Raw genomic sequence first — 72089 nt, 5'->3', positions numbered from 1 at the left:
CAGTCCTTATTTCCATGTGGAGGTTTGGAGGGCAGGAGCAAACCCTCAGTCTCCCAAGCTGATTTAGTTTGGGTCACTTTATATATTCTGGCACATAGGTTGCTGCAAACTGTTAGCAGGCCTCGTGCAGTCCAGCCACAACCTCTTTTCCCTGATGTCATTAATCAGAAAAACTCTCAGTTATTACTTGTGTCAGCAATAGCAACATAAGACAGAGAATTCTTCAATAATACATTGCAATCATTCATAATTTAAATTAGGCTATCTACAAAATAGTACTAGTAAGTCCTGTATACAGCTGAACTGTCAAAGAAAGAGACCATAGTAATTCATTACAAATCTGCCAGGAGTCCCTGGATAAGTAACCAGCATGAACATTTACTAAATTATCCAAAAAGCATTGTTGGCTGTAACCCATCCTTTTGTTTGAGAGGAGAGTTGCTAGTACTCTAGAACAGCCTTCACACCTTGGGAAAGCTCTAAAGTTTCTCACATTTCAGCCATATATATATATATAAGCAGAATTTGGCTTACTAAGACTGCCTCAAAGGCTCAGCTTGTAAGAACAACACATTTAAATCATCAGAGAGCTAAGATGAGTGCTAGAAGCACATTGGTTTTATATTTATGCTCAAAGAACATGAGTATCTTCATGTGCAAAGCGAGTGACAAAAGAGGCCACTGAGACCATCATGAAAGATCATGGGAAGAAATGGCCCCCAGCACATCAGTCACCTAATCAGTGCCAGTTTTTATCTCCTATGAACCACTGCAAAAAAAAAACTTCAAAATGAAGTTTGATATAGAGGAGAGTAACTGGGCAAATTTCCTGAAGGACCCTTGAATCCCAAAGAAGTTCAATTTCACATGTGATTGCCCTCAGAGTAGCAAGTCACTTTCAGGAAATTAGAAACATATACCACAGGAGAAAGGAAACTGGGAATGGGGAAAGACACTGAGGATGAGGACATGTCTTAAAAATTCTCAGCTCAGATTAAAGGGCTTGGAGACTATAACCTGGAAATTCTGAAGAACTAAGTGTCCATTAAGGAAGTATACAACAGATGTGGCTATAGCAAAACATTTAGAAAGGTGGAGCACCTCGACTGAGGAAAAGTATAAAGAGGTTCTTTCTAGAATTTACTTGCCACTTACTTCCCACTTACTCAGACCCTGCAGAGAATTCTTTTGGTAAACACATTCTTTAAGTATTAGTTTCTGATTAAAATCTCACACAGATTTTTCAGAATAAAAGGAGTTATTTCTAATTCTGAAAGTATTTGAAGCATCTGAAGTTTTTTGTAAAGGTGCAATAACAGCAGTCTGCAAGCAGCACATCATCATTTGTGACTAATCAGCAAATTCAGATGGCACATAAATTGACAAGAAATGTCATCAACGTAAATTAACATTTTCAAGCCATAAGAAAAGAACACCAGCTTCATGTTACAACTGAAAGAATGGCTCCATTTTGGAAAGTCATTCACTATCATGGTATAGACAATGACTCTTGTCAAAAGATTTAACAAAGTTCACAGGTCAATGCAGTGGGAGGATCTCTGCTGTCCTGACTCTTAGTAATAGACTAATCATGCAGAAAAAGTTTTAAGTGTTGATAATTTAGTGAATGAAATTCATGCCTTTTGACCCTGAATGAAGAGACAAGCGAGATTCATCTTGTCTTCAATTAAGTTTGTTTTTAAGCACTTCATCTGAACCAACACTCAGAGCATCCCAATATTTTTATGGTTTTTTTCAAGCTGTACAGTAAATTAAATCTGTAGATACAGAGTGTTGGGAAAACTTTTTCACACAAGAGCCATGAAATCCTGATTCTGCTGAAGTCAGTGGGAGTGCTGCCATTTCTTCAACAGGGCTGGACTGCAGCCATGCTGCTCAAATCTCTGAGCGCTGTCTTGGCTACGCTACCCACATGCTGCTCCCAACGGGTTCACTGGCAGGAAAAAAAAAACCCTGTGGAAATGCTGGATAGTACAGCTGAAGGAGAGGCAGTATCATAATCTGAAGGATATGTCTGAGTTTTGAAATTTCTCAGATGCAGAAGCCATTTCATTGTTGAAGCGACGAGTGGCACGCAATCCATCAGCACTGAAACCAAGCTGATGGTAAGATGCTGCATGGGGGCAGTTCACTCTAAATGTAAAAAGTCCTGGTGTGACTGCATAGCAGAAAACTACAGGGTTCATTCACACTATGGACTACACACATCAGAATCAGATGCAAAAATTTCCACCCTAAAAATCTGTGAAAAAAGATAAGCTGAACTCAGAGAGTGACTATCTCAAATTTCAGTAAAGGCTCTACAGATAAAATTGTCTACACATTCTTTTGTTTTCTTTGTGTAGTGAGATGAAGGGATCATCCATATGTATACAAAGCCAAGATTTCAGACTCCAGACTGCTTTGCTGTGTGGTCAGAGCTGTAAGGAGCAGCGCTGAAATATCTTAGTCAGGACCATAGCAAGTAGGCAAGAGAAGAAGTGGATAACAATTCCATCTTGCTGCCTTTAAACTTTTAAGCAAAAGGATAAAACAATGAGCACCAGAATATCTGAGACTTTCCCTGTAACTTGGATAAACCTCTGCCAGCAATAGTTGCATTTGTGACTGAGCTTGTCTGGCTTTCAGGGGTGCATTTACTCTATTGGTATTTTGATGCTAAATGCTTTATTCTACCACAGCTGTATCAGCAGAAAGGGAGCATTGCCTGCCCAAGATTTTATGTTCCTATACAACAAGGCCTTCTTAGTGTAGTCAGTGTCTTACTTGCTCATTTTAAACACCTCCCAAAATTCAGTGGAACTATACATCTATGTAAAATTAAATAGTTATGTCAAGTGTTTGCAGAACAGAGCCTAAAGGTAGAAGAAAATCTTGTACTGGAAATAGCTGTAGCATAAATTGTTTATATTTTGCCTTTGGCTAGATTAGTGCATCTCTATTATCATTATTTTTTCATTTTAACGTTATACCAGTGAGGACTTAGGCTAGCACCCATAATAATTATGCTTGAAGACTTGGGGTAGCATACCTATTAATTATATCACTCCTGCCTCCAGATGTGGAGGATGGTGAGGTCTAGCTCATGCTATTCCTTGCCCAAGACCAGCAAGCATCCCTGGGCCACAGCCAGCCACATGTTAGCTGTTAGCTCAGACTGCTTATAAATAACTTGCTAATAGCTGTACAGTTTTTCCTGGGCTAGGCATTCTGCTTTGATAAGAGCATGTTTTTGTTTGGGGAGGGTTCTTCAAGTACATGTTGGGATCTACTGGCTGAGCCAAACTAAATCAAGCCTGAGCCATATGCATATGTATGTGTGTGTGTGTGTGTGTGTGTGTGAGCAACAGGCAGCTGCAGCTGAAAGCTCCAGTCTGGCACACCAAGCTCAGATCATTTTCCCCTTGACGTCTCCCTCCTCTTTTTACTCTGTCCTCTCTACTTCTTAAAAAAAAAAAAAAAAAAAAAAAAGTGTTCCTGGCTTGATTTCCTACAGGAAAATTAATTTAAAATGTCTGTTGGTTCCCCATGAAGAATATGTAACATGAAGGAAACTCTGAATGAGACATTAAAGACCAAAAAGGCCAGAATATCAAAAGTTTTTTGATGCCTCAGTTTTAAGAGTACCGACACAAACACATCCACTATTGCCCCATAAAATACAAGAGGTTTTACTTTAGGAGCATCCCAAATTCTCAGACAGCCATGGCACATCTGGGGCAGGTATAGTGCAGCCTGCAGCAGTGTCCTGAGTGTCCCTGGGGCAGCACAGATGGGTCCACATCTCCCACCCCTTCCCCAGGAGATGCCTTCAGCACAGTGGGGTTTTAAGCATCAACCCTGCTTGTGGGGCAGTCACAGTGTGGGACTGACCTGGGTGACAGTACACATCAAATCAAAGGTGTCCACAGGATCATTTCCAAAACCTTTTCCAGCACAGGCCTCTCTGAGGACACAGGTGCATTAGACCATATCAGACTTGCATCAAACATGCATTAGGCCCTATAAACTTACAGAGGTGTTACTCCTCCTTCAGTGAAATTTCCCAGGGAGCTGCTTTGGGAGGACAGAATTTGGATGCAGGACCTTCTATCCTGCTTTGGAAGAGCAGAATTTGAATACAGCCATTTTTTGGATACCCAAATAACCAGTGCTATGAGCTGCTGGTAGAAAGCCAAGGCCAGATCTCCTCTTGATGTAGCCTGCTACACAAGCAGGAATAATCACTGCTGTGGGAATACAGCTCTGGGATGACTTTTTAGGGTTGAGCAAGCCAAGAGGAGCACTGTGTGTGCTATGGAGCAGTGAGAGCTCCCAGCTCATCAGGATTAAGATTGTTGAGTCAATGCCTGCCTCCTAACCCCTGTGGGAAGCACCCTGCCTAGCCCATGTCCCAGGCTGTTCTGCTTTGCCCCAGCACCACTGCCCTGGCAGCAAAAGGCTGTCACTTCTAGGGCAGAACACACAGGGGGAGTAGATGGGCTCACCTGGGTGCTGATTTCACTCAGAAGTGAGTGTCCAGCCACCAGCTGCAGCACTGGGGAGAACAGGAGCAGCACCCCTACACCCTCTTTGCTGAGAATAACCTTTCTCTCACTGGCACAGTGCTCCTCTTTCTTAATGTCCTTCCTTAGGCTCCTAGAAAGTAGTTCCTCAGCAAGATTTAAGAGCCAAACTCAGGCCTTGAGGCCTTTCCTTCAGCTTTGTCATTAGGCTGTGACAAGCACTCATTAAGAAGTATCTGCATTTTGTGTGTGTGTTTCTGTGCTGGCACTTGTAAGATGACAGCATGTGGCAGAGAGGATGGGCGTTAGCCTTTTCAGCCTGACAGCCACGTGTGCACATTGCTGCTTGAGCCACAGGGCATCTTCTGAGAGAAATCATCCTCCAGAGTGTGATAGACAGACAGAAACTTGAAACATCTGCAAAGGCTGTAAAAATCTGTGATAGCAGAGTGATGAGCACAGTGCCTGTGAGACAGTGATCTGTAGGGGCTGCCCTCTGCTCACTGCTCTGCCATGGTGGCTCGGGGTTCTGCTGTCCCTCCCCACACTCACTTGTTCCTTTTCATTATCATGACTGAGGCAAACTGGAAACTACAAGTGGAAGTTTATCCTGTCCTTTGCTGTAACCCAGGCAAATCCAAAATGCCAACTGATTTCAAGGGAGATTTTCCTTTTAGGGTCTGGGCTTACATGTATTATATCTATTATTATTATTTTTTAAAAATTGGTCACAGCTGTGGATGCTTAATAGATGTCTGCCATGTAGATTTCTACTGCCCTTCCATATTTTTAGCACTTTAAAATATGTTTGCCATCTGTTCCTGCCACAGCATTAAAAACAATCACAGTGACTCTTTATGCAGAGGCCTTAGGATGGAAGTTGAATGGAGCCCACTAGATCACAAGTGACATGATGCCAAGTGCAGTGAATATAATGAGTGTCTGGCCAGATTTTTGAAGAGCACTGTTTGCAACCCCTTTCCCTCCAGTGCTAAGGGTCATTTATATACATGTGTCAGCACAAAAATGTGCCTCTAAGAACCAGACTCAGAATCCAAATAGTTGAAGCAACTGGTGAAAAGGCCTGAAGTTCAATGCCATGTTTTATCCTATTACACACATCTCAATTTCTAACCAGTCAATAGGAGAAACGATGGAAAACAGATCAGAAACAGAGGGCTTGCATTATGGCAATGTAGGAATGAATCTGTATCCTGAGAGAAATGTCTCCTTCCCCCCAGCTCCACAGAGGATAACAGCTGATAACTCGTTAGGTCTTTGCCAAAAGCACTGCACTGAGCTAATATTGATGAAGTGGCTTTTTGTCTCCACCAAGCTAAATACCACACTCCGGGCCAAAATATTTCTTATTGTTCAAAGACAAGGTTCTCAATTTCCTTTGATTTTTAATATACAGGCAATCATCTGCTTCCATTTTTTAATTGCCCTCATTTCTCATTTTGTTGGAAAACTGGCTCTAAGCCAGATCCTTAAAAATCCCTCAATGATTACAAACAAATAATAGTGAAGTGAAAGCAGATGACCTCTTTCCATGTCCCAAAAAGTATTAAATGGCAGATAAATGCTATTTTCTTTGGTGGTTTCTTTTGTTTTTCTAATGCTTGGCACAATTACATGGAACCAACGTGTTTAATTCAGAGGGTACCTTTAGTCTGCACCCCCATTTTCTTCCCAGAGTTACTGTCATTTCCATCCAATTCATCTGCCCCTATTTTTAAATGTGACACTCCCTCTCATAGTCTGGATGATCAAGCATGCAATCATGATGTTCTGTTCTGGGCACACCACAAAGAATTCCTCCTTAATTTGACATTAATGTCAATGTGGAGTGATTGTAATCATAGCACTGAAGTTTTGTTGTGGGAACTAGACAACGATGAATATAAGACTCAGAATCAAGGAATGTAAAGACAAAAAACTAGTCTCTTCTTTTTTCTTTTTTTTTTTTTTTTTTTTTTTTTTTGTGTGTTCCAAGAGGCAATAAAATTCTAAAAGTTCAGGGTCTCTGCTGCATTGTCCTTCATACTGTCCACAAATGTTTTACACATGCATATAGGAACTCTGGGAAACAGAGACTTGCTATTTTTCTGACACTTTTAATGTCTGCTCACTCACACCTCACACTGCAGGAAAGCAAAAATACCACATCTTACCATAGCAATATAACTACCATGATAAATGAGGCACTGAAGGCACCATTCTATCTCTGTTAAGACCAACGTAAAATCCAGTGTAAACAGGACCATTAGGTTTTGCCATCAAGGACCAGGAGACTTGGCCAAGGCCAAGACTCTCAGCTGATAGTGACAGAATTATGGAATTCTATAGAATAGCTCTAGATTTTAAAATAGCTACACAATTTATGGCACTTTTCCTCTAATCCTAATTCTTTCAGGTTCCTTTTTTTCGACCACATATATTATAGTCACAAAATAAACAATATATCTACTTCAGACATTATTTTTTTTTACATTTTATTACACTGTGGAAACATTCCCAAGGCCAGTTCCCTGTGCTTTAAGCCTTGGATATGCACATCCCATGTCTGCAGATGTCTTGAACTTGGCTCCACATTTCAAACATCTCTTCTGGACATTTCAACTACTGTGACACTACACTGGAAGGCCTCTGAAAAGTTGATGAGAAATTCTTGATCTCAGTTATCCCTTTCAATATGAGGTTTGAGGAATGCAAAAGTACTCAGCAAATCTGCTGCTTAAAGCTGCAGACCAAGGCATGCATTCATCCTCCAAAATTCCCTGGCACAGACACATTTCTTCACTCCTGATCACAAGCTGCACTTTGTTCTATCACAGGGTCCTAACTACCTAGAAGTGCATACAGATTGTTCCACAGGAAGCTTTCCCATGTAATGCCTGTATTTTTAACATTTTTCAAGTTGTTCACAAGATACTTCCTAATTTTCACCTTCATAGTTCCATATTTAAAAAAAAAAAAAAAAAAAAAAAAGTTTGTAATGTTATCTTTCATGTTTTCCAGCAGTCACAAAGTCCTTTAACAGAGACCTTGGTATTGTGGAAGTTGTTAGGTGAGCACAGACTCTTTGCTTTGTTGTCACACTTGCAGAACTGAGGATTCATTTCATTCTCTTGCCTATGACACTGTCCAGATCTTGCTTCTCATGGATGAGCCAACCAGTGCACCCTTCTTAGGATAAAACTGAGCAATTCTGCTGCAGTGTCACAGAGTCAATGGGGGCTGGAAAAGGTCATCAAGTCCATCCTTTGGCTGATCACTCCCTTGTCAACTAAACCATAGCATTAAGTGCCACATCCAGTCATCTCTTGAATATTCCAGGGATGCTGATTCTAAGTCAAAGACTTATGTTCAGCAAAGCAGCAATATTTGTGAGATGGTTTAGAGCATTTTTTTTAAGATAATTTTCTTAACATGTTCAATGCTTCTTTCACTGAATGAACCTGCCCTAGAAGTGGGGCAGCCATTTGTTTTTAATGCTTTTTAGAGTAGTCTATTCCTGGTGTTCAACAGAGGGGAAGTGTGAGCAATCCAAGTGATGAGCAATCATATCACTATTTCAGTACTGCCCTACATATGAGAACTGTGGTTGTGAAGGAAATGTGAACTCATTTATTTGGGAAGAGACAGGGAATAAAAAGGAAGACATTTACATTTCGGCAATGACTTACTTTTTATTGAAATCAATTATATCAAAATAGTTTCTTGATTATCATTAGACATTTCTTGATAAATTTTGTCTGTTTCCTATGCATTTTTATTCTTCACAGAATGATGCAGCACACCTATGGAAATAATCTTTCATTGGCATTTGAAGGTCTGTTTCCTGGGTTTGTCATTATTATATTCAATGTAATATAAATATAAATATAAATTTAAATTATTAATACACATACTTGGTAGCAATGACTAATTGCTGCAAAGTTGCTTTTCTATCATCCAAAACCCTTTAAAGGACAGCAATGAAAACAACTCTGCTCTTATCCAGATACAGCTTTTACCCAAACAGCTCATCCATGAGTGCTGCCTGCACTACATTTCATTTTACAGGCCAGGTGTCTGATAATTAATAAATCAAATCTTCACTAAATCTTTCAGTTGATTTTCATCTTTTTCTGAAAATTAAGCTGTTTAAATCTGAAGCTCATTCAAGCCATTAAAAAGAGAGATCTGGCCATTTCTGCCTCGTACTCCAGCAGGATTTTAATCAGCCATGAATGGCAGCCAGGAGCCAGGGACAGGAGCAGGATCTCTGCACAACATCCTTGGGTCATCTTTGGATGGGGTCTTCTGCAGAAGGGAGTCCCCAGAGTCACATTAGAGGCAGCAGATTTACAGACATGGTTACCCTCTCACATCTGCAAACACACAGAGAGAACAGGCACCTCCCATTCCTCTCACCCCAGAGACAGAGCACTGCAGCCTCCAAGGTGCATGCAGGTGCATCAGCACTACAAGAGGATATGGTTTAAAATTAAAAGAGGAGAGGTTTATACTAGATGTCAGAGCGTGGTGAGGCACTCAAACACGTTTCCCAGGAAAGTTGTGGGTTGTCCACCCCTGAAAGTGTTCAAGGCCAGGTTGGATGGGGCCTTGAGCAAACTGCTCTAGGGGATGGCATCCTGCCCATGGCAGGGAGGTTGGGACTGGACAATCCTTAATGTCTCTTCTAACCCAAGCCTGTCTATGGCTTTATGATATGATTCTGTGTATAAAAAGCTACTACCCCAAAGTGTTTCCTTTCACAGGTTTGGAAGGACAGAGCTATTAATATTCTGAAGCACTTTGAGGACATCCACTTGCTCCTGTTCCTATTGGGAGTTGTTTGTTTTCCCCTGGTTTTGTACAATAAATCTCATAGCAGCACTTTCCAAGTCTTTGCTGGCTCAGAAAATCACCCCCAGTGTTAGTGATAGAAATCCTGTCTATGATTACATGGATGCTGCCATTCCAAGCTTTCATGACAGATTTATCGGGATATTTTGTAAGTTTAGACAGATATTAATGGATCAAACATGTTTTCTCTTGGTGTGAGTGATGGCCTGCTTTTCAGAAGATAAATGCATCTATCTGCAGGTCTAAACCTGATTTTATGCTCAAATGCTTTGCTGAGCCACAATCTGATTAACCCTTGCAGAAGTTTCTGCTAAATGGTAGCAAGCAGAAAAAATAATGTTAATTATTTTTTCACATCTTTTCAATGATATTACTTTTTCTTTCTTTTGAACCATTTCTAACAAAAGTTGGGAAAAAGTTGGTTTTATATTCTTAGGCTTAACCAGGAAAAAACTTTACATTTTCACCTTGTACCTTGAAGAGCAAAATCCATGTTTGCTGAAAATACCCCATGCTCCAGTAATCTTTTCCTTTACCACTGACATATATTTCCATAGCTAGAACTCATCTAATTACTTGTCAGTTAGGCTGGCTCTGAGCACCTACTCATACCAAGATACAACTAGACAGGTCTGTGACCATGCTACCAGCTCTGAAGCAGGAGCTGAACACAAGCAGAACAAAAATACAGAGCTAAACTGATAGGGATCTCCTTCATAACACTCTCCAGTGGTGCAAAATGTACAGCTACTGCTAAAAATAGCAACCAAGCACAAAGACATACATCTGCAGACATTAACAAAATCACAGATTTAAACACATTTCATCACTGTGGACATTGGGAAACTAACTACTATAACAACAGATGAAACTATGAAAAGATAACTGCAAAGTACAGTATGCAACAGTATTTAAATAATTTTAAAGGGAGATAGTTCAGTGTCTTTGAAAGCTTCTGTGTAAGGAGGAGGGTGGGAAAGAAAGCACCTGGAGATTGCAGATGGGAAATTCAATGCTCAACTTTAAAACTGAATAGTGTCTGGTGTCTGTAAGAGCTACAAATGAAGGCAATCAATACCATGTACAAAATACCACTGTAATGCTCTCTAGTCTTAGATATTGCTAAATGAATACAGATGGCATGAAGTACTCTGATCAGATGGAATATAACATAGGTTTTAGTCCCTAACAAAGCTCTCCTCAAAACAAGACACAAAGTGGAATGGGCCAGAAGGTCGTGTTAACCTTGTGGTTTTATAGCAAAGTGCAGTGGGAGACAAAAATGGCCCAATGTTTAGAAGTTTTGCACATGGGTAGAGCCAGAAAGTCTGGCTGCTGTCTGTTATCCTCACATTAGCAGGCAAGGGAAGAAGCGTTAATGGGGTTTAAGGCAAAGATTGGTAACCTAATATTAGTGAACCAATAAGTCTGTCACTTTTGTGTTCATTAGTTTGATCAAGCTGTCAAAACTTTAGGAGACTGAATGATGGAAATAGATCTAGCTATTCCCATTTAATAGCCAGCACTATTTCTATCAGTGTGCAGTCTGCTTCAGCATTCTCCACCAGTGTGGGACCAAAGCAGTGTCAGATGCTGCAGCACTTCACACACAGGCCATGACAAGCTGTTGAATGCTTTGGAAACAGCAGAAAAAGACTGATCAGTAAGTTATATATCATGTAGAGAAAATGCTGGGAGCTCAGATTCATCTTCTGAAAATACCAGTAAGCTCAATAGAATCATTTCTCTTCAATGCAAACTGTAGCTGTGTCAATTCAGAAATATCATTTTACCAACACCACAGGATGCTCTTTCCCAGCAGCCTTTTGAGATAAATCAGAGACACAATCTCGGCTCTTTGGCAAATAGAAGGATCCATTTTTCCATTTTTGCATTTGAGCTTATGGCACAGCTCATTTTTGTACAGTCAGACAGTGAAGTTCCTGGCAAAGCCATCTGTCAGCTTGTAGACTCCTCAGTTTCTAATGTTCTTTTCCAAATCAAGATATCTAAAAATGGAAATATTCTTCCAAATGAGAGACCAGACTCCACCAGAGGATATCTGTACCACCACCTATGGCCTTGATGCTCAGGACTTCCATGTGTTTGAGACACTATTCTTACCCTTAAATGTCATTGAGTAAGGGATTTCTCTGTAAATACCATCATCTCTCTCTTATAAAAATCAATCCCTTGCCTTTCATGACTTCATGACTTTTGAAAATACTTTTTCCCTATTTTGTGTGGAAACCCATAGATGAGGGGAAGCATTGCTGCTCCCACAGTGTCATTATCTTCACTATAACCAACAGCCTTTATTGCCTCAAGCTAAATGTAACATTTCAGAGTAAAAGAGCCCAAATCAATATTTTCATTATCCACACTATAAATTATCCATTAATGGAAGCTCATTAGGAAAGGCACTATCTTTGTCTCCCTGCACCTCCGAGCCTTGCTCTGGGCTCACAGCTGGCACTGCAGGCTGTGCAGCTTCATGGAGAGTGTTTCCCCTGGAAATTACAGGGAAGCCTGCTGGAAAGAGAGAAGGTAAGAAAATAAGGCACAGCCAGAGCCCTTTTCCTCTTCTCTTTGGGAGCAGCAGGAAGATAAGAAATAGGTAATGAATGAATACTCACCTGCTTTGCAAGTTTGAGCAGGAATGAAGGTGATGGGAAGGATTGTCTTTGAAAGGTGAGAGTGCACCAGGACCACATTTTCCCCCTGGTTCAGACAAGATGTCCTTAGCTCAGTTGCCTCCAAGAAGCAGAATATGGAGCTTGAAATCCACAGAGTGGTCACCACAGCTAGATTAAAATACCAGAGGATATTTAATTTGCTGATTTCACTGAATCCTTTCTCACATCTCTGAGGTGCCCACTAATTCCAGCAGAAAAGTAAATAACAGCCAAAGTTGGCAGATTCGAGTATCAGATGACTTTTTGTGCACATTGAGCTAATTAAGGTAAAAGGGGAAGCAGCTTGCCTTAATCAGCTATTTTCCTACCATGAAGAACCCAAATATTTCATCCACATGAAAAATTTATCTGAATTTTTAATTTTTTTAAGTTTACATGACATTTTATTGAATTTAAACTATTTCATTTAGAAAATAAGGATAAACCCAGTATATAGGGATGTTAGTTCAAACCATATACATATGTATACTTATATATATATGTATAGAAGGGAGGCATAACCTCCTGAAGCCCCCCATCTGGTACCCACTGCCAGAGTAGTTTTAGGGTTCAAACCCTTCATAGCTGTGACACATTCAAGAAATCTGGCAACTGGTAATATCATGCAACCATATAACTGGGTGTTTTGCATTGCCTTCTCCTGTGCTTGAACACATCAACTTGACCATATACCAGCTAAACAGGAAAAAACACATGTGAAAGGAAAAAGCAGCAGATAACACAGAGCTGGGGAAGCAATGGGAAACTTCATTTGAGTAAATTAAGTTGCCTGGTTAAGACACAGTGAGAAAATATGGGAGCAAGTTTGCATTTTTGGCCATCCATGTGCTGACCAGACCACTCAAAAATGTACAAGTTCAGTTCATCTTCTGCAAAAATGTTCCTAACAAGCAGCTGTGTTTCTTCTTTTTCCAAGTTATTCTCCATGAATGCCTTTTGACATATTCCTGCTGAAGGAGAAACCAGAGAAAGTAGCTGCAATACAGTGAGAAGGACTTCTTTAATCCCCGAAGATCCCAAATGACATGTTTTAGGACTGTTGAAGGAAGCAGAGCAGCAGTGGGCATTCCCCTGGAGCAGAGTCCTGGCCCTTTCAGTGCTGGTGCAGGCTCCAGGGACAGGGTCCCTTCCAGAAAGACAAAAACCCAAAGGACTCATAGAAGCACATCAAAGATATTTATAATTGTCCAACATTTGAGTGCAAGACAGACACCCAGCATGTTTGTTTCAGCTGCTCTTCTTAAAACAAAGGATGTGAGAGGTGTTCCCACCACCACATCCCCTTGGAGAGCTGCCCCAGGGACAGGCAGAACTGCAGCTACACAAGTACTCATATTCTTTTCTCCTTATACAAAATTTAAAAAAAAAATTGCTGAAGGATCAACTTCTTTATTTTTTCCTTACAATATTGACAGAGTTTTGCTTTCTTAAACTGATGCATCATCCAAGGTGACTGAACCTTTTAAACAACCTCCTAATTCTCATCAAACCCTTCAGCCCAGACTCGATGCCAAGTGACCCCAGTGTAAATAGATTTCCTAACTCTGACATGACAAATCCATAATTCATTTCATTTATATTGTCAAAGTGCTTACAGCTATGCCTTTGTGCCAAGTAAAGGAATAAGCCCAGGTGCAACAGATTTCAATTTGTATGAGGAAAATACAGCTGAGTCATCTTCTGAGTTTCTCAGACAAACATTTCTTGGTTTATGTCAGTCATGCCCCAAATTTTTGATCTCAATTATTTGACTGAAACATTTCTCAAATGAGGTACTATTTTATTTAAATTTTCTTTCTGCAGATATCCAGTCTGAATGGAAAAATACTTTCTTGTTCTTATTCAACCAAAATTTCCTCATTTTACTTGGATCAAAACTAAAAGGGAATTACATATCTCTCTCCTCATATTCATAATGAAGAAAATTCATTTTTGGGGGGGGAAATACAAGGAAGAATAATTTCAAACTAATGTTTTCACCTGGAAATCACCGTGTCATTGAAGAGAATATATTTCTATTTTCTCCATTCAACACTGTGGCTTCACTTTCTAACTTCCAGGTAGCCCACATGTGCTCCTGCCTTTTCTTCTCCCATGCAGCTCCATAACTGCACCCATGTCCTGAATGTGTTTGTGTGGGTGGCCATGGAGACACAGCTGAGCTCTGGGGTGAGCTGTTACCTCATCCTACACTCAGGGACAAACAGTCTGCTGCTGTTTGTGCTCCAAGCAACCAAAATATGCAACATTTGCTCTATCTTAGCTGTTCAAAGCTGCATTTTTGGTTCATCTCTTTAGTCTGTTTGCCATCATGGCCTTCAGTTTAAAACTGGATTAAAGGCAATTTGAGGCAAACATATTTACTTTTTGATGTATTTGTACAATTGTAGTCCAGCTATAATGCATATGAGGGGTATTTCACACCAGGCATTCAGACTGAAGTCAGGATGGGCAGAGGTCCAAGTTCTTTAGAAAGCTTGTCCTCAGTGTCTAAGGGGTACATAGAGGACTGCCATGGGAGCTTGTTCACCTGTGAACAGGCAGGTGAGGACCTGAACAATTCATCCTCTTTCCCCACAGCAGGCAGAGTCAGCAGCAAACACAGATCTTCCCAGCCTCCCACCTCCAGAGCTCTCTGACATCTGCCAAGCCATACCTTTCTTCCCAGTGGCAGAGAAACTCTTCAGAATATTCTGGTTTTGTATTTAGCATGGATAAAAAAATCAACTGACAGTGAGCTGAGTATGGGCACTGTGGGAATCTGAGGCAGTGAAGCTGTAAATACCCCTAGGACACTTTGAGTAAATCAAGAGCTGAAAGTGCTCAGCACCTTGGCAGGGGTCTTAGCATGCTGCAAAACTCAACATTCTCATTTTTCATTTCCACCTTCAGATATTTCAAATTATTCTCTGCAGCATCCATGCTTCATACCACACTTTTACACTTATTTGCAGAATGTTTCATATTCTGGATAAGAGTGTGTTGACCTGTTAGCTTCCTTTCTGCTTAATTTTATATTTCCTTTCCTTGGTTGGTGGCATTTCATCACTTTTTATAATGTTGTATCCTTTGGTTCTGAGCAAGCCTTAAGCCCAGAGTTTGATCACAAGATTTTTGTCTAGTTATCCTCTCTCCATCAGCAATGTTTCCCCTGCAGCTGATCATCCAAGGTGAACCTTCATTGCTGGGCTGTGACTCCAGTCACTGCACTGATTCACTTGTACTGTAGGAAATTCATATGTGTTTATATCCAGATATTTCAAAATTTATATGTGTCCTCAGGTTTCATAAGCAGAGACACTCTGAAAAAAAAAAAAAATGCTGAGACTTATCATGAGGGCTCACAGGAGCCACATTCCCTGTTTGCATTCATAAATCTTCTTTGGTACACACAGCCATGGGCTCAATAATATATTATTTACCTGAGCAATTGCCACTGATCAACAACTCCCATGGAGAATTCTTGTGTGGAGAGTTCTTGTGTGGAGAATTCTTGTGTGTATGTGGGCTGAATACAATGCACTAACTGAAAACCTCCAAATGTTGTTTATTTACATGGGAATAGCTCATTTCTCACAATGAATATTGAGGCAGTTGTGGTCTCTTTCTAGCCATTCCTCTTCTAGAAAAGAGATGGCAAACTTTCACGAGTTATTTGTGAGTTGCTCTCTGTACAACTGGAAGTATATAAAGAAGACCTTGTAGTAAATGTACATTACAACTCCATCCCATAATTCAAACCTGCAGAAACAGTCAGATGGGAAAACATTTATATCATGCACTGCTAAATAATATAAACTTGGTATTAATCATAATAAAAGGGAATGTTATAAGAGGAAAGACAACAATGGCAGCCACAATTTGCATCAACACACAAGCCCTGTCTATTTTATCCCTTTCTTAGAATAACAGAATAAGGAATATGTTTCACTCACTGCTGCTATTGCCATTACAGTCAGCATTACAGATGGAAGGTCTAAAAGCTGATGAAAGTTGTAAAACATCAGCTTTGGCTGGCAAAAACGAGAAGAAACTGGTACTAAGGAAAGCTGCTAGGTGGGTAAGGAAATCATAGTATAAAATATAAACTATAACTTTTGAGTAATGGATAAATTATTTCATGGTTTGGGGAGGTTGTTTTTGTTTTGGGGGGGTTTATTTGGTGGTTTTTGTTTGTTTGATTGTTTCTTTGTTTGTTTGTTCCATGTTTCCTTGTGCTCCTATCTGCTCTCTGACATGAAGTTACAATAGCATCATCTTTTCATGGAGTAAATGGGCCCTCACAGCCTCTCAGCTTTCTGATGAATAATAAACAGAAAAAGGGAGATAAGACCAGATGGGAAATCCAAATTAAGAGCCTATTCCTGCAGTGATGAAAAGCAACAAGTTACCTACAAGTGAGGGTTGTAAGGATGAGGGTGGACTGGAAATTAAGACAAAACTTATTTCGTGGACTTGTTTCAGCTCTTAGTTTTTGTAGAAATTTGTTTTGTTTCCCATCCCTTTACACATTAAGGAAAACACACTATTTGTCTCACTTATTCAGATCAACAGTGATGAACAGTAAAATCTGTTTTAGAATGCCACCAGGCTATCACTTCATTGATATCCTCACAGATGACAAATTAGCCAAACAAAACACACTTTGTTGTGGCAGGTTGAGTTTTGAATCAATTTTCCAGTTGAAACACTTGCATGGAAGCAACTACTGGCCTGTCTCAGAGCTCACAGTCCAGTTCACACAGAGGGAGGGTGAGCTCAAGGCAGGACTAACAAGGCTGCACTGAATAGTCTGAGAGCAAAATCAGAGAATCCTGCAAACCTCACTCTGCTCCCAGCACAGGAACACAACAGAACTTTTTTCTAGAAAGCTTGATTGAGAGCATCCAATGGCTTTAAGACTTAAGAAGGAGTAGAACCATGCAAACCCAAAGACTTACTAGATAAATGTGTGAAGCAGATCAGATAGAAGGAAAAAGAAGAGGAAATAAACATTTAAGTCATAGAAAGATATCTAGGGAGTCCGTACAACTTCTGTAGCATCATGGATTTTCCAGACTGCATGCAAACTGAGATTTTCAGGATTTGTCTAATTAACTACCATCAAGTTATCACCATTAAAATAAGACCAGAAATTATTCCAAGACTGATTACACTGTTCAGAGGAGTATGGCATGATGGCACAAAAGGATCTCGATGCCAGACAAAAATAAAAATTATCTGGATGGAAGCTTTTTAGGATTTGATCCCAACAGTGTGGTTTAATATGGAAAAGGAAAAACATGCATACAGCGTCTCTGATATCTTTTATGAGGCAACAGAGCTTTAACTCCTGAATGGACAACACTGATGTGGCATCATGTTTCTCATTCTGCTTTAACATAAGACACATGCAAGTTATTTTTGTTTGTATTGGGCTGGCAGATGCATCCTTTTGGAAAAACGTGCAATGGGAAGCTTGCTAGACAGTGACGCAACACGATGTGCAGTGCCAAAGAAAACTTTGTGTCTGTTTCTTTTCACAATGACGTTAAATGAGTTGGAAACAAATCCACTGGAGTGTCTGGAATAGTGCTCATCTAGAAACCAAGCTCAAGTGAGACTCCCACACTGTTTCTTTGCATGAGCCAGGAAGCCAAGAGGTCCTTGTTCTGCAGATCTCCTTTTCCCCTGCTCCATCAGGGTGATTGGGCAGCCCTGTGCCACTAAGAACAGTCAAGGCTTTACTTCCAATGAAATTTCATCCCCTCTCCTGCCTTTAAACACCCTGAATTGCATAGGGAGGAGAAGACAGGGTTCATTACTGTCTTAGAATGATTTTGCTCAAAGCCATGTACAGTAAAACAATATAGAATACAGTATGCAAATTTTCCAGGCTGTATGCAAGAAACCCAAATAAGTAAAGCACCTTTAGATTCTTTGATTTGTCACAAACTTTCTCTCTCTTTAGCTATTCACATGTAGCAACTACTAATAGCATCCTCCAACTGAAAGATGGGAAGACTTCATACTATAAATCACCCTAATAAAGAGACTCCATCAGCAAATTTCCCACCATCCAGGTCTTGATTTGCTTACCTTCAAAAACAAGGAGGCTGTGCAGTCCTGTGCTTCCAACCCAGGAAATTTCCCTAAAGAGGTCCCCTTGTTAGCAAAGGTCTTTATATGTTCTTAAAAAGCACACAGCAGCCTTTTCCCCTCTCTAAATCTCATAACAAGTGTTTTTATTCTATGTCTGCTACAAATGAAACTCAGTTTCTGGGCAGGTACTTTATGTAGGTGTATAACCAAACTGAGGGGCTTTGCCTTTCTAGCAGGCATTTAGCCATTATGGTTGGTGCTCCTTTTGGGGAGCATGCTTACAGATCCCTGTGGATTTTATCTTGTGCAGTTTGGGCTTTTTTTGCTGTTGCCAGTCTGAACATTGATCCAGAGCTAAAGAAACATGGTCAGAGCTGAGCTTTTTCATAGGGAAATGGCTGGATCTATTCATGCACTCTATGAATCTCTTGGATTAATTTCCTTCAGGATTAATTTCATTTATAAAATACATAAAAATATTGTAGACTTTCCCTAGCTGATTTCAGGCTTTAAATCTAAACTCACTTATTCATATATTTAACTTGTTACACATGACCAGTTCTATTGATTTCTCTTTATATTGAGTTCAGTGGAGCTACTCACGTGTGTCAGGGTAAGCAAAAGTGTAAGTGTTTGTGGGACAGTGATTTAATTGCTCTGATCTCATTTTTTTTTTTTAGTTGTTCTTCATGAAGAATTGACTGTTAGAGGGAAACACCAAAAGGGACAGTAGAGTTTCAGTCTTTGGTATTTTCAATGTAACTTTGCAAACATGTCCTGGAAATATGTATCACCAGTCCAAGGTAACTTTAGTGAGAGTTAACTGGGTGAAATTTAACAGCCTGAAACAGGCAGAATATCAAAATTAAGTTTTCTTTCTCATCTTAAATGTAGTGGAATCCTCTGGAAAATTTTTCAAACCTAAATATTAGACTCTCGCATCCTTTACAATCTGTTTAATATTTTTATGTTTTTTATACTTATATGTGTACACATATGCAGTATATAGTAAAACATATGATTGATCACATATATTTCTATGCATTTCTATCCTTGTATACAACATATTTCTATGTTGCATATATGCTACATGTATTTTCTTTGGACTGAGGGCAGGAGACAGGATATTACATATACTATAGAATAATCTGGCAAATACTTATGCCTTTGCTTTTATTTCCTGTTTCAAAGCAACTACATATCTGTTGTCCCAAAATATTGGTTATCCTACACAAAGCTGTAACTTATTCTCATTCTTTTTTGAAATTTAAGATCACTCTTGGCTTTCCCTGCCCAACCAGTAGCTGGAACATTGAGAGAAAAGACTGAACACTGAACCTATTTCTCAGTGTACACCAGCCTACCCTCGTGCTGACCATATTCAAGAAACTGCAGTAGGAATTTTCTTTTTCCTGCTGAGGAGAGGATGAAGGACGAAAGAATGACCAATTATAAACTCTGTTGTCTTTAGATGAAAGAACCTTTTTGTGGTGTTCTTCAATCTCTTGTTTGGGCTGTCAACAGCAATTTGATAAAGAATGTTCCTATGTCTGACCTGTTTTTTCAAGATAGTAACCTATATTGTGTATCATCTAAAGCCAGGGGATAAGCATCCATTATACTCTGCACTGCTGTTCCTGCAAGCTGAGCACAGCCTTTAAAACCCAGATAAGTTGATTGATAGTTGTGTTGAGAAAGCTGCTACTAACGATATTTTAGTTAAAGGGGGAAAAATTAAAGTTTCTTTAATCTGATTCTCCCCCACCCCCAACACCACACTTCAGAGGCCAAAGCTCATGATAACTGTTTTGTGGTGAATGGTCAATTGTTACAAAATTCTAATTGGTTCTGGGTCAGTCCCTTTGAAATGGCTGCTGTGCTCTAGTAATTTTTTCAATTAATTCTTAACAACTGACAAAACTTTGGATCTTGTCAAAAATCGTTCAGATTTTTATAGTAGGCAAGAACATGGAACAAGATTAGCCTGGATTAAGAAAGATTCCTACATACATTATCACCAAGGTTATAATTATAGTTTAGCTCTCCTTTTTCTTTGCTCTCAAAATAATGATTAACTAGCTCAGCAGGGTTTTCTTCCCTGTAAGTACTTACTGAATACTTTTATAAGGATAGATTAGAAGAATACGTGGATTCCTTGGTTGATTTATGAATAATTTGGGCAAATGCTGTGTTCAACTAGGAATCTTGCTAGATATATTTTCACAGAACTAGATTTTTGGACATGTCTGGCACAGAATAAAACTTTTGTTAGTCAATTTTAAGTCCTCCCTAAGTCAAGATGTGACCAAGGACCAGTTCTCCAGCACTGTTACTTAGAGAAGCCTTAAGATTGTTTTCCCGTTGAGTTCAGATTTCAAACAGGTAGAGCATGTTGGATGGCAAAGTCAGACCACATCTTCTTTCTCCAGAAAGCCTTCAGCCAGACAATGAAACTACCTTTAAGGTCTTTTCTCTACAGAAAAAAAAAAAATCTGAGTACAGTGGCTGATTATATCAATCATTAGTCTGTAAAACAAGCACATGAGTATGAACAACTGTGTGAATTTTATTGGTCTCTCATTCAGCAGAAATCTTAAAAATACTCAGCCAGGCGTGTCAGATAACAAGAGATGTTAGATCAAGAGTTCATTAGTAAATCAGATTAGATTATAGACGCTAAATTATCTATAACTAATGTCACAAATGTTCTAATCACTTAAGCTTAATTATTTACATAGGATCTAGTTCACAGCTCTGTCATTTGCTCATGAAGCCTGAAGAAATGAAGTTTGAATCCTCTGCAACTCCAGACTGTGGTGTGAATCCTTCTGTCATAACTCAGGAACAGACACAATGCTTAACTAAAGTTACCACAGCTTTAAATCCTTGCACCTGATCATGAGTGGCCATCCACTGCACTGAGATCAGCTTTAATCCACATCACACATTTTCAGCCAGTTTGACCTGCTCTATATTTTCTATACAAACATCCATTTTGATGGTTTAATAAGCTTATTTTGACCACATTAATTTAAAACTAGAATATCACTGTTGGTGATATCTAACACATGCAAACAAAACACATTTTAATCTAACAGGAAAGAAATGTCACAGATAGTTATGCAAACTGGTAACTTTCACTGAACCTTTCTCCAAATGTTGTAAGAACGTGCTGTTCCCTTCCCTCCTTTCAAGTTCTCTTTCCATTCATACACAGCCAATTAAAACTGTGAATTACTGACTTTTTTTTCAGGACTCATTTATTTGGTTCCTGGCATCATAACTACTTCACTATTGGTAGTTAATTTTCATGCCATTGGTACTCATTTTGCTTTACAGGCAAGTGGGGTCCCAATTCTGCAAGATTTTTCTCTCAATTATTCCAACAGGAGTTTTTTCCATCTGGAGTGCTTGCAGAATTGAGCCCTTAACTATTAAAGGAATATGTTTTCCAATGACAACATGCTGTCCTCTTGGGATCTACAATTTGAATTTTGATGACACTAAATCTGATATTTATAGATTTGAAAATATTTTGAAACAGGTTTAAGTCTCCTCCCCAGGAGGGTGAAAACTTCAGTTTCTGCAGTCTGAGGTCTCTAGAGTTTACATTATTTCAACTGTTCATTGGAAATGTGAGTGTGTGCCACTTCTTCAGCAGGGTTGCCTAGCCATGGAGAAAGGGCATGATTTCTCACTCTCTTCAGGGAACAATAACCAAAGTGGTGAAACATGAACACTTAACAGAGTTGCAGTCACACTTAAGACCTTTATTTCATGCTCCACAATGTGGTCATGAAGGTCTTTCAAAGTGCAAAAAGCTGGGCTGTGCAGAGATATTTCTTGCTGGTTGTGTCAGACTCCATTTCTTACACTTGTACATGTAATGTTGAACTCCTCCTCAATTTTCTTCTTGTGAGCTAACCCATGGAGTACTTCCAAAGCATAATTAAAATCAACATTGATTTCACCACACTGCCATTGGAAATACTGCTTGAACAGCCCTCATGCATTTGTTTGTGCAGCACAATGTGGCTCTGGGGTCTGGATTTTGTGGGTATCTAGATAACACAAAGCATGACTTTGGGTTGGGTCAGCCCCTAACAGGACAAGGAGACAGCCAAGAACCAAGCACAGTTTTGAATGGTGAAATTAGATAAAAATGCTCAGAAGGATTTTGCTCCTCTTTAATCCTTATCATTTTATTTAATCTGTTAATAAAGTCATTTTATATGTGCACAAAAATAGTGATTTTTTAAAATATTTGTCTTCCAAATACATCTGTCAAAAAAGGAAAAAAATCACAAATATTTGAAAATTAATTTCTCTAATTTGTCAGCATTTTGTTTCTACTTCAGATATTTGAAGTTCCATTCATATGATCTGTAATTCTCTGTCTTGTTTCAGAAAAAAAGAGCTTTGTTTCAAATCCCAAAATTAACACTTTTCATTTTGAAAATCTTGCTCTGATGATTTTGCAGTGTTTACAGAATGACCAAGAGCAAAACATTTCAGCTAAATACTTCCTTTCCCTTGATGGATTTCAGACTAATCAATATCTACATTTAAAGAAATATTTTGCTGAAAGAATTCTCACCAGATCTATAGCCAGTATTCCTTGTATGAGGGGAAACAATCAAAAGGAAACATGAACTTTGATATTTTAGACATTGTCTTCCACCTTTCAGAATATCAAATTTCTGTAGGTCTGGGATTTCATCTTCCGCATGTCACAGACTTCCCACATAACCCTGAGTAGCTTGGCAAATTATCTCTCTTCTTTAATTCTTCCCCCTTCACTTTTTTCATCCCTGGTTAAATACTGCCTACTAAATGCACAGGTAGATAGATATAGATATAGATATAGATATAGATATAGATATAGATATAGATATAGATATAGATATAGATATAGATATAGATATAGATGATATACATTAGATATAGAGATAGATAGATAGATAGATAGATAGATAGATAGATAGATAGATAGATAGATAGATAGATAGATAGATAGATATTATATAAAGCCAAATTAACCCCTGAAGTGCCCTGGCATCCTGGCAGAATTAGATCTGCTGGTCAGTAGCAGTGGGAGGGCACCAGCCCTGAGTGGTGAGCAGGTTGTGCCCTTTAGATTTGACAGCCCTTTTCTCCCACAGTGGAGATCTGGCACAGATCTGTGTCCACACCTCACCTCTCTCAGAGATCAGCCAGCCCCACTTGGTGTGAGTGCTCCCCTCACATCCACCTTCCACCTTCTGCCCTAAGGAATGATGCTGCTCTTCCTGTCATTCCCATCTGCTCACAGGTAACCAAGAAGCACAGCAAAATGTTCAGGAGGGTATTACATGCAGATGTGATAGAGATTATGTATGTGAACATGGAAATCTTGGAAATCTTCATGGATAGAAGAAAGCTCTGCTTTGCATATCTGTGTGTGGTGGCATCCAGGACCTCCCTAATGGGCTTTGTTCTCCAGCACACATGGTGAGCAAAGTGGGGTAGACTTCATGTTCCTCCATGCTTTCTTAGCAGAGGATCCCTAACCACACCATCAGCACCATCACTGATGTGTGATACATTTGTGCTTGTCAGCATTAAGATCATTGCCAAGATGGATCCCATTTTGCTAGGCTAAACACATAATAAACCATTTTTCTTCTTTATCATTTCCCTTGGACATAATATTTAGGGCAGTGGTGTCACTGGGAGATACTCTTGAAAGAAGTGTTGCTTGCTTGAAATTAAGGGTAGGAGCCATAGATCTGCTTCTGTGAGCAAAATCTGTGGTGATATTGATGTGTTGTGGAGAGACTGCACAGCAAGAGTGAGAGTAAGAGAATTGACAGGGAAACAAGGTGGATGGATGTAGGGGTAGGTGAATAGGTGGGTTAACAAAAAGATCTATTCTACTCTATTCTATTCTATTCTATTCTATTCTATTCTATTCTATTCTATTCTATTCTATTCTATTCTATTCTATAAATAAATCTAAGCAACATAGTAAAACAGAATTATAATAATAATATAACAATAATAATAATAATAATAATAATAATAATAGTATAGAATTATCATCATATTGCAGTGTACTGTGTCACTGAAATATGAAGAAAAGGGGATATAGGAAATTTATTTTAAACTTTATGCATCACCAGCTTAGGCACTACTTCACTGCAGTATAGGCATTTCTGTCTGTGCATTTGGGAAGACAAAAGGACAGGACACACACAGGAAATACTTCAGGAAAGGGTAAAGAAGAGCCACATCAGTGGTAGAAGGATTGGACAGAATCCCAGTTCATAAGCCTGAGGATGGAAGAAACTACACAAGTCCTGATGACACTGTAAACCTTTTCAAACTGGGGGATTCTAAGAATGTGAAAGTGATCAAACCAAGAAATATAGCCTAAAACTACTTGTCACACAATCCAAGCTGTTGACTGTGGGGCAGGAGGGAATCATACCAGACAGAGCGTTAAGCACTGGGAGAGAGGTAATGGAGGTAATTGAGGCACCATCACCAGAACTATTCAATAATAGATTAGATAAGTAGGAGAAATAATGTAGGGGAATATCCTGCATGGCACAGGGAGTTGAACTAAATCACCCAGGAGGAGAATAATTGCAATTATAGATCTGTTCCACCACCACTAGAAAAGAGTGGTGCCAGGTGCAAGTACTCATTTTATTAAAACTAAAGTGGAATGTGCACACTCTCAAATATAGCCAAAAGCCATATATAATCTATTTAGGAATGAAACTCAACCCCATTTCACAAACCTATGTATTATTGTGTTAATTTTAATTTTTGCAAAGCTGATGCTGTGTGACACTGGAAAAGAATTTGACCCCCAAAGTCTGTTGAAAATGTCTCTGCTCCTTCATTTCATTCATGCTGGAATTGTGTTTGATTTGTAAATCTGACATTTCATTATGGTTTTCTATATTTATAAAAGATGGCTTGGAATAATCTGAATATATAAAACAGTCTGAAAATATAAATTGTGTATTCCTCTGATCCTTGTAGCAGAAAGCAGAAACAGCACTGGAAAATTAGCACAGACAATCTTTCACAAGATGCAAGGGCTTCTCCTTTTCTTAGAACCCGGTGTACCACATATGGTCCTTCACCCAACAAATTAAACCTTGGGTTTCTCTGCATTTTTATTAAGAAAAGGACTCATGTTATTTTCAATGAAAAAAAAAGCAAACCAAACGAAAAAAAACCAGTCGTTTGGAGCCATTTGACTTACTTTGGTATCAATACCCCAAAGAGTTTGCTAGATGTGTTCTGTGAGGATCAGAGTAATCAAGTCTAGCCTGACAACAGCACTTCTTCAAAATACAGCTGTGGAGTGAAAAGACACATGTTAACATATGCATGCTTTTCAGAGGGTGCCAGAGTCTCTCCCCAGATTGCTTTCACTCAAAATGTTTCTGGGTGTGTTTATAGCAATCCCCAGGCAGATTTACTGTGGCAGGTGCTTTCAGTTCAAGGGCTGTCCCCTGCCATGGCTGTCACCATCCTAAGTAACCCTTTCCACACATGAACTCAGAGAATTCAACAGAAAACACGAGAATTCATTGATCCTGGCATCTGACCCAGGCCAAAAGATTTTTCAATAAAGGGACAAGTAGGCATATTAGGAGACATTTCCCCATTGATTTAGATCAGAGTCCAATGACATGACAAAGGGGATTGATGCCTTAACTGTATCAGGCATCTGCTATTTCTGATAGCAATGCTTATAGACTGCTGTCTCCCTTGAGACAGTCAAATGACTGAGAGACTGAGTTTCATTAAAGGTGACATTTGTCTTAATACATGAGTTGCTAGTTTTAATACCTGTTTTCAAAATATTTTGCATTTCTAAATCAGATTTTTTTCCAAAAATTGCTATATTATTGCAATATTCTACTAACAAAATAACGCAATGGAAATGCTAAGAAACAGTCTGAAAAGAGCCTGTTGCTTGATATATGAAAATATATGTTGCTTAATATGAAAATATAACTGAATTTTCCAGATATTTTCTCACAGGTTTTATGTTGCAATCTGTAAGTCTGAAATGCTAAGTGTACTTCTTTTTTAATTTAGCTGTTATCTTTTCATCTATTTTGCCTGCATCCCAATTTTACAGCTTTACCACATGGTTATTACAAGCTTGTTAACACAAGGATATATAAACTAGTGCCTTTTTCTTTACCCACTTAAATGTCAGGTTTGGTAGTCTAGGGAAGCAAACACATATGCGAAGTAATTATTTAATAATGGAAATTGAATGCAGATATTTAGTTACAAATCCACAAATTGCAGCGTGTTTTAAAAACACATGCACATCCTACCACATAATATTTCCTACAGAGTAATTAGGGTTCTTTGCATTTATAATTTCACATTAATGTCTCTCTAAGCAAACATAGAAATTACACAGTAATATACCATAACAGCTCCAGACTGCTTCCCTTGTGCTGCACAAAGAAGCAGAGTAATGTCACTGTATGGGAGACAGAAGACATCAAACAATCCTACACATACAAAACATGGGAGACTGCTAAAAACAAAACTTTTTAATCATGTAGAGTTTTCAATTTTTTTATTATATGCTAAAGCACATACAAACATACCTGAAAATACAGGAGCATCAGGTAATTACTCAGCTGACAACTGGGAATCAGTGTAAAGATACTGTAAATCCATTTGCATGAAAGAATGTGGGGATGTTCAGATCTTTATCTGTTCACACAAAGGATTCACTAAAACTGGTAAGACAGTGAAAGATTCAGTAGATATTGCAACCATTGCAAGGAAAGAGTGAAAGACATTTATCCATGGGTGCCAGTTATTAATTTGCAAAATAGATCTAAACTTGTCATTTATTTACAAAAAAGGGAAGATTTATGAAAAAGGGAATATTTATGTTGTCAGGAGTAACTTAAGGAAGTGTGTATATCTCACAGAGAGTATAGTCTATACATGTGTAGGCTGATCTACATCTCCCAGAGGACTGGAATGCAGACAACATTCTGATTAACTGGCAGACAAATCTCCTTTCTGATCTGAGCATCAGTGTTACTTTGGAAAGATATAATAACTGCATATAGCGATTATTTTAATAAAATATTTTTCTTCATGATGTTTAGAAAGAACTAAGAGTTTACAGCAATCTCACAGTCACGTTGGCTCTGCATGTAATTTTGCTTTCCTCATTAGTGGCCACAAATAAAACTTTGAGTGTTCCCAGATAAAATCTACAGGCAGAACAGAGGCTCTTGTTGGTTGTTAAAAGAAATGAGGAGATGGATATAGTAGATTTGGGGAGAACAATCATGATGAAAGCTAATTCAGATTCAATCAAGTGTTGATCTTCATCAATTATTAAATTGCATCCCCACTTGATAAGAGCAATCCTGATTCAATCATTTAATTCAAAATAGAAGACAGCCATGAAAAACAACTTCCCCAGATGATTTCTCATATGATGCAGTCTCTATAAATGTTATACTTCTGATCCCTAAATCTAAGTGTAAAAATAATAAAAAAATCAAAACTCTGGGAGAGGATCTGTTGTTGAAGTGTCACCTCTTTCAGTATAACAATTCAGAAACTGATGAAAAACCTTAGAGCAGGCTAGGGTGGCTTCTGCTCCAACCAGAACAGCTCAGAAATCACTGCCCCAAAGGATACACATGACTGCAGCAGGCTGAGGAATCAAAATTCAAAGGTGGATCTATGCAATGAAGTTTTGCACAGTGTTCTGCCACCACATTTGTCCTCAAAGTTCCCCATCATTTCTGTTCTGACACAATGCCCAGTTGTCCTGGTAGAATCATGATTTTCACTGGTTTATTGGGCTCCTGACTCCAGATACAGCTATTGACACTCTGATCACAGAGCTGCCCATAAAAGCAGCCCTCACTGCCCACTAGGGCTTAGAAGTCTCACAGCTGAGCACAGCAAAACTTTGCTTGAAAATCTCTTACCTGCTGCTGTGCTTCTGCCCTCCTTGGAGCCACCTTCAGGCATGTCCATGGTTTCCTCTCCTGCTCCCTCTAATTAACTGCAGGTTTTCTGATCTTGCAGACTTTCTCTGCTTGCATATTCTCAATTGCTAATTGTACTAAGTAACTTGATTTTGATGGCACAGCTGGGAATGCTATGCTGTGTTCACACTGGACATTCCTTTAAGTTTTTTATGTTTGATGTTTTGTTTTTGTGTTTGTTTTTGTTTTCTAGAATGCCTGGTAATGTCTTCTTATCTCCTTTGGATTTTATACAAAGATCAGCACCAATGTAATTGATGTGTGGAGAGCAGAGAAGAGGCAGATAGGATTGCTCCCTCTACATTGCAATCCCCATTTCCCATTCCAGAACTCACTGGTTTTTCTCTAGAGTTAAACTCTTCTTTGAAATAAAAGACCTTTTACTTTTAGAAACAGAGCACTTGCCAGATAATGCAACACAGAATGGGACAAAAGATAAATATTCCTGAAATATACTCTTCAATGGACTCTATTTTTAGAAATAAACACTTTAATAAAAGTTATCATTTCAAGTCAGGGGAAAAAAAATCCATGAAAAGAGGAGAAGAAGCAGGAAAGTTTTCATATTCTAGTTCAACACCCAGTAAGGCCACAGAGCTGTTCTGAATAACTCTTCTCTGTCTAGTCTGTAGCACACCTTCCCTCACCTCGTGCAGGTGAGCCCCAACCTGGTCAGGAGCAGAAATGTAAACAGCAGGGGCACTGACAAGGTGGCACAGTGTCCTTGTGCTGGTCCATCGAGGTGTGCATGTATGTGATGATTAGAGAACAACAAAACAAAATGATCACAAGTGCCTGGTCCACCCTCCTGATTAGGAGAGTCCAGTGAGAAACCAGTCCTAGAGGAGTTTCCCAAAACCTTCCAACAGAGCAGAGGAGGGAGAAGGCTTATTCTCCAGCAGAAAAAAATCGAATTTTCTAATTCTCAACACACTATCTTACAAGAAAAGTAGTGTGATTGATCGCCATAAACTCCAGGAATTTTACACCATAAAAGATGATATGAAAATCGAGATTTCAGGAGCTGCTACAATTAGAATGAGCCTTGTGGGGCTTTTAAGAAGAGATGGAGGAGAGAGAGAATAAAAGGATTTTTAAGCCCTATTATTATATTCTTTCAATGAGCGATGCATTTATGTTTGTATACAAGGCATTTGTGTATGTATTCAACTGCTCTTAAAATATATTTTTCTGTTGATAAATGTCATATTTATTACCTTTTTTTTTTTTTCAAGATTCATGCACCAGGTCTTACTCATATCTTTCTTCCTATTCAGTTTATAGAGAATTCTGAGGGAACGTGTTGGTACATATGTGCCATGCCTAACATAGAGGATCTCTCAGCACAGGCAGGGTTTTGGTTTCTAGTTATTCGAATAATAACTAAAAAAAAAAAAAATTAAAAAAAAAATCACTTTATATGAGCTTTTGATAGACAGTATGAAAGAACTCTCTTCCACACACATCTCAAGCAGCTACACTACATTTTTTCATTGCTTGTAACCTTTACAGCAGGTTTTTAAATCTCAGTTCCAGCAGTTAATCAGCTCTAGCACTGTTTGGAGTTGGGATTGATTATTTGACTTGGTTTGGTTTGGTTGGTTAGATTTTTTCTTCTTTTCTGAAACTGCTTGCTAACTCTGTCAGAGATATTGGGAATTTGAAGGTTTGGGGGGTTGGGGGTTTTCTGGGCTTTTTTAGGGTGAGGTTTGCAGTTTTTTTGGTTGATTGATTGGTTTGGGGTGGAAGTGGAATTCTTTGGGATTTGTTTGCCTGTTTTCTTGTTTAGTTCTGTTGTGGTCTGTTTCATTCCTTGAAGTCTCCCATCAACAGGTTAGCCATACAGTAGCTTGTAGCAATCTCCTGTTGTAGTAAGGAGCAATTAATAACTGCAAACACAATTGTTTTGGGCTGTAAAAGAAATGTCAGTAATATTCAGTGTGATCAGCATTGTCTGCTCGGCTGGGAATCCCGATGCATCCCGAACTTGGTTTTCTTCAGAGAAAGCCCCCCTGCCACTGGCCGTGTTACCCTGTGCAGCAGCAGTTTGGATGACACTTTTGGCCAAAACTCTCAGAATTCCCACTTTTATCTTGATGGAAAACGAATATTTTGGGGTAGTTACTTACTTCATCCTAGCTACAGGGGTGTTTTAGGGGTTCGTTGTTCTCTAACTCCTAACCATCGTAGCTTTGGGGTCCGCCGGCAGCAAGTTGTGAAACCTGACCTCGTGCTAACTACTCTTGCCTGCACAACTACTCTTCCCGTTGTTTCTATTGAAAATTTAAAAAAATAACCAAACCCCCTCCCGTTTTCGTGGGTTCATATTTTCCTTCAGTTACTTCTGTAACTCCAGCAACAATTTAAAAAAGAACGGGGAGAAAACTGAAAATGGTTTGATAACTGTAGTGAAAAGTAGATTAATTGCAGAATAACGATTTCTTATGTGGTCATTTTTCACCACGGAGACATCCGAGGCTGCAGTCATGTGGAAGGACGGTGTCTTTAAATAGAGTTTAGTTCCATGTTAAAGAACTAAAGAAAGGGACACTAGCGTATAGCTGTTGCATCTGATTAAACTTACATTGGTAGGGTTTTAGAAAAAGGTGGATTTTCTCCTATTGGTGTTAATTAGTCTGGTGACAGTAGCCAAGCAGCCAAGTAGATCATCACTCTGGGAAATATGGTTTTTAGCCGCAGAGCAACTCGTAGACTCAGAGGATTCTATTTTATTTAACTATTATTATAAATTGGGACTAGAAGAGTGAGTCCTGCAGTCCAAACCGTCAGTTCCTCGCCTGTACCTTCCCGGGAGTGGCAATTTGGGGAACCTGAGCTATGAAGTGCGCCCAGCTGGTCCCCTTAAGCCTGTCCACTTGCTTACACCACCCTCACCACAGCCGCGATTTAATTTTTTTTTTTTTTTTTTTCCACAGCAAGGGGACCCTGTGAGACGCCTCTTGCTACTTGACACTGATTCGAAACGGATTAAAAAGCGAGAGGAGAGGTCAAACAACACTCCTAGATCACCACGGCGGAGAAAAAACTCGAGAGAGCCGAGGAAAGCTGAAAAGTTTCCTCGAGTTGGGCTGGAGCCGGGCTGGGCTCCCGGCTGCAGGAACCCGCGGAGCCCCGGCAGCGAGCCCGAACCGCGGGGATTCGCCCTCGCTGGGCTGGGGGATTATTGTCCATCTGCATCAACTGCCCACGGAAATCAAACGGATGAGTGGGAAAAGGAAAGAAAACCCCTTCTTATTTAGCAGAAACAACCACCGTGCTTTTTTCCCCCCTGGGAAAATCGATGAGTTGCCATTCGCGCGTGCAAGGGTGAATTTTGTAATGCCACGACTGTGTTTTTATTTTCAAGTTGTAGTCTTTATTTGTAAAACAAAAACCATCGATGCACTCTAGGAAATATCTTTACTTTGATACTACCTAGTAGTGACTATTGAAAATGCAGAAGTTTCAACTTTTTGAAAAAGTTTATTTCCAACTTCGAGATATAAAGCATGTGAACTTAAAAATCGAAGGATGACAAAAGCGTTTTCAAATTTATATGTAGATAAATATTATAAAAAAAAAATTTAAACCCCATTTCATTACCCGAGGACAGCAGGTAAAACCGTCCCACGAGATTTCGGGGGCGGGATTAGCACAAGAAACAACTTGTCTTGTTCTGTAAAAACATCACACGAGCCCTACTCTGAGAATCAGTTAGCACAAAACGTGTAATAGAGATCTTGGGGAGTTTCTTCCGAAGGGGGGAAAAAGCAGGAAATTAACAGTTTAAAAACCAGATCTGAGGAAAGGTGTCTAAATTTTGGTGATGTAAAAGACGGGGAGAAACTGCTCTGAGGGATATTAGAGGTGGAGAGTTTGAGCTGGAGAAGCACAGAGCGGCCTTGGCCATTACCAATCTGGGTTAAACGTGACTCGGTTCGCGGCAAAGCGACCGCCACGGCGCTGGGGACAGACGCGGGGACACAGTCCCCACGGACTGAGCAGAGCATCGGCCCTCCCGTAGCACCGGGACCGGGTAATTTGGAAGGGAGGCAGGCAGAGCACGTCCCCGTTTCTTTGGTGGCTCCGTGTTATCTCCTCCGTGCTGACCACAGAAAAGGCGCTGCAAGAGGGAAAGGGGGTTGGCAGCGCCCTTCCTTTAGCGAACTTTACTGACGTGTCGGCAGCCCACGGACACGCGTGAGGGGAGCGCGGGTGGCCCCTCCGTGGGCGGCTGTGGCGAAGACGGGCACTCCACCGGCACGGCGGGGTCATAAATAAAATCGGGACGGCCCCCGGCAAGGGAAGGTCGGAGGCCAGGGGAGAGGCTATACGTCCCCGTCCAGCAGGCTGAAGTGTTTGCCCGGCCCGGGGAGGCACAGGTAGGGGATGGCGCTGCCCGGGCAGAGCAGGGGGAAAGGCAGCGGCAGCAAGCAGCGGCTGAGCAGGGCGCTGTCCTTGTAGAGGGACGGGAAGGAGAGAGCCGAGGTGGCAGCGGGGGGCTGCGGCTCCCCGGGGGGCTCGGCCTGCCCCGGCCCCTGGCCCTCGGGTTCGGATGACATTTGTCTCTTGAGCTTGTTGCGGCGGTTCTGGAACCAGATCTTCACCTGGGTCTCGGTGAGATGCAGCGCGGCCGCCAGCCCGGCCCGCTCAGAGCTGCTCAGGTAGCGCTTCACGTCGAAGGTGGACTCCAGCTGGAACACCTGGCTCTTGGAGAAGATGGTCCGCGTCTTCTTCCTGCCGCCCGCCGCCGATGATCTGCCGCTCTCCGCGCCGGAGCCCCCGGCCTCCCTCGGCTGCTTTCGGGGGCCACGTAGCCCCTCCATGGGGAGCGGGGACCCCGCATCGCCGCCCTCGGGGCGGAGGCCGCGGCTCGTCCCCTCTGCCCGGAGCCGGCGGGGCTCGCTGCCTGCAAGGGCAAAGCACAGATCAGTCCCCGCCGCAGCCCGCGCCCCCGCCCCGCATGCACGCACGGCCCGGCGGAGCGCAGGGAGAGGGTGGGGGACAGGATGGGGAGGGGGATGCCGAGGGCTGGCCGCGGTCCCACACCCTCCACAGGGGAGAAGAAGGGTGAGGCGCTTCCATAAGGATCCAAGAAAATCCCTCTGCCAGCTATATGACAGGAAAGCAAGGAGCTCCTGGGCACGGGACACGCAGCCCCAAGAGGACGGGAGGGGGGCACAACACCCTGGAAGCAGGTTGGTGTGTGTGCGGCATCTCCCCGCGTCCTCCGGCAGAGCCTTCCCTCCTCCTGCGTGTGCGTGTGTGTCTGTGCCTGCGGGTGCGTGTCTGTGTGCGTCTGTGTTTGTGTTCGTGTCTGCGTCCTCCTGTCTGTCTGTGTCTGCATGTCTGTGTCTGTATCTGCGTGTGTCTGTGACTGCGTTCGCGTGTGTCTGTATTTGCGTGTCCATGTCCGTGTGTGCCCGGCCCGGCCCGGCCCGGCCCGGCCCGGCGGCGCTGGGGATGCCCAGGTACCGCTGGGTGGGGGCCGGACCGCGACCCGACGTGCGGGACAGCCTGAGGCGGCTGCTGGCTCCGTACCCGAGTCGCTGGAGCCTTTACTGGGGTCTTGCTCCTCGGGCCCCTCTCCCTCCTCTTCCTCCTCCTCCTCCTCCTCCGGCAGCGCGCAGCGGGCTCTGCCCGGCTCCGTGGCCGGGCGGCGGGGGCCGGGCTGCAGGATGCTGTCGATGCTGAAGGCCGGCGGCGCGGCCGGGGCCGGAGGCGCTCGGCGGCCGCCCCCGAGCTGAACCATGGCGCGACGTGTCCGGGCCGAACCGCGCCGAGCCGAGCCGAGCCGCGGGACTGGCGGAGGCGGCGGGAGGGCGGCGGCGGCAGCCGGGGCGGAGGGAAGGATGAAGGATGGGTCCGCGGAGGAGGAGGGGTCGGGGTGACGGAGGGAGGGGATGGAGCTAGAGGGAGCCAAAGGACTGAGGACGCGGGGAGAAGCTCAGGGGAGGGAAGGCTGCAAAGAGGAGAGGGAGAAGGAAAAGGGGTAGAGGGGAGCGGGGAGGAAGGGAGGGCGGGGAGCTCGCCGAGGTGTCCCGAAATGTGCCCTGGGCAGCCGCAACAGGGCAAGACTGGCTGCCCTCCTGCACAGGCCCTTCACTGTAAGTGGGCGGAGGGAAGGCAGAGCCAGAGCCCACGACAAAGCCGAAGAGGAGGTGGGATGACAGGACGGAGATCTCTGGATTGAAGGGAAAGAATGGATGCGGAAGATTGGAAATAAGATCAGGGGAATGAGGGAGGAAAGACAGGAAGGAAAGACGGAAGGAAGGAAGGAAGGAAGGAAGGAAGGAAGGAAGGAAGGAAGGAAGGAAGGAAGGAAGGAAGGAAGGAAGGAAGGAAGGAAGGAAGGAAGGAAGGAAGGAAGGAAGGAAGGAAGGAAGGAAGGAAGGAAGGAAGGAAGGAAGGAAGGAGGAAGGAAGGAGGGAAGGAAGGAAGGAAGGAAGGAAGGAAGGAAGGAAGGAAGGAAGGAAGGAAGGAAGGAAGGAAGGAAGGAAGGAAGGAAGGAAGGAAGGAAGGAAGGAAGGAGGAAGGAAGGAAGGAAGGAAGGAAGGAAGGAAGGAAGGAAGGAAGGAAGGAAGGAAGGAAGGACGGAAGGAAGGAAGGAAGGAAGGAAGGAAGGAAGGAAGGAAGGAAGGAAGGAAGGAAGGGAGGGAGGGGGGAAGGGGGGAAGGGAGGAGGGGAGGAAGGGGGGAGGGGAGGAGGGGGGAAGGGAGGAAGGGAGGAAGGGAGGAAGGGAGGAAGGGAGGAAGGGAGGAAGGGAGGAAGGGAGGAAGGGAGGAAGGGAGGAAGGGAGGAAGGGAGGAAGGGAGGAAGGGAGGAAGGGAGGAAGGGAGGAAGGGAGGAAGGGAGGAAGGGAGGAAGGGAGGAAGGGAGGAAGGGAGGAAGGAGGAGGAAGGGAGGAAGGGAGGAAGGGGAGGAAGGGAGGAAGGGAGGAAGGGAGGAAGGGAGGAAGGGAGGAAGGGAGGAAGGGAGGAAGGGAGGAAGGGAGGAAGGGAGGAAGGAGGAAGGGAGGAAGGGAGGAAGGGAGGAAGGGAGGAAGGGAGGAAGGGAGGAAGGGAGGAAGGGAGGAAGGGAGGAAAGAAGGAAGGAAGGAGGAAGCTGGGAGACGCGAACCCCTTCCCTGTGTTTGTGCAGCACCTGGCACGACCCCAGGCAGTCTGCCGAGGGCATTCGCTACAGATCGTCCGTGCTGCTGTTCGGCTGTGGGGTAGATTGTGGAAGATACAGCCAGAGTCTCTTCCCTGTGGTCCTTTCACCTGCAGACTCTTAGATTGAATTCGCATGGGGCGAAAGGGATCCTTTTTCCCAAGGAGCCCCATGGTTTCAGACCACCCCAAAATCCACATATAACTTCCTCACATTTCTCCACATTTTACCATCCCCTCTACATCCCCTGCTCCCCCCACGGGTCAGCAGAGCTCCTCTGTAGCTTTCAAATGAGAAAGTGCTTCCCCAAGGTGTGACTTTGGGAGATGGGGAAGAGTTCACCTGAGCTGTGGAACTTGGGGAAGGATCGATGTATTTCTGTACTGTCTGGAGAACTTTTACTTCCCACACCTCTCAGCACTGCAGCGTTTTAAAACCCGTTTGCACTACTCGAGACAGGACGCCCAGCGGTTTTAGAGCCTCCATCCGTTGTGCATCACAGCGAAACCTTTCCCTCTCTGCGACTTCCAACCGGCTTTTAAGAGGGCTTCTAGTGCGAGTCTCGATGTTTCCGCTACGAAAACTGCAGAGGGAAAGCGAGAGGTCCTTGAAAATATAGTTGATAATAGAGGTGCTGACAGGCTTTAAAATACTATGAGGATGCTAGAAATTCCAGGTGCTAAAATCAGGGGCTTCTTAGGGCTTTGGACTGTGTTAATCTTCAACGCATTGGTACTTGAGAAAGCAGGTTTCAGCTCTTTTTAATGATTTTTTTCCACTTTATTAACACGCTCAAATATTAATGCAAGCTTTCTGCTGGAGACCTGCACGTTTTCCACCAGCCGAAAAAAATAAATATACCCATCTTCCATCAACATGATTATTCGTCAAATACCCGAACTTGTTGCATTTGTCTTGCAGTCTCCTATACGAACGGAGAGTTTTATCAGAGCAAAATATTCAGTTAAGGGAGAGCGAGGGAAGGGCCAAGGGAACGACCCGGATAAGAGAATTACAAAATGCGAAGAAGCAGCTGAAAATATAATTTAAGAAATTTGGTCTGATAGGGTAAAGGTAGGAGCATGGGAGACTTGGATGCCAGGTCGAGTAGCTCTCTGCGGTCCTGTGTCGGCCTCCCTTGGCACTGTCTGTGAGTGAGACACGTCCCAGGTGCTCACATCTGTTCTTGCTGCAAAACATTTCTCTTCAAGAACAAAAAAAAAAAACCCAAAAAACCAAAAACCAAAAAAAAAAAAAAAAAAAAAAACAAAAACCAAAAAAACAAAACCAAAAACAAAACAACAAACAAAAAAAAACCTGTCCTACAAGGCGAATTCCTTGAGTCAGTGTACTTTCCTAGAAGACGTTTTCTTGGAATAAAAAGTAAAAGTTGAAAAAGAGAAATAAGAAGTTAAGCGAAGAAATGAAATAAGTTTTACCACCCAATCTTTTTTTCACCGTAGCTCTCTCCACTCTCCCAGCAGTCCAAGCCTAGCCCTGGGAGATGCGGGTCTGGTAATACCCTGTCATCCTTTCCCAGCCCCATTTGGAAACTTTTCAAAATCGTGATTTTTTTTTGGTTTTTGGTTTTTAGTTTGATTTGGTTTGAGGTTTTGGGGGGATTTTTTGGCTGGTTGGTTGGGGTGGGGTTTTTTTGTTTGCTTGATTGTGGGTTTCTTTGTTTGTGGGGGTTTTTTGTTGTTGATGTTGTTTTGATTTTTGTTTGATTTAGTTTAATATAGTTTGGTTTTGGTTTTGGTTTTGTTTGTTGCTCCCTGATAAACTTCGTGCAGAGGGAGCACTTTACAGAGCTGGATCTCTTCAGCCCCTGGGACGAGTTGGAATCGATTCACTGGCCACAGGAGGATGCGGGGGCCCGGGGGGGGATTCGGGGTCCCCGTGCAACGAGTTCCACAAGCCAGGTCCATACCGGGCTCCTCACACCCTCTGCTAGGTCACTCTTAGCGCCCGGAAAAAGGAAATACCAACAGGTAGAGCTTGTCCTGCACAGCCCGAACAGCTACCAGAGAGGAGTTCTCCTGCAGAGAGAGCGGGGCTGCGTCGGGGGAAGGAAGCAAAACCTCCCGGGCCCGCTGCAGACCCCCGGCAGCACAGTCCGAGAGCCCGCTCACTTGACCTAGAGTTGATGTGGAGAACAGTGTTCGAGCGGGAAGGCGAGAGCCTTTCCCAAAATTCAGGAGCTTTTTCCAGTGAATTGTTCCTGTGCATGTGACATGTGCAGCAGCCCCGGGAAGAGATTCGTGCGGCAGCGGCCGTGGGCGAATTTGGCCGCAGCCTTGGTATTCTGCGAGGATCAGAGCCAGCAAAGAGGATCTGGGGTCAGAGAGACCAGAGAGTGGATCCCTTGTCGCCATCCCCGCCAGCGCCGCTCCTCAGCTCCGCGGTTCCCTCCCGGGCTCCGAAGGGCTGTGGTTACAAGCGACAGCTTTTACTGCAATAGGCAGCGATTTTCCGAAGCTGGTACCCTTTCAGCTCATGCTTCATTTGCATTTTGTTTGTGAAGAACCTCGTTGTCTGGGATGTGTGAGGACAGAGGCCGGTACCGCACAGGGCAGGAGGAGCCAACCTTTTCATTTTAATAATAAAATCCTATAGTAGAAGCTAACATCGTGCAGAGTGGAGACCTTTCACCTGGGAAAGCTTTTTACCAGAAATCACTCGTCATACATATCTATATTTCCATTTTAGCTCAGAGCACAAGAAGTCTCTTACTCCAAACCTGATGGAAATGAAATCTGATTAGATGGTACAGAAACGCCGAAGAGTCTGGTTTTGCTTGTTTTACGGAATCGAGCTTGATTTATCCCCCGAGGTACTCGAGGGTAAAAGTCCCTGCCTGGATTTCACATCCAAACCCTGGTGATTGCGGACACAGCAGAAGCTGGCAGAACTCTTTAAACCTTCTCCGATGCTCTCCTGGGACACAGCCCTGTCGAGAGGCTCTTGAACAGAAGCGCTGTCCGAAAATCGCTAGGCGGGTTTGGGCACTTTGGCGCTGCTGGTTCCTGAATAAAACTGATTTTAACGGCTCAGCAGTGGCTGGACATGAATTGCCGGTTGCTGTTGTGGTTTTCCATCACCCCGGCAGGACCCCGCTGCCTCCCCCTGGAGCAGACAGAGGTTCGGGACAGCGGGGACATCCCTTGCCTGAGCCGAGCGTCCCGGGAAACGAGCGGGGAAGGGAGGGCAGAGCAAATGGTCTCTATCACTGGGGGGAAAGCACCTCTCCCAGGAGCTCCCCGGGAAGGCAGCTACGAGCGTCATACAGCCACAGGCTTTTCTGGGAGCTGGGCACGCTCAGAGCACTGCTCCTGCCCGAGAGTTGTCGGGGCACGGCAGGGGGGGCCATGCTGTGCCCCGGGACAGAGCATCCCTTCCTGAAATTCTGCTTCTCTCTTAGGTCAATTCAAAATCCTCTGCTAAATCGCCTTCCTCCAGGCACTGTGCTTGGTTCCTGCCGAAGAATCTGGAGGGGAATTACGAATAAAGCCAGTAATACCCAACTGCTTAGTAGAAAGGGAAAGGGAAAGGGAAAGGGAAAGGGAAAGGGAAAGGGAAAGGGAAAGGGAAAGGGAAAGGGAAAGGGAAAGGGAAAGGGAAAGGGAAAGGGAGAAAGGGATAAAGGGAAAGGGAAAGGGAAAGGGAAAGGAAAGGGGAAAGGAAAGGGAAAGGAAAAAAGGGAAGGGAAAGGGAAAGGAAAGGAAAGGGAAAGGAAAGGGAAAGGAAAGGGAAAGGGAAAGGGACAGGAAAGGGAAGGGAAAGGGAAAGGGAAAGGGAAAGTAAGGAAAGGAAAGGGAAAAAGGGAAGAGGGGAAAGGGAAAGGGAAAGGGGAAAGGGAAGGTAAAGGGAAAGGGAAAAGGGAAGGGAAAGGGAAGGAAAGGAAAGGGAAAGGGAAGGGAAAGGGAAAGGGAAGGGAAAGGAAAGGAAGGGAAAAGGGAAAGGAAAAGGAAGGGAAAGGGAAAGGAAAGGAAAGGGAAAGGGAAAAGGGAAAAGGGAAGAGGAAAGGGACAGGGAAGGAAAGGAAAGGGAAAAGGAAAGGGAAAGGGAAAGGGAAAAGGAAAGGGAAAGGGAAAAGGGAAAGGGAAAGGAAAGAGGGAAAGGAAGGGAAAGGGAAAGGGAAGGGAAAGGTAAAGGAACGGGAAGGGAAGAGGGAAAGGGGGAAAGGGAAAGGGAAAGGGAAGGGAAAGGGAAAGGGAAAGGAAAGGAAGGGAAAGGGAAGGGGAAGGGAAGGGAAGGGAAGGGAAGGGAAGGAAAGGAAAGGAAAGGGAAAGGAAAGGAAAGGAAAGGAAAAGAAAGGAAAGGAAAAAGGAAAGGAAAGGAAAGGAAGGACAAGGAAAGGAAGGAAAGGAAAGGAAAGGAAAGGAAAGGAAAGGAAAGGAAAGGAAAGGAAAGAAAGGAAAGGAAAGGAAAGGAAAGGAAAGGAAAGGAAAGGAAAGGAAAGGAAAGGAAAGGAAAGGAAAGGAAAGGAAAGGAAAGGAAAGGAAAGGAAAGGAAAGGAAAGGAAAGGAAAGGAAAGGAAAGGAAAATTTTTAATGTTAGGTCACATCTAAATTCTCATTTGTATTTTTTGAACAGACCTTCATGTATCTCACTACCTAGAAATTACATCGCAAACAGAGTTGAGAAACTCAGGATAGTTAAAGGAAGCATTAAGACATACATCATAAAGTTACATTAACCTGGAATGGGAAGGGAAATGTAGGAATATTGCCTGGGTCTAATTTGAGGCTGACAGCACTAAGCCCTACGAGGCCGCTGGAGTCTGGGGCGAGCCTCTCTCCGATCGATGGTGGGCGCGGGACACATTGGCAGCGGGCACAGACAGACTATTCCAAGATAATGCAGTGGAAAAGAAAAAAAAATAATCGATCCAAATATATTGTTGAACAGTGGAGCCAGCACGCACCTATGAGATTTATCAAGTATTGATTTGCATGAATATTTTAGACTCGTGCCTACGAGAAAAGTTATGGGCCATCTTAAACTGGTGAACGATGTACCATTTGCAAAGTAGCCATTTAACAAGGTACTTTCCAGCATATCGATCATTTTCATTTAAAGTGTAATTAATAATGTCTTACTGCAGCTACACAAGGAATTTATTTCAAAAGGGCAGTTCAGACTCTTTTGAATGTCGCTTGCTTTGCTAAAAAAAAAAAAAAAAAAAAAAATCTTTTCACTGATTATTTTATTAGCGTCCAATAAACACAAGTTGTCTTTGTGAGTAATCTGGCAAGGTTCTCCTTTGCCTCGCCTCTGGAGTGCCATCTAGCTAAGCTGTTGTAGCAACATTCATTAAATAAATGTCAACAGACAAGGATTTATGCTGCATAATAATATTACAGCTGTAGTATAACTGGATTTATTTTAAAGCTATTCTGAGGTTGCTTTGATCTATAAAGCAGCAACGTATGTCTCTATATGTCATAAACAGCCTTGGCAAAAGTACTTCGAGCTTTACAGTCCATCAACATTTTTCTTAAAGCTTTCTGTTTGCAGGAGCAGCACAATGCGTGTGACTCTTAACTTTCTATTTGTTTAATAAAAAATACACACAAAGAAGGAATTTGCTGTCCTGATTTGAGGGATGGGCTTGGGTGTTTGGGTCTGGGGATTTTACCTGTTTTGAAATAGTCAATGCACATACCTCAGGGACAGTCATCTGATGCTAGATGTTTCTCTGCATCCTGCAGAAATTTCTTGCCATCAGATACAGAAAAGTATCATTACAAAAGTTACGAGGTAAAGAAACCTGAGGTGTATATGTTCCTACTTTCAGCACACACTTTTAATAAGCCACTATAAATAATTTTCTGCATGTACAGAATAAGGCATAAGTAAGCACTTTTTCTTAGATGATTTCACGTCTTGCACCTTTTAATATTTTACCATGATCATAAGTTACAAATACAGTGTATGAAAAAAATCTGTTTATTGATATAATCAGCACATCTTTAAAAAACAAACATACTAATGTCAAAACACATTTTAAAAATCCGATTGATCATTTAGCCCTGCCAGTTCCTTAACTTCAAGGAAAGAATATTTAGTAGAATCAGAAGTATAATAATCTCATATGTTACTCCAAAGAAAAGGCATGTGGAGAGTGGCAGGCGTGTTAAATTTCTCGTTGGATTACAATCTACTCTGATATGACTGTAGTGAGTCAGGATATTACTCCAGTGGGTAACACTGGGAGATCTGGGGAGCTGGATATGACGAGAAAAACGGTCTAGCCGCTCTCTTCCAGGGGCAGCCAGGCTTTGAACGGCATCAAAATCAAGTGCTTGCGCCCTGAGGAAGAAATATCGCCCCAAGTCACCTCCTCTGGCACGAAAAGGCTGAAGCCCAGCCCAGCCGCTTTCCCCGAGGCCGGCGAGTCCCGTCCGGGGCACCGACATCCCCGGCTTCGCCTCTTCCCGGTCCTTCCACACCGCTCGGGGACCAGGCTTTAAAAGTTTTCATCTCAAATTCGGGTGTTTGACGGATATGCCAAGAAAACGGCTGGCGAATATGTCTGGAGATTTCAGGGGGAGATCAGCAGCAGTTGCGAAGGTTTTAAAAAAAAAAAAAAAAAAAAAAGGAAAAGAATAATAAAAAAAACCTTCGAAAGACAATAGCTTCCAGAAACGGGACTTATGGCGAGACCAGCAGTAGCCCGGCAATTTAATACTTTTCTCAGGAACTTATATACAGATATATATGTATACATATATATGCAATTCTCGAGTGGTTTTGAGGCTTGCAACGTCCTGGCTTCAACTGAGCAGGCTGGTGCTCAGAGCCATATTTCAGGCTAAAGCAGAGGAAAAAAAATAAGAAAAAGAAAGAAAAAAGAAAGGAAAAAAAAAAAAAAAAAAGGACAGGAAACCCCAAAATTGTGTCGAGGTTATAATCCCTTGACCCCTCTTCTCGGGTTTTGTATCAAAGCTGAAGCTCCACCACATCTCGCTGGTCGATTTCATAACCAGAAAAAGTAAGATTCCCCCAATTATAAAGAAAAGCGTAGGAAAGTGTAAGAATTAGATCCCCCTTCCTGCACAGGTGACATGTCCGCATGCACATTCCCCAACAGATCCAGGACCTGGCCTTCCCTGCCGGGACACCGAGTGCTCCGAGCTGGCTGGTTCAATTGCAGCTGATTATGCCCTAGAATGTACGACCAAAGCTTGACTTTTCACCAAGGCCGAGTTTTATAAGGTCATTTCCCCCTTAATTTTAGGAAAAAAGAAATTCAAACTTTCAGAAATAATGATAGTCCAGAAATTCATTTTAGGAGTGGGTAGGAGGGGGGAAACAAAACAGTTATTAAAGAAAAACAATAACTTGGCATGCATAATACTTCATATAATATCATGTTACAGGTTCGCTTGCATAACCAGCCATACAGCTCCCCAGTCTGCTCCCATCTGATTATTTTTCTTTCCTTCCTTTTTAATTGCCAGTGAATTATTAATCGATTACACAAACCGATCCCGTAAGAGACGGACAAGTCGAGGTGCGCTTTCCTCAGCCTCTTCAGGAGACCAAAAAAAAAAAAAGTGGCAAATCCACTTGTAAAATACAGAATGTAGAATTACATATATATGTGTATATATAAACCCGTGTACTTCAGCCGATAATTTGCCAGCGAAAACAAAGAAACCAAATCCTCACAGCTCGGATTTCAGCAGGGCGAATTCTTTCCAACAATTTGCCTTCAAGTTGTTTCAAATGAAAACTTCTGCACCGAGAAGGACCAGGGGGCACCCGCACATGCTTGGGTATCGGTAGTATGGAAATGAGAGTAACGATGGGAGGGGGATATGTACGGATTAAGTGGCTAAAACAAAGGGCCCTGGATAAGCTGCTGGAGGCCGGGATCGACAGGGTCCCCCGCTCTGCACGGAAAGCTGCTGGGGCAGCGGGGAAACGCGAAGGTTTTCCCGGTAGGAGCGCTGGCCCGGGGCACCGGAGGCGCCGGGGAAGGTCTCTCGGTCGCGGCGGGGCCCCGAGGCTCGGCCGCCCGCGGGGCGGGGGCGGCGCGGCCGGGAAGCGCCGGCTGCTCCGTACATTCGTGTCTCGCTCGGCAGCTCCGCGGGATGCGGGAGGAAGGGACAGGGGAGTCTGATACCCCGGAAAACGCCGGTCTGTGTCACCCCGGGGCCGGGGCGGCTCTGAGGGGTTTGCCGCTGCCACGGGGCTGGGTTTTCTTTGGATGCGCGGCAGTGGGAGCCCCGCCAACCTGATCCCGGTGCATGGCTGGGGTCTTTCGAGTCCTTTCGGCTCCCTCCGGCTGCCGCACGTCGCTCCGAGTTAACCCCAAGAGTTCGTTTATTGCACGTTAAAAAAAAAAAAATCAAAAAGTCAAAAAGCAAAAAATCAAGAAACGTGTAAGTTGAAAATAAAAAGTCCGTGGAGGAAGGGGGGTGGAGCTGCAAGCCGAGGGAGGGGGCGAAGGGGCCGCGGTCCCGGCCGAGGTGGGTGCTCAGACGAGTCCTGTCATCTGCGACCGTAGGAAAGGGAGGGAGGCGGCGGGGAAGGTGCCCAGGGGGTAGCTGACGCCGCTGGAGAAGCCCACCAAGGGCGGCGACATGTGCGGCAGGGTGAAGCCCAAGGCGCTCGCCGGCGAGTTCTCGTGGTACAAAATAGGGACCCGCACTATCCTTTGGGCGGCGTGGGAGAGGTTGGCCGCTTCCAGGTCTGCGGCCAGCTGCCGCTTCCACTTGTTGCGTCGGTTCTGGAACCAGATCTTCACCTGGGTCTCGGTGAGGTGCAGCGAGGCGGCCAGCCCGGCCCGCTCGGAGCTGCTCAGGTAGCGCTTCACGTCGAAGGTGGACTCCAGCTGGAACACCTGGCTGCGGCTGAACACCGTGCGCGTCTTCTTCTTGCGGCCGGCGGCGCGCTGCTCGGGCTCGCCCGGCTCCTCGCCGCGCTCCTCCTCCTCCTCGCGGCCGCCCGGGCCCGGCCGCCCGCCCGCCGGGCCTCTCGCCGCCGCCCGCCCGCCGCCCGCCCGCTCCGCCGGCTCCTCGGGCAGCTCGGGCGAGTCCCGGTCGCTGGCTGCAAAGAGAGGCAGGGGGCTGCTGCAGGGATCGGGGAACGGGGGCACGCACCGCCCGCTCACCGCGAGGGGAAGCCGACTCGGCTTCTCTGTGCAAGGCCGGGGAGAGAGGGGCCCGAGCAAAGGCTCCTGCAGCTTCTCTGCCTCCTGCGATAAACTCCCCAATATTCTCAGTGTGTACACACGCATGCACGCATGCTTACATGGAAACACAAGCCCTGTATTACATATATATATAAATATATTGATCTGTGGGCATACTCGTGGATCTGCTAAATGCACCTCTGTTTATGTATATAGCACACACATGGGATGTTTTCAAATCATAAAACGCACCAGTGTATGTATACACACAGATGTATATACTTTATATATATATATATTTATACACGGGAATACGTGTGACCTCTCATTTATATAAACACGTCTGTATTTACAGAAGTATGCACCCATACATACGTAAAAGTATATTTGTGAGTCAGTATATTGTGTCAGAGGGATAAGCATAATAGTGCTCCATGTGTATATAAAGAGGGGCAAAAAATAAATAATCCATATTATTCGGGACTTCAAAAAGCTAGTGGATGGGGATAACTATTCTGGTATCGTGACATAGCTCCATGGAGTTTCCAACATGTGCATTCCAATTCCAATTTTAAAAGGAAAAAAAATATTTCCTACTCTTTATGGAATAGAAAAAAACTAAAAATTAAAAAAAAAAAAAAAAAGAAGAAAAAAAGAAAAAAAGCGCAGTGGTTTATAGAGTACGTTCCTTTTTCTATATGTACTTTTGAGAGAAATTAAAAATATTAATAAACCTATTACTGCAAAAATAAACTATTTGTATTACAAATCATGCCTCTTTTCCTTATAAAGCAATCGTGAGGTCTCTGAAGGCTTGTATAGGGTCACAGAGATGCGCCGAGGCACAGTGTTTTTTCTGTTAGTATAGATAAAAAATAACCATTCATGGCAGCCCGTTCACTCTATCATATGTTAATTTTTGCCCCGAACCCCGGCTGCTGCTCCAGGATCCTCTCCATGGGGATCCCTGCAGCGAGAGGCCGCGCTGCGGGCGGAGGGCAGCGGGGCTGGCTCTGCAGGAAGCGGCGGCCGGGGCAGCTGGGACCGAGCCCAGCCGCTTCCCTGGCTTCCCAAACTCTCCCCTGCGCTGCTGGGGGCCGCTTGTCCCAGCTTTCCGGCTTCATGGGGAGTCAAAAACAAAAAAACAAAACAAACAAAAAATTAAAAATAAGAAAAAAGGAATAAAACCTGCCTCTTAAAAAAATAATAAAATAAAAGGAGAGAGAAAATAAATAAAGAAAGAAAGAAAAAAAAAAGAGATGGGGGAGGGGGGGAAAGGGCAAGAAAAAAAAAAAATCCCCAAGCAAGTCAAGAATCCCTGTTTACACTTTGGGCGGCGGGGCGGAGGCTCCAGGTGCCTGACACATAGGGAGCATTTCCGGAGATTTGCCCCGAGCGGCCGAAAACGGGGAGGCAGGGCGGGGGCTGCGGGGGCACTCCGCGCATCCCCCTCCGGCCTGTTCCGGGGCGCCGCGGCGGGACCCCGACCCCCCACCCCGGGGCAGCAGGAACACCCCCAGCCCAGCCCCAGCCCGGCCGGGCCCGGGGCGAAGGGAGCGGAGGGAAAGGCGACTGACTTACTGTCGGGGCTGGCGCAGCCCAGGAAGGCGGCGTGCGCCCGGCGGTACCAGCCCACGGCGGCGTCGCGGAGCGGGCAGCCCGGGGCGCCGATGCGCAGCGGGGAGCGCGGCCCGCAGCGCGGAACGCCTCGCCCGCCGCCCGCCGCCGCCGCCCGCCGCGCCCCGCCGCCCGCCGTGCCCTCGGTGCCCAGCAGGTCCTCGATGAAGAAGGACGAGACGCGGGCGGAGGTGGAGCCGGCGTTTTCCGTGGCTTCGTCCGGCATCGTCGCAGAGAACTGCGGGAGGGGGTCCCGGCTCCGCCGGCGGCTGGCTGCTCGGCTCCCCGCTGCCCCGCGGCCGCCTCTCGCCTCTGCCTAGCCCCGTGGATGCTCTCCTGGTATAAAAGCGTTTTTTTCCGGAGTAATCATTTCAGATCGCGGTTTGCCATCATTTCCTGCAAGCTAGGAGGGGAGGGGGGAGGGGGAGGAGAAGAAGGGAACGGGGAAGGAAAAAAAAAAAAAGCCAGCCCGACAACCCATCGGAGGCGCCAGATTCTGCGCGAAAACGCTAATAACGAAATAAAAATGTCATGCGAGTTAAACGGCGGGCAGGAGCGGGGGATCCTGCGGTGGGCGGAGCGCCGCGCCGAATGGGAGCTGCGCGGGGAAAGCGGCGGGCGCCGGGCGCTGCCGGGTGTGTGTGTGTCTGTGTGTCCGTGTGTGTGTCTGTGTGTCCGTGTGTGTGCGCGCCGCCCCGGGGCCGCCGTTCACGAGCTCCTTATTTAGGTCAATTAGGGAGCAAATCCCGGTGCGGGGGGGCGGCGGCGGCGGCCCCGGCACACGGGCCGCGGCCGGGGGGGCTTGGCCGCTCCACGTCCCGGGCCTTCCATTGGCTGCAGCGGGCTCAGCGGGCAGCTCTGGCGGCCAATCGGCGCCGCGGACATCGCGCTTATATTAATATCATTAATATCATTAATAATAATCACCCCCCGCTCACCCCCCGCCGAGCGCTTTCATGTGGCGGCGGCGGCGATGGACGGAGGAGATGCGCCCTCCGCCGCCCGGAGAGCCGGCTCCGGCCCGCGGGCTGTCGGCGGAGAGGTGAGGCTGTCCTCGGCCCGGAGCCCCCTGATTGAGGTGTTTGAATCGGTTTTGGGAGAGGGACGGAGGGGTGACTGCCCGTGAGCAGGCGGTAGGTGTCCTGCCGGTGGAGGGGAGGGTGCCTGCTGGGGAAGGGGAGAGGACTCGCCTCTAAGGGGTGTCCCGAGGTCCGTTTTGTTTACCTTATACATGTGTATATACCTATACAGACATATTGTATAGATGTACATACGATGTCTGTGGAGTTTATTTAGAAAGACAAACAGCCCCGCTCATGGGACTCCCTGACTCCCGCCACCCCAGGAGGGGAGGCAGAGGGGATGCGCTGCCCCTTCCAGAACCCGGTCCGTGGTTCCTGGCGTTGCCCCTCTTCAGCCCGACTTTTTTATCATCGTCTTACTGTAATACCATTTCGTGGGAAGCTCCAAAGTCCTCCTCCCTTTTTCCGAGTCGTGCCCCCCCCTTTTCCGAGCCTCTGGAGCCAGCCTTAGGACATGGACTCCAGCAACCCCACAAAAGTTCTCCTCTCTGCTGGGACCAGGCGAGCCAGGTTTGTAGATGGGCAGATCGGTCCAGAGTGCACGTCGGAGACCCGTGGAGGTTTGGGTGAGTACAGAGATGTCCCTGCGATGTTCTGCTGGTCGAGCCTCTCCTCCTCCTCTGCAGGAGGATCCCTCCTGCTCCCGTTTGCGTACTCCTGGACAAGTACCCCCTCCCCAAGCCCCGCCTCCCCTCCCGCTGCGGAGCGGGGACACCGGTTGCTGCCCAGCGGGAGTGTCCGGCGGGGCCGGGGACAGCCGGGAAACGAGCCGGCCTTCCCGCCACGGAGCGGTCTCGACCCTTTCCCGGAGTGCCAGTGGGGACCTTTGATGTCAGGGCCTATAGTCGAGAAAACACTTACAAAAAAAAAAAAAAAAAAAAAAAAGATAAGCGAATAGTTCCACTTCCAACGGCTCCAGAAAGATGCAGAGAGCCGGAGCTCTGAAATGGGCTCTGGAAAAGTAGGAATATACGGCGGCACATTCGGCTTTCTCTCTTACTTGGGCAGAGACCGAGGGCATTCCAGTGACTTGTAAACCGAGCTACAGAGCGTTTGTCACTTGTTGCACAGAAGTGGTGTCAACAAATATGACTTTTATGCTCTGCACATTTTGCTTGCTCCTGTATAAGAAATATGAGTTTGGCCGACAGTTCTTATGCATTCATAAACGATCAGCTCTATTTGACTGCCAGACTCAGAAAATACATGTGTGTTTTCCAGAATGAAGTGGAAAACGTGGCCTCTGATTACTTCTCTACATCACATATACAATCTGCATATCTAAAAAGACATGCTTGTGTCCCACATTTTATAGAGTCTCTGCAGTGTAATCATGCAACTTATGTACTATTTTCTGTTTTCCACTTAGAAGTAGCTTAGTAAAATCACCGCGGTTAAATTTGCTCCTGCTCCTCTCCGCCGCCCTCCCACCCCCCCACCCCGCCCCCACCCCCCGCCCATATTTCTTTAGTATAGCATATAACTGATTGGTGTGCAATAATGCTGAAATGTGCTTGAGAAAATAATGTATACTCAGATGTATTCCTGTATTCCTGAAACACAAAATCAGGATGAGTATAATTCTATACCTGCAAATACAACACTTGTACATGCATGCCCATGTTTATTGGGGATTTTTTAAGATCGTAGATATGCTTACACACTTTTTGCATTGCTATAGTGACATTATTAACATTTCAGGCTTCCTATACTTAGTGCTTAATTTGATTACGAGAATAAAAAAGGCGTGTGTCTCCCGTAGCGATCCACCAGAAAAAGCACCCAATGACGGTATTTTCTAAATTTAACGTTAGGAAGACATTCTTGGCCGCTGCCTTTTTGGAGTCACCTGCCCGGAGGGCTCCCCTTGTGCCGAGGGCTTTGCCATCCCCCCGGGCTGCCCGCACCGGGCAGGGGCTGCAGTCCCGGGCAGCCTGCTCGGGGATCAGCGTGGCCACGGTGAAGTGAGGCTTCTCCTTCCCCCGCTGCCTTCTCTTCCACGGCCATCTCTTTGCTGCACGGTAAATCGTTATTTTTGCAAGCGGGAGAATGGAGAGACTTTCCCTGGGCAGGTCCTGATGCCGCCCGTGGGTCAGGAGGGAGAAAAAAAAACCCAGGTGTTTTCTACAAAGTTGGCTTTGAGTTCGGGTTTAGTCTAGAAGTGGTGGGGCCTCTGACTGTTTTTCATCCTTGGCTCTGTTTCTCTCCCAGGTACGTTTTTCTCCGAGGTGTCCAGTCCGGCGCTGTTCCGCGAGGTGCGGGACGGCTGCGGGCTGTGGCCCCGGCCCCTCTGCCGGTCCTGGGGTCCAGTCCGTGCCCACCGCTGCCCCGGGATGACCGCGGGATATTCCCAGCCACCACCTCCGACGGCTCCTGAGCCTCTCTCAGCCTTGGCTCGACAGCGGCTGCCATGCCCCACTGAAGTGGGGATGCGGGGTCGGGCTCCGTGGGGAATCAGCAGACGGAGGGAAATATTTGGGGCCGAAAACGGGTGTGTGAGTGTGACAAGAATGCCCAGGGAGTCACGGTGTTACGGGCCGGCCACTCCCGCCGCCGCCCGGCCGCTCCCGCACGGAGCGGAGCGGAGCCGCTTCCTGCAATGTGAATGCAATTATCCCCCGGTGTTTGATGTCTCCCCTCGCTCTCCCTTCACTGCCTCGATGTGTCGTAAAATAGAAGCGAAATGAAACGCAGGCTTTATCGCTCGCACCCCTAACCTCTGCTTCTCTTCGCTTTAAAGGGCCGCGATTTTTGGAGGCCGGATCTTTGCGGGGGACTGCTGACCCCCAGCGCTGCGGACAGACGTGGTTTTGGGCAGGGGCATCATGCTCCCTTCTCCGGTCAAAAAAAGCTGTGCTGAACAGATCGCTCAGTTCTTGACACCTTCCTAAGAGATCAGACGGCATCGCTGGGGGTAAGGGAATTCTTGGCCAGTATTTGCGTCTGGTTGATGTTTATATATATATACATATAAAAATATATTAGACATATTTATAATTTATAGCTATACACTTAAACCCGCGTGTGTATATATATGTGTGTGCGTGTGTGTGCGTGCTTAAAAATAGTGTTTCAGTCATATTCTTCTCAGATGTTTGGGTATAAAAGTAAAACAAATAAAACTGTATTAACATCCTCAGTCGTGAGCCACCAAAACGCAAAACCAGTGCCTAGAAAGCAGTGTTGCTTTTTCGTGTCCAAAACTCCTTCAGAGGAGCAGAGGTGGTGGGATGGTAGGGATATCTATTTAGAAGCAATAATAAAACAAGAAAACAATAGCAACAATCATACAAACAAACAAACATTGCCCATAAAATAAGGATCAACCAGAAGATGACTACAACCCCCCGTAAACCTCTGTGCAGCACCTTCCTCCCCCGCAGCTATTTTGGAGAGGGGGACCCGCTCACCTTCCGGGGGAGCTATCCGAATTTCCCGCCCGGGCATCTCTCGTCCCTCTGGAGTTTGCCAGGTCCCTGCTCCGGCTCTGCTGTCCCCAAAAAGCGGCGGGTTCGGACAGGACCCAGGGGTGGTGGGTTACTCCCCGCTGAGGCTCGCAGGGACAAGCAGAGGGGATTTTTCAGAGGGGTATCCCTAGAAGTACCTACGCCGGGATGGAGGTCCCATGAGCATCCCATGGGGATAACCTTTTTTGGGTGGCCTCTGCGACAGGGAACACGAAATGGACCAAGGACACAGCAGCGGGAATTTTTTTCTGCCGGTAAAAATCTCCAAAGTCCCTCAAATGTGAGTTAAATGACACTTGAGTGTAACAACACTTTGAGGATTCCTTCCTGAATTCGCAGTAAATTTTAACGGGTCCCTGAAGATGGGGAAACAGAGCAAATTATTTTTCTTTCCAGTGTATTATCTCTACAAACCCAGCCCAGCTGAATTCTTCACCATCAGTGATACTGGAAGAGAACTTTTCCCCTTTCAAGGACGCTGCACAACCCATGCTGCGTCCCATGAATGTGTTCATTATTCACAGATAGTCACTAAGTGCTTTGGATGGAAACTTCCAGCCTGTGGCATGTCCTGAGTGTCCGCGATGCCTATTTATTGCTCGTTAGAGATGCCATACAACTCGCAGCATGAATAGCAGCGCTTAAGAGCTGGCTTCTTGCTAAGTGAGGGCTGTTTTAACCATGATAAATTATCGAACTGCAGAATGTCCTTGCCTACCTGAATATGTTAACTAAGAAAAGAGTTCGAGAATGATTTTGGGGAATATCTATTCCCTTGTCTTAAAATTCCAGGGCCCTTATAGAAATACTTCATTATTCGACTGGAGATGGGGAGAGAGGGAGAAAATAAACCATTAGCAAATTTTATGAGACCTTAAAATAAAAGAGTAGTCCCTGCAGAAAATGAGATAACAATTATAATACAATCCAGTTTTAAAGAGGCTTTTCTAGAAAGATCTTTGGCATGGATTTCCTTATACAATTTTAACCTTTTTTTTTTTTTTTTTTTTTTTTTTTTTTTTTTTTTTTATGTACAGTGAGAAAATGCACGGTTTTATTGGTACTGGTTAGGGTCAGCCACAGGAGAATTATGGAGGTCATGTGAAATAGGTGCCAATAAAGCTTTTATTATTGTTATACAGACAAAAGAGCATTATGGAAAGAGATCCTTACCAGACCTAACCATGGATATTTTGTTCTGTTAACAATCACGTTGGAAAATACAGAGACACTGTTAAAAAAAAAAAAAAGGAAAAAGAAAAAAAGCCCTGACTTTTCAAAGCTTTTCAGAACATTTACCTATTATCAAGTAAGATTTTTGGAATTATTTTCCCCCAGAAAATTAAGATTCCCTGAAATGAAGCACTGCACACAGATTGTTATTTTACCAAAATCAAAAGAGCTAGGGAACTAAAAATAAATCTTGTGCTGTCACAAGAGAATATAACTCTCAATTTTGAAATAACATTTAATATTTGATTTTTGTGTAATGCAACATAAGAAAAAAGTCAAATTATTTTTGAATAACAAAGTAGTCTTTAGTTCGTATGTATCCACTGTTTCAACCTAAACATTTTCTGCCAAAACTTGAAGCTGAGGATTATAAAGTAAAAATTAAAATGCTGTTTCTCTTCCTTTATCCAGTCTTGAATTATTTTAGCAGAGCACTAAACTTTGTCAAGGACTGTAATTTACGTCCACATGTGTTGATAGATTGGATTCTCAGATCAAACTTCAAAAACTGTTGGAGCTTAGTGAATTTTGTAAAAATTCATACCTTCTTAAATCTGATTGACTCAGGAGTTTTAGATTAATTCCAGGACAGAGCCAGTTTCAATCAAAGAAAGTATTAAGAACTTAGAGTACAAAACATCCTTTGTACTTGTACAGTTGTGCAAAAGGAAAATTGAAGCATGGATCAAAGTTAGCCCCCAAATATTATAAACACTGGAGTAAAAATCATACTAGCTTTTCTACTTTGATAGTAAGATATTTCAAACCATGTATATACTATGGTGATATTCTAATGTTCAAGAAAACTTGTGAAAATTACATGAAACTTTATGATATTTAAAAATCATGTATATTTATGATTTATATTAATAAGATGCAAGTGTGCTCTGCATAGATAGAAAACAGTAAGCATCTCCTTTCCACTGACTTTTGAGTCGTTCATCATATAGAAGGACAATAGTTCAACCTTTAAAACTGTCATTAGATCAAGGAAAGTGTTTTCCCTTGTCATGTGAAAATTATGCTTCTCTAAATCATATCTGAGTAAAGCATACATCTTTCCCCTCCAAATAAAAACTCTTTCACCAATGATATACATGCAAATGTAAAGCCATAAGTTTTTTGAGTAAGTCCAGAAATAATCTTTATTGAAATCCATGAGTAGTTAGAGTTTATGTGAGTCATTAAAATCTGGGGATGAATGTAATTTTCAAATGGTTCTGTAATAGATTATAAATGGTTTTGCAATGCTCCAGCATGTGTGGAGATACATATCTGGAGATATATTCAGTTACATACACATGAATATATTTATTATGGTATACAAAAATTACATTTTCATACAGCATGAAAATAGTGTTGAAATGCTTTCAGAAAGGATTGAACCTAGTCAAAATTAATATTGTAATGAAGTCAGATCCTAATGTAAATCCATGGAAACCCCAAATGCATTCACTTTCTTGTTCTGAATTATTTTGTTATCAATTCTGATTAGTCCTAGAAAACCCTGAAGCAGTAGGAAGGCTGGGTCAAGCACGGAGTGAACTCAGTGGTAAAGCTCTGTTTGTGCTATCTTCCCCAGGATCTCAGTGCGGCTCGGCAGGAAACCCAACCATATCAGCTCCTTCTCACAGGATTCCCCTTGGACTTCCCAAGCTCCTGGAGTTGTGTTAGGATGGCCCGAGCCAGTTCCCACAGTAATTCATTATGAAACCTGAGCACCTCAGCTCACATTCTGCCCTTGCCAGGACATGAGAAGTCAACCCAGAAATTTACACAAGCCTCTGGCTATGAATAATAAAATCTACACTGCAGTTAACTGAAATTGGAGCAATAAGTGGCCTTGCTGCAGGAAAATTTCCATATTAGGCTTTGTAAATGCATGTCTTGCCCAGAGGAAGCTAAAGTTCTATTTAAATGAAGACAGTACTGGAGAAGTGGGTGAGGAGAGCTGGAGGTGCAGCTTAGTTGTCTAACATAGTAAGTGGGAAGAGGTGCCAATGTCCCTTTTATGCCCTTCTCTCATGCAAAATTCTCCCCCCATATCTGCTGGAGGGGACTAATCAAACTAAGTGGAGACTTCTAAGTTTAACCTTGTCATCCTGTGTTCCTCTTACATATCGAGCACATCTAGCCAATATTTTCCACATGTTTAGGGGAGACCATCATACAGGAAAAGTCAGGTGGATCTCTTTGCATGGTCCTTTCCATCTGTCTCTCTTGGGAAGATTTCTTGGTGCTCTGTGACAGCACACACCATGGTGCAGAGGCATGAAGGGCAGCTCTGCAGGGAAGATGCAGTCAGCTGAATTTCCTGAGGGCAAGGACTCAGCTGGAGGTGGGGCTGGTCTCTTTAGCCAGCACACTGTGATGGTGTGGTCTCTCCACTCCAGGTCAAAGATGGCTTGGTCTTGCCTTGTCCTGCTCCAGTGCTCCATGTGTCTTGGCTTTCCTGTCTGAGTGTGCATCATGGGCAGGTTAGAAAGGATCATGGCACAGGCTTGGGCATGTGTTTGCTCACAGTCTTCACTGTAAATTTACACCCTGCAGGTTTTTGGCATATCAGTCCCCTTTCAGTCTGTGTAAAGATATTCAGAGGATGATAAAGTCCTTAGGCTGCTCTTGGTGGGTATCAGACCACCCTGTTTTGGTGGGCAAGAACCAAGCCATGTCACACCACAGCACTTAGGACTAGAGGATGGAGGCAGCAGGGGTCCAACCTGCAGCTCCCAAACCCCTGCAGTGCATCTGGCAAGGGACCCAGTTTCCTTAGTGGGAGGAAGAGGTGTCTTTTCATCACCAGTTGTGTGCAGTTGGGGTAGTTTGTGTTTGCAGAGGGGAGTACTTCTTGCCTACATTGCCTCCTCTCCCCTGGCAGCATCCTTGCAAAAGTCTGGCAAACACCAGCCCTTTAGCAGTATTTATAGCTATATCTCTATCTGATGAGCCACTCTAAAAGTAGGTTAACTCAAAACATACTGCTTTGCTGCTTGGAAATACAGATGTGGAGGGATATCTGGTTCTAATATACAGATCACCTTATGGTGTGGCAGGTTTCAGTTTCCACAATAGAGAGTGCATTTGTGCTAGGAGTGATTTAAGCCATTTGGGACCTTCAAAAGCAGAAACCCTTCATGAACCTTATTGGAAATGACTACACTTGGTGAAAAAAAAAGGAAGAGAAACTAGAGGGGTGATCCAAGATCACACACATCTAAAGAGTGGAAATGAAACCTTTTCAAATGTTGCTTTCTCACAGAAAATGCTTAAGATAAGTGTTTGAGAAGTATCTCCATTCCTTTGGTGAACTATGAATTCCTGTTAATACTAATGGAACTATCATTTAATTGCAAATAGCCACCAGATTTAGTAAAGAGCAGTCAGTTTATTAAATATTAGCACTATCAACCATCATATTTTCTACTGCATTTTCCATTTTGCATTTCCCCTTTTGCCAAGGGAGGTAATGAGGAGGACAACAAAGCAGTTTTTCCTTTCAGACACACCTGGTGGATTTGAGCTCTGATATTTCTTTTTCCCTCAATACATGGAAATCCCTTAGGAAGAGCAAAATATCAGCATAAAGATCATCTGTACAGATTGGAAAGAAGGATTTTGCCCTTGGGTCCAAAAGCTGGAATGTTTTCTGCAGATCATAGTCTCCATAAAACATATGTACTTAATAAATAAGCAAACAAGCTTGTGCTTAAATGAGGCTTCCACACAGTGAAGGAGAACAACATTTGACAAGTTGGGGTTGAAGGGCTGACATTTACATCCCTTGTATCCCAGAGCCACTTTTTTCAAATATCCACTTTTCAGGTTCACAGCAATTGTGCTTTTGAGGGGCACAAGAGGAACTTTTCAGAAGCTTATACCAGGTGATCTGAAATGGTGCTTCCTCACAGATCTGAATGACCCAAGCAGAAAATGTGTGGAGTATGTCTGCCTTGTCAAAGGGGGAAGCAGAGGAGCTGAGGGGTCTTTCCCTCATTCCCATCCACCTTCTCTCTGCCTGCACAGGTCAGCAGGGAAAAGAGCAGAGGGGAAGCAGCTGGGGTGATGCCAGCACTTGGGGCTTTTGGCAGCCCTCTGCAGCAGGAGCTTGGGGTCTTGTTGCATCCATCTTCTGTGGAGCTGTCAGCAGGTAAAACACTCTGCTGTGTGTCTCAGAGCTGCTGAAACACCATGTGCTCTGTCTGCACCTTTGGCAGAGCTCTCCTGACCCTGCCTTGCTCCTTGCTTAGGCTGGGGCAGATTCAATCCCCTTGCCAGCCCCAGTGGATCACCCAGGCTTGGTCAGGCCTGAGGAGCTGTCCTCTTACATTTAGCAAGAGGGGAAAAACCCCTCCAGCTGCTGCAATTGCTAAAACACTAAGCACAGATTTTGGTTCCACAGCTGAGCAGTGACAGCCATGATAGTCAGACTGAGTGAGATCCTGTGAGTCCCTTTTGGCTGTCAGGCCAAAGCCTGGACATCTCCAGGTGTCCACCAGGGCTCCACAGGGTTCCCTGGGATGGAGGAGGTGTGTGTCAAACAAGGTGTCTCTCCACAGCAGCCAGCACATCATTGCACTCCCTCGTGGTCCCCAGTGGGGCAGGAGCCAGGCAGAAGTCAGATGCCAAGTCTGATGGATTATCTTGACTTTTACTGTGCAGAAAGGCAAGAGGGACACCTGTAGAGGGTCATCTATTTCCCCTCTCTTTGCATCCCTACTTGGCAGGGATGATGGCTCCTGCAAGTGCTGCCAAAATCTCTGTGCAGGACATTGGCATTAAACCAAGCACCTAACTTCCAGTGGTTTGATGCAGGTTGAAAAGAAGCCCACCTTTGCTTCTCAATTTTCTGGATATTTTTAAATTGTTTGGCCAGAATAACCCATTTCCCTTCCTCCATTTGTGCCTTTTAGTGTGAAGAAGCAGACCAAGGACCTGACTCATCACTCCATCTTTAGCTTATCCTTAAAAATGTATGCACATAGCCTCAAAACTATGCCACAGAGCTGCATGGCAGCCATTCCCTTGCATAAAAGGCAAGTTTTGTGTGATTTTGACCAAATTATTACATGGTACAGTGAAGTCAAAGTAAAGTTCAGTTGAGGATAAAAAACGCAGTTAGATGTAAAAACACAGTTTAGATTAAATTTGTTTAGATTTGCTGTGCTTTTAGTCCACAGGGATAAAAACAATTGATTCATCTGGAACTCTTAATTTCAACCATAATTTAATTTTTTTTATTAAGTGCAACAACTATACTACTCTGAGTTAACTACATTTGGTTATGTGTTCAATCCAGAAAAACTAAATGGTGTGGCAATGAAATATTTCCCTGGATTTTTTTTTGTGCTGATACAGGAAGCCTTGTGGACACCCACCTCTGAGATCAACAGAGAATGAAAAAGAAACTGATTCAGAATCAAAAAGAGCAAGCACCCTTTTGCCTGATGCTGGGTTGCTGCTCTATATCTTGTGCTGAAATTCCAAGTGTTCCTACAAACAGGTTTCCCCTTTTCACATACCTACTAATGCCAGTTTAAAAACAAAGCAAAAACCCAAATCTACTGAGATCTGACCCAAAGAAGAGATATCTTAGCCTTATGAGGTATAAATTAAAGTACAGGCTATACTTGAGAAATATGAGTCTGAGGAATCTGAATTTCTTCTTTCCATAAGGACCAAATCTAATGATGGATGGGAAGGATTAATGAGGATTTTAGCAGTACTTGCATCTTGTTGATTCTAAGTAACACTCAGTGTTTAGAGAGCTTTGGGAACTCTTCTGATACCTATTAAGGACTTTTAGATTCTTAAGTTTAAATTTAAATTAAGATTAATATTCCAAATTAGTTTGCTATTTAGCAAATTTTGCAACAAGTAGTAAATGCCAATTACAGTATCTGCACTTAATCAGATATTAATCAGGATAAGTAGATGCAGATTATTTAAAATTCTACCACAATCAGCATGATTAAGAAAAAAATCATAAAAACCTCAAGGCTGTTTTTCACAGAGTCTGAATTTGGGGAAATTTTTACCTGGTATGTAAGTTTATATGGCTTACATTTAACAGGAGTAGCTTGGATCTGAATGAAATCTAAAGAGAGAAATTATAAAACTGTGCCTTTCTTCCAGCTGGGATCTTCTGGATCTGACCTATTTCAAGGTAGAGATTTTGACCATAAGCCACATGTTTTTTGTTTTGGACTTGTTTCTATTCTGCAGTCTTATCTGATGTTTCTTCCATGTGCACATTTAACCAGCCTTCCTTGGTATGAAACACTACACTTGTGAGGCAATGCATGGGAAAGATTTTTTGCTAGCAAGAACCAGCATTTTGCATATTTTCCTTGTGTAAATTAATAAGAAAAGTGTCTGGTTGTTCTGCACTAATTTTAAAAGTGTATAAAATATTTTTCTCCCCACTGCTTCTCTAATCTTCTTTCTTCTAATCTTTCAAAATGTTTGCCTGTATTTACCTGAAGCATCAATTAATGAAAGCAAAACATAGGTGGAAATAAGAAGACACAGAGGAACATCTTTGCTAATCCTTGACTGGAGACATGATGTGTAGATATCTTTTAATGGCTTAAACACCAGGACAGGGTTTTCTGTAACTGAAGACAAGATGGACTTTTTCATGTGCACCTTGAAGCTACATCCCTCCCCTGACCAAGCACAGACCTCTGCAAAGTGCTCTCAGAACAGCCTGATGGGTGTGTTTTCTCATTTCTCACCAGAAGTTTATTGAAAGTGAAGCACAGGTGAGATGTGTGGTGTAAAACCACTCCAGGCTGGTTCTGGTGCTGCAGAACCCCTTGGGATGCTCACAGGTGTTGTGAGAGCACAGTGCAGGTAACACAGCTCAGACTAAAACCACTGCTGAGGTCCAGGTGGATTAAGATTTTCTTCTAGCAGTTCTGTATTGCACAGTACAAATGTACACTAAACTTAGATCTGTACTTCTGCCAAGTCACAATTTATAAATAAAAGGCTTCAGAGCAAGCCAATTTTCCTACTTAGTTTTAATAGCTAATACTCTGAAAACCTCAAGGCTAATTAAACTGTTCATTGTCCTGCTGCATTTAATTATTCAGATATTGATCTAACATCTAAACACACAAGACAAAATAGTGACACATTTTATATTTGGAAATGGAAAAAATAGGAAGCAGACCTTCTTTGAAAATCATTTAGCAGTTAATAACTGAGCTCAAAAAGCAGTTTCCAAGTGTTGATTTTTTTTTTTTTCATGAGCCATACAGACTTTTTGTCTACTTTAAAAAATTTGAAAAAAAGAAGAAAAAGAAGGGGGGAAAAGTAGAAAGAATACTAACAAAAAGAATTCCAAACAAACTAGCAAACCCTTACAGAATTACCCTTAAAGTTTGCCTCAAATTTCACATCTAGCTGAAAAAATACCCTGCACAGTAAATTGCCAAATCCTCTACAAAGATGGAGACAAGCTATTTGTAAAATCAGAACAGCACAGGACAATCCTGTGTTCAATTCTGATCCTACCTAAGACAACCTCTGACCTTGGACTAATAAATATTTAGCTTGTTTTGTTCCTTCACTGTCTGAAAGCTGAGCCTCCTATGTTCCCCTCTTTTACTGTTGTCTTAATTTAGGTTCCATCTTTCTGATATGGGACTTGGTCTTGCTAGATACTTAGCCTTGGGACTGAAATAGAGCCCCACACAACACAGAACAAGCTGCTCTATAAAGACAATCTTGTCAAGGTTTTTTTTTTTGAAAGATTTTATGTTATTCCTTAGGGGCTTTTAGGGTTCTTTTTGTTGTTGTGGTGTTTTTTTTTTTTTTTTTTTAATTTTTGTTTTGGTATTTTCCCCCATTTTAATGCCTCAGAAATATCCTCTCATTCCTAGGAAGCTTTTTCATGACTTTTTAGAAAAGCTATTTTCTTCTTCCCAACCACAATCTGTGAAGCTTTTGAAGAATGAGAAACGCAGATGTTCTGGGTCCATCAGCATCACTTCCACTTTCATTGTTACATAAAACAGAAAAAGAGAACCTGGGTTATTTGTAGTGGAAATAATTTATAATTTAGTCATTTACAGCTAACCTAGACACCTTAATGAGCACAAAAACTTATGAGTATAGAACACTGTCTCATCCACAGGACATTATTTATCAGAAACACTGTGCCCTAATAACTCTCAGGACATTTCATGGCATGTCCAGAACATTGTTAGGTTGTTTAAAGGCAACTGAGTGAGTTTTGATATTCCCAAAGTCATCCAAGATGATGACTTCAATTATGACCCAGGACTTTTGGGAGACAAAGTGGTGGAGCAGGACCATTTAATGCTTGAGTGATACCAGACACATCTCTCTGGCAACTGACTCCCACCTGCAAAGGCCGTGAGACAAATGGCATTATTAATGCCTGGGTTTGTAGGTTTCTTGTGTTATTTTGGTTTTTTTCCCTCAGAGGACTAAAAAAAGCAAAGTGATTTGCCAAGCCATAGGCAGCTATTCCCACTCGATTTTATTTGTCCTGCTGGATGTAAGTCCTACAGTCAGAAGATCCCTTGGAAGGGTGCTAGTTCTCCTGCTATGGAGCAAGAAAAAGACAATTATCATAGAGAAACTCAGTTGCATTAACTGTCCCTCCAGTGATACTACAAATTGCTTCTGGGGCACAAGTAAAATAGATAATGAAATTAGCAGAAGACAATGGGGTGCTCTTGGCACCTCTGAAAGGAGATTTCACTGCAGTAATGCAGGCTGCTGACCCAGCTCTGGGGACCTCTTGCAAGGCAGCACAGACCAGACACTGATGGGAGGGACAAAGCTGAAGCTGCTTTGAGGGACTACAGGAGAGAGCAACAGACTGTAGGAAAGGCTTCCTATGCCTTAATCCATGCCAAGGTTGTGCTTCCACTCAAGACTTGATCTTGCAAGCTGTTAAGGTCATTAGATAGTTCTGGAATAATATTTTTGTTGGAAAGAAGTAAATTTAATTTTTTTTAAAGCAAGATGCATTTCAGTACAATGGCTCAGCAGGGGATTGACTTAAAGCTTGACAAATGGGAAACATTGTTTTATGCAAAAATGCAGTGTGCTCTGCCTTGCACCATGAGGAAACATGGGTTTTCTCTTAATTTGATCTAACACCAATTATAGGTTGGGTTGCTATAGGGTTATAGGTAAAATATACATCCAGGAAGAGCATATGGCATCTGGTCATCATTGCACAATTCACTGGCTGGTAACTCCTATACTGTGTCTCCAGCTCAGAGTAACTGACACCAGATAATACAGTTGGGATTAATCCAGGCTTCATGAAATGTTCCAAAAACTCGGAGCTAATTACCGGGCTTGAGATTCCCAGATTGGCATATGGTGTTAAAAATTGTTGTGCAATTGAAGGGAAAGCATAAATTTTGCTAGAGTTGCATTTTGCCAGAAAACTTGCTTTCTCCTCAGATTATTTATTGCTAATTGCAGAGAAGTGTCTTACATGTGTCAGTGAATTTCTTTTTGAATATGCTAGTCCAGATCCTGGTGCTCTTAAAAAATTACCTTATAAAAACCATCAGAAAAAAAAAAAAAAATCTGGTTTCCAGGCTGGCAATGACAGTAGAATTGATTGTCATAAACTGTAGCAGATCACTTTGCAGTCACATGAAAATAAAGTTTAATAACATTAAAGCTTTTACGTGGTGGGAAATTCCACTTTAAATTCCTTCACCATCTGTTGCTTTAAAGTCAGCATGAGTATTTCCCTTGCATTTCTCCTTTCCTTAGAGTGGTCAATGCACAGACACAAGTTTTTAAAAGCCATACTCAGGGTGGGGTGTTGGAAGGGGAGCAGAAGGACCTTGGCTGTGCTGGAGTGAGGGAGTGGCATCTGCTGATAGGCGTCAGGGGCTGAAATTTCTCTCACCAGACTCTGTTTTATCACAGTGAAATTATTCAAGATTTAAGTTGGTCGTTAAGCCTTTTCTCAATGAATCTCCCCTGCTTAGATTTTGGAATTATTGCTGGAATAATCTGCTGGAGAGTTACAGAAATGTAGGTGAACCATTTATTATTTATTTATTTGTTTCACAGTATATCCCTTTACTGCAACTGTCCGAGTCCTTCCTTCTGCCATTTAAACAGCACCATCTTCAGGCACATTTAAAACCTGCCCATTACCCAGCAGTGAAGCTGTTCCTTGTACTGGGAATGCTCTTTTTCTGGTTCTGAAATTGCACATTTCCTCCTCCTGGCTTTTCCCTGGGCATTGTCTTTGAGTCTTGACACTTGTCAAAATTATTCTGTCACCCCAAGATGCGACTACCAACCCTCTTCCAGTTGCACCCATTTTGTCTGTATGATGGAATCTTCTCAGATGAGCACTTAAATTTTCTTTGAAGAGTTTCACTAGTATACCTGTTTTACACTGTTTATTTCTATAATTTACTGTGAGTTTTTTTCTGCTCTCCTCTGTGGAAAGACCAAATCTATTTTCATTGGTATGTTCAAACAATATATTTCCTCTTTCTGTTTTCATCCTTGAAAGAGACAAAGCGATTGCTAGATCCACTCTGCTTTGATATCTACTTGTCTTGAACATGTATTTTTAACACAAGTAAAATCCAGTTAAGTCAAAGGAAATACATGAGTTATTAGGCTCTAGCAATTATGTTTGTTTCATATATAAAAAAATAAGTCTTGGTGAGCATTAAAACCAGAGGAACATGCAATGAGAGATACTCAGTACATTTATAATGCCATCGTAACCACCTACTGTTATTTCCCCCTGCAAAATGTCATTTGCATGGTTTGTTTATCCCACATTTTTTTTAATAGTCCAAAGGCAAACAAAGAAAAAAAAATCGACACAGCAGGTCTGTGTTCAGTCACTGTGCAGTTTTGTGGAGCTGTTGGAAGATGAAAACAGAGCCTCATCCTCCTCATCCCACTGCCCATCCATGGTCTGTCTCTGTGCAAGACCGATTGTAAAGCAATTCATGTAGTTCTTCATGGCAATGTTTGCCCTCTAAGAAACACAGTAACTGCTTCTGCCTTTTGCTTGACATCTAACAAATGATGGGGACATGCAGTCCCTCCTTCCTGCCCTCTCCTTGCAAAGACAATGATAGTGCTTAACTTCCAGGAGGGTGTTCACATCCACTGAATTTCCCCCAATTCTGTGACATCTCTCCAATGTTGGTACTGTGTGTCTTGCAGCACTGAGAGAGAAAGAACAAGTTCTCCTGCCCTTGCTTCATTAGATATAGACCAACAACCCTGGTGACATTTGAAGTTTTGTTAATCATATTTGGGAAAAGAAAATTCCTCAGCTTTAAAACTTGCTGGATTTGCCAATTTTCAGTTGTATTGCGAGAGATCATTTTGTCAAAGTTTCACATGGTAATTGCAGTGAACCTGTGCAGGGTGTGTGCAGGAAATGCTGCAGCAGGCAGCACTCCCCGGGTTCACTGAAAGGAGAGAGCAGATGTGGGGGGACTGTCCCGGGATGCGTAAGAGGTGGTGGGTGTGTGATCCAGGTATTGGATGGATTTTTTCTCCTTTTATTTTTCCTTTTTCTTTTCCTCATTTCCGTTTTTCTTTTTATTTTTTTTCCTTTCCTTTCCTTTCCTATTCCCTTTCCTTTTATCCTTTTCTCCTTTCCTCTTTCCTTTCCTTCTTCCTTCCTTTCCTTTCCTTTCCTTTCTCCTCTCCTCTCCTCCTTTCCTTTCCTTTCCTTTCCTTTCCTTTCCTTTCCTTTTCCTTTCCTTTCCTTTCCTTTCCTTTCCTTCCTTTCCTTTCCTTTCCTTTCCTTTCCTTTCCTTTCCTTTCCTTTCCTTTCCTTTCCTTTCCTTTCCTTTCCTTTCCTTTCCTTTCCTTTTTTAAAAATCTGGTTTTGTGTCGTTTTCACTCTGATAATTTTACTTTTTGAGATAGACCCGTTTTTCAGGTTCATTTCGTTTCGTCAGACCCTCTCGCCAGGAGCCCAGGTTCCATAGGGAGCAGCAGCGAGTGCTCGCCCCTTTCCCGGCGCCTTTGCGGAGCAGAGCCCGCCCCGCTGGCAAAACGCGACCAGCGCAGCCGGGGAGAGGCGAGGAGGGATGGAAGACCCGGGACTAAATTTCTGTCCGGCCAAAGCAGCTTTCCTTGGCAGCTGGGAGGTGAATTGGATCAGTCCCAGCGCCCCGGGACCCGCGGGCTGGGAGCGACCGAGTGCGGCCGGGGCGCATCCTTCCATCCAGGAAAACAGAGATCATCCCTACAGGAGAACACAGATGCGGGATGAGGCCATCCTCACAGAGCCCTCCTGAAGGAAGGAATAATTTTTCTTCAGGAATGTGTCTTCTTCCCTCCTTTAGCTTTATCCCAAAGCAGAGGAGCTTTTTTCTTTTTTTTTTCCTTTTTTTTTTTTTTTTTGTTTGTTTGTTTGTTTGTTTGTTTTCTCATCTATTTTTTCTTTAAAGTTATTTTTAGAGGTGTCTCTGCCTTTAGTGGCTCTTCAGAAAATTTCCACAGTATTCCATTTTGTTCAAATATTTTTTCTAACATTGCCTGCGACAGGACCAAGCACAGATTAGTCTTAAATTAAGTCACAAAAAATAGGTGGCTGTCCAAGATGAAAGATAAATTCCCAGTTACACAGGTATCATGTAGGAAGGCCTTGCATCCAGTTGTTCTCTGCTCTTTTCCAGGTTTGCCATTACACAGGTGAAGGTATTTTAAAGTAAGTTTTGATTCTTCTCTAATATGTACATCCTCTGTCATTTCTCTGTTCTAGAGCCTTGCTCAGATCCAAGAAAATTCTATCTGCTTTCATTGTTGCTGTTGTTATTGTGTCAAAAATCAATAGCAGAACAAGTATATTTCTCTGATAAAACCCCCACGGAGCAGCTCCCTGTGAGCCATGGGACAGCATCTGAGCCTGGGCACAAAATGCCAATCACAGCTGAAGTGCTGCACACCATTTGCAGAAGGTTTTCTCCTCCCACTTCTGCATTTACAACTTTCTTTTTTCCTCATCAATGGGACTGTGCAGACCACAGCTAAGCATGTTTGTTACGACCCCACATTTTGGATTTACCTGATTTACTTTGGTGTTACGGCCCTTCATATCACTCCTCTGAATTTTTGTTTTCTTCATACCTAGAAGAGATGGTGTCTGTGTCTGAACTCTGCTCTTTCACAAAATATTGCCAACAGAAACAATATTTTTAAAAGAGATGGGTTTAAATAAAATGTATAAAGAATAACCAGAATAAAACATACACCAGATTCTTCCATTCTTGAAGGTAGGGTGTCTTTTGTCCTTTTTGGAGTCTTCTGAAGTCGGTAAGATGTAATTCTGAGTTAACTTTGATCACACAGAGTATCAATATATTGCTGACAGAATTTCCTGCTTCATAGAAAACAAGCACCTAAATATAACTTCTGCAGCAACAGAGATGCTAATCTGACTCTTCTGTGCCAAGTCTAGAATATAATTATTGCCAAAGATTAACATTGCTTGTACTTCTGCAACTTTGTGAGATACACACCAAAGGTCATTTTTCAGGTAGCCTGCAACCTCTGTCTGTTTCCTGGCAGTGTGATAAGTTGTTAATGGACCTTAATACTGGGGAGATGCAAATTTGTTCATAGGCTGAACATCTTGGAGGTTTTGCTTTTCAGAGCTTTTCCAGTTCTGTAAGATATTTAAGCCTCTGAAATCAATTTTGGTTGCGTGGGAACTCATTAATGTCACTGTGAAATCTTACCTACAAAGTTCTTCAGCATGAGGAAATGCTGGAACTAACTTTGCAAATTTGTTCTCTATGATCATGTTTTGGGAAAGTTAGACCTACAAGCAATTAGTATTAAGAACACATGAAAAAAATAGAGAATACTGAAATTCATTGCCCAGACTTTGGTTCTCCGAAACACAAACCACATGTCTTCAGGGTCTAGGTCTGAACATCAAGCTGAGTTAATTCAGATCTGATCCTACATGCAGTTATGGAGATAATTTACAGGACCAATTCCATGCCTCACTAGTAGAACTGTATGTTTGTGGTATCTGCATCATTTTGATGAGGAAAAGAAAATTAGTGTAATGTAAAAACATTTGTATCACTCATCTGGATGAAAGTATCTACATTATGTGAGTGGCAACATAATTTCTGGTAATGAAATAATTTCTCTGTCTTTTAAGAGACTTTCTCCCTCTTTTAAGAGATTTGGTATGCAGATGCTAAACAGGCTTGGCCACACACTTGCTCTCAAACAGTCCAAGTGCCTCTCTCCTACCTTGGCCATATCACATCAGTCTTTACTTGCCCAGAGGCTGCTGAATAATCCAAATTTCCAATAGAGAGAAAACAAGGTGTCTTGAGCTGTGGTGTGATCACACTCACTGAGTCACTCTGGGGAATAGCTGCCCCAGATTTTCAGATTTTTGTAGGGAGTCCATTTTTTTTCTTCATAAGCGTTGTTCACAGGAGCCACATCCTTTAGTGCTGCATCTCATTTCCCTCCCTGCTCATCTTTCCAAGGTACGTGCCTCACAGCCCCCAGCCTAATGGCATTCTGACATGCTGCTTGCAGAGTTGGGAAGCTTGGCTGCCCTCATAATGATCAACAGGAAAGAGCCTACAGGATAAAGGAAATCTGGAAAACATGAGGGGTGAAAGATGTGCCTTTGTTTAAACTGCAAAAAGAAAAGAAAAAAAAGAGTAGGAAGACAGGACAACAGTGTTCTATATGTAAAATGTGGGTACAAAGTGGCTGGTAATCACTTAGGAGCAACTGAAGAAGAATGATAAATCACTTGAATTTGCAGCAAAGGAAACTAGGATGGAAATTCAAAACAGAACCTGTCTTTTAAGAGGATATCCAAGAAAAGGGCTTGATAGAAATCCCAGGACTTGTGGCACAGAAATGAAAAACAGAAAAAATATCTACAAGAGAATATCTAAAGTGATTTACCTAACTTTGATGCAGAGGGTGGAATGGAGGGAGAGTGGCCTGGATGACTGGGTGACCTCCTGGTTTCTCTTTCAGGGTTTCATTGTCACAAAGCTCTCTCACCCTGGAGGCAAGGCAGCTCTTCAGCTGGCTGACAGCTGATGCAGGATGGGGATTAAACTCAGCTGAAGGTTGACTATGGTGGTAAAGATATGTTGATTATTGTAGAATTCAGACTCTTAATTCACATCCAAACCACTGCTGGCTTCAGTAGCTCAGTACCAAGTTCTTATCTGGCAGGCACTAACATGTCCATTTTATTGTGTTTTGAAGAAATATCAAAAGATTGGCCTTTTACCAAATCTATTCCATCTCTTTGAAATATTATGGCTATTTCAGCATGATCTGTATGGCAGTCAGAGATCAGAGTGGCACAGAAAGTGATTAGGCTCTTAAATTCACTAGGTTATTAAATAAAAAATATTAAGCTTTTTATTCTCCTCTTTGTTGTTTCATTTGAATAATTGTTACCCATGTTTTGGATATTGAAATTACTGCCTAAGAAATAGTGGAGCAGAAATGATGAAAAATGGACCAACAAGTAAGACAGAGACCTGAGGGTTTTTTTTTAATTAACAGAATTACTAGGAAAAGAACTCGAAGTAGGAAGCACAGTACTGTTTTTCTAAATTCTGGTCACAGAGATTCTTTTATGGAAACTGAATGGAGGGGATCAGCTTCACTATTTGACTGCATTTATCTGTTTTATTATGTTCTGCAATAGATTAGGGGTGATCAAACAGGCTATTATGGTACCTCTGATGGGGCATGCCAATAAACAGGAGGGAGGTGGTAACTTCTTCTGTTTTCATATTTGTCTGCAGTGTCAGGAGGAAAATGTACACAAAGCAGGAGATAGTGAGGCAGAGAGAGGAAAAGAAAATGGTTGCTAGATATAATAAGGAGAGAAGGATGAAACAATGGCAGGAGGAAGTGCAGGAATCAAATGGGCTTGGAGTCATTGTGGAAAATCACTTCTATATTATCTTGTGGTAAGTAGAAAGTAGCTGAAGAGAACGAGGTGAGGGGTGCAAGGATCTAAGAGAGGAAGCAGGCAGAGACATGGACTGGCATGGGCATGGCTGGAATTGGCACAGGAACCTGGCAGGGCTTGCTCATTACAGCCCCTGGGCTTTCCTGCAAGTGCTGCTCCAGGAGTCACAGCCCATGTCTGTGTGTGGATTTTGGGCACTGCACAGCTGAGCCCTGGGGATGGAGGGTGGGGAAGAAGATGTTTAATGGGGATGAGCAGGAAGGAGACAAGGGCCCAAGCTAACAAATGACTCAGCTGTGGCGGACAGGGGAGCCCTGAGGACAGAGAGCAGTGTCACAACACCCTTGCTGCCCCGCTCAGCTCTTCCCATGCATCCTCCCACCCTTCCCATGTAACACATAGGGCCGAGGAGCCTCAGTGCCACCTCCTCCTGCCTCCACCACTGACAGCAGCAGGACCGGAGCCACCCCTGGCTGCTGCTGCTCTCCCTGGGAGGGTGGCAGAGCCAGTACTATTATTAATCTGCCCTATGAATAAGGCGTCAGGAGGAACCATCCCTGCCCTAGGGCATCTCCAAGAAGTTGCAGTTCAGATGTGTACTGCACTGGGCGTCCACCTCGAAATGGGTCAGGAAAAGCTGAACTAAATCCTGCCCATCTGCAGGGATTAACCCAAGAGGGATCCTCTCCCAGCAGAGTGCCAGCCCCGCAGCCCCAGCAGAGGGGAGCTGAAGGCTGCTATTACAAACCTCCTCTGAAGACCGAGGTGCTTTTAATTTCAGTCTGGGAACTTCCCCTCATTACCCTCCTGACAGGATGGGTGCAGACAGCATTAGGGATGCTGGGCTACACACTGGCCCCAGAGGAATGTCCTCCTCCTCCTCCCCCTCCTCCTCCTCTGCGGCAGCACCTCAGCACAGGGGGAGGCACCAGAGCACTTCCAGTCAATCCCCTTCCCTTGCAGGATTCCGGTCTCTGCAGCCAAAGGCAGCTGCAGGAGGGTAGGAATCCTCCATCCCACTCTCACCCCGGCTCCCCCAGCCGTGCGAGTGAGTCTGGCTGGTGCCTTTTCCCAGGGCTAAAGGGGATCGCTGATTAAAGGGGCCTTCTGACCAGCTTTCCCCTAAAAGAAGCTTACAAAGCCCGTTTGTTTAACCTTTTCACAGCAGCTTGACCCTGTCATGAAGAACAAATCACTCCGAAACAAAGTTGAAGTGTAGGGCTGACGGAGTTGCTCGCAGCCTCTTCCTCCTGTGCCACTGCAGCCCTGGGGAGGAGCAGGGACCCTTTTCTGTCCCAGAGCTCGGGGCAGCAGCTGGGACCCCCAGGAAAGGAGGGCTGGGGTGGGCGGGGGTCTGTGCTGCGGGCACAGATGTGGCACTGCCAGGCCAGCCTGCTTCTCACCTCCCTTCTCACAGCACGGGCTCTCGCCTCCAGCTTGTTCTGAATATTGGATGAACTATGGGGATTGTTCATTTTTTTTCCTGATGTTAACTTCTTTGACCAGCTTTTGGGTTTCTATTGCCTGTTTTACACCTTTTGTGGACCTCTCGGCAGTGAAAATAGACAAATAGACTCACTGGTTAAGTTTAGAAGTAAATATTTAAATTTTGTTACATTGCTTGTTTTATGGACAGGGAAGGAACTGTTCAGATGGAAATAACAGTTAAAAGCTTATTGAGATTCTCAGATTTTAAACAATAGTTCTCTTTTCCCTTAATGCAAATTATCAAAGCAAGAATGCATAAATTGGACAAAAGTTATTATATTCCAGTGTTTTCATGAAGTGATTTTCTACATGAACAGGAAAATGAATCTTAATTGCTTGCCACAAAAATATCCTCAGGCGATGGTAGTACAATTAAGAGTTTTTCTTTAAATAGCATGCAAGAAAATGCAGTACATATGGTGCCATTAGCAACTTCAAAACAGAATTTGGATATTCATTTAATTTAAAACAGCATGTGCTAACACAAAACTTAGCAGTAATAATAAATGTAAACTTGGGCAAGAAAGTAAACAATGCCATCTCTGTTGAGTGTGCAAGTCATTAGTCAAAATCAATAGAACCAGATTTTGATAGCAAGTATAAGCACAAAATATTTTATACAGCTATTTTTTAAGTCTTGTTTTGTTTGGCTTTGATTTTAAGAGAAATAATAGTTGTACAGAATTGTGTTTTATTGTGCTCAGTAACTTTTCCCTTGTGAATACTGAACAAATAGCAGAACAAACTAAATGTATAAAATGAGGAATTGGATAACTTCACATTTCTGTTGCAACTGTGTGTGTAAATTTAAATACCACACTGGTATTTTGTGTTTTTACCTAATGATGTTCACTGCAACAGATACAACCCAGTGTGCTGAGGGTGGCATAACTCAATTCAGAGGTACCATGGAAATCCAGCTGTGTTAGTGGCCAAGTGCTTAAATAAAGATCCTTCCTGCAAAGCTGACTAAGCTATTTAATCTCTGCCTTAATCTTGATACTTTTAAAGTTTGTGAGATGCTGCTGAAATTAACACTGCTTGTGTTTTGAGGATAACACAACACAGACGATTCCCACTTGCTCTTGCAGGGGAAAATATTAGTTTTCCATGTCAGTGAATTTTCGATAATAGGAGAAAAAATAACTGCAGTAGCACTGACCTAGGAGGTGTAAAATATCCACATTGAAATACATCAGGAGAAACAAACAGGATGAGAGTTTACAGGTTTCCTTCTTGTAGAAGAAGTTCCTTATTTTTACTGTCTCCTCATAGCAGCTCCTGTGAGCCCTTGAAAACCCTGCAGAAATTCATGTTCTCTCCTGGAGCCCGGCTCTCACTGCAGCTGCTGAGCTCTCCTCTGCACAGATGTGGAAGACAGCCGAAGTTTCGGGGAGTAAGGCACAGAAAAAAGCTAATTTTTGGCCCTGATGACAAACGAGTCACTGGTGGGCAAGGGGCTGTGTCTCGACTGTGAATCCTGCCATGGAGCATGGTGCCCATGCCAAGCCCTGCTTTGGGGAGCAGGGTCAATAAATTAGCAAATTACAATGAAAACAGGAAACATTTTCTTGGCAAGAAGAAAACATGCATGAAGCCACCCCACAGTTAAAAAGGAAGAGGTTTTGTGCAGTGCAGGAGAGGGCTGTCAGTCTTGCTGGCATGTACATCCTTCTTGCTGGAGCTGTTCCACTTTGCATGAATAATTAAATCATCTTTGGAGCAAGGACTTGACCCTGCATCTCTCTCATCCCAGGTGAACACTGGAACAACTGGGCAATAGACTCAATCTCTTGCTCTTCTCTCCCTGGCCCAATGAATATTTAATCACCTGTACAAAGTGAAGCAGCTCCAGTGGGAGGGAGTGAAAGGCAGGCACCTCACAAAAACTCTGTAGCTCCATGGTCCATCTTTCTCCACCAGAGTTTGACTCCCATGGACAAAAGCCCTCAGTGTGTTGGAGAGGGGCCAGTGTTGACTGGATGCTCTCCTCTAGCAGATCAGAGATGGTGGGAGGCAGGTTCTGTTTTCTCACCTTTTCCATCCATAACATGTACCCACCTACATAAATTTATTTTACAGCTGATGGTATTGATGGCCACCCTTAATGTATTTGCCTAATTATTTAAATTAGTCACCTAGGCAGGAGAAGAGTCAGACAGAACCTGCACATCCCAGACTGCAGCTGCACAGGGTCCTGCTTCTGCCCAAGTTGGTGAGAAAGTCAAACAGATCCAGTGTGATGGGTGGCACAGACCATGTGCCCACTGATGGGGATTATGTCTTGGAAAGGTTTAGTGTCTCACATGGTTACTGCTTTCACACTCCATGCCTTGCTTTATCCACTGACGGATGCACAGCACAATCCAACACATCCAGCAGTAAAAAGCATAAGGAAGAGCTGCAGGGAATAAGAATGCAAAGAATGAGGTCATTCTGCCCAAGGCGCAATTTTGGTTTTTTTTATAATTCCACAGGAAACTAGGCCATCCAGTAAGGTTTTTAAAGCTAATGCAGATTTTTAAAAGAAAGCACAGCTGATGTTTTTTTAAAAAATGTGCTGAGCCAGAAAAGATGGTACTCAGGTGTTTCTGTAGCCTATCAAGGTCAGAATGGAATGAGAAGTGTCCTCTATGAAGAACCATTCCTAGTCTCACATAGTCCTGAATTGTCTCAACAATTTTTTTTTTAGAATTTCTTTGCTTATAACAGGAATAATGATT

The 72089-nt window shown here is 43.4% G+C and overlaps 1 protein-coding gene across 2 annotated transcripts; it reads right to left on the bottom strand.

Annotated features, from left to right (window-relative positions):
* Positions 1–31503: 31503 nt before the first annotated feature.
* On the bottom strand, positions 31504–46505 carry HMX1 (H6 family homeobox 1). Of its 2 annotated transcripts, none has more exons than XM_079307511.1 (2): positions 33748–33982; positions 31504–33115 (listed from the first exon to the last, which is right to left on the bottom strand). In XM_079307511.1, the coding sequence occupies exons 1-2, from the start codon at positions 33956–33958 to the stop codon at positions 32535–32537; spliced, it is 792 nt and encodes a 263-aa protein (XP_079163637.1). In that variant the 5' UTR covers positions 33959–33982; the 3' UTR covers positions 31504–32534. The 2 variants fall into 2 exon arrangements, with proteins under 2 accessions (XP_079163637.1, XP_079163636.1); XM_079307510.1 differs by lacking the exons at positions 31504–33115; positions 33748–33982 and adding exons at positions 43383–44418; positions 46085–46505.
* Positions 46506–72089: the final 25584 nt, after the last annotated feature.

Source organism: Erithacus rubecula, assembly GCF_903797595.1.
Source record: "Erithacus rubecula genome assembly, chromosome: 5".
NCBI lineage: Eukaryota > Metazoa > Chordata > Aves > Passeriformes > Muscicapidae > Erithacus > Erithacus rubecula.
This window is presented reverse-complemented; position numbering and strand designations above follow the sequence as displayed.

Bases quoted from the DNA above. Each gene is read 5' to 3' on its own strand.
- HMX1 (XM_079307510.1), bottom strand. From the start codon at position 46,346: ATGCCGGACGAAGCCACGGAAAACGCCGGCTCCACCTCCGCCCGCGTC. The intron at 44,419-46,084 runs GTAAGTCAGTCG...CTCTCTTTGCAG, and splicing joins GGGCTGCGCCAGCCCCGACA to CCAGCGACCGGGACTCGCCC.